Here is a 72089-nt window from a genome sequence, read left to right on the forward strand (position 1 = left end):
AATATAGCGTACATGACCAAGTTTCTAGGTTTCTCTCCCTATATTACATTTTGATTTGTCGCATCTTGGTTAACTAATGGGATTCCACTTTACATTGTTATTCAGTGTTAAAACATAATCAAAAATATGTATATGTTTTTTTTTTTTTTTTTGAAACGAGAATATCTAGTAAGAGAAGTAACGTTCTAGGAATAGACAAGAAAGAAAGGTTTTACCAGATGAATGGTGTTGGGTAAGATTTTATCTATTTAAATGGTAACAGATCAAGTTCCGTCCTTATAAAAAAGTGTATAATAGTTTAGGAATAGAGCTATATGATCGTTTAAAGCAACAACGTAATTATTATTTGTTTGTATGGATTTAACAAACCACCTTTGTTTAGAGATATATAAGTAAGTGACATATAATTGGGTCGAGAACAATACAACAATGGGCAAAACAGAGTAGCTAGCTTAGAAAAGCTCAAGAAAAATAAATGGTGAACGACACAAAGATTCGACAAGAGTGAGGTTTGGATATTGCCATTTAAACTTTCAAAACATTTTATTTATTAGAACAACAAAACTTTCATAGCTTTTTTGACTTGTCAAATATTTTAATGATCGCATTTGCTTACTTGTGTTAAAACCGTTGGGTATGCCGAGTATTTGGCACCTCAGGTCTCAAAGATTAACAAAAATTGAGTAACAAGTTTGGCCGTCTTTCTCACGTACCAGTAGGGAGTTTGGCCACTCCGATGGTGAGGGGGGGGGCACGACGCCTCTAGTACGCCGTGTGACATCTCGCCACCTTCAATGTAACGGAAATGGCCTTCCCTACGGACGATAATTAAACGGTTAATACCAACTAGATACATTGAGATTAAGTACAAAAATGAGTCAACCTTTATTTAATTTTATGATGATTTAATTTAAGAAAAAAAAATCCTTATATTGTATATGAGATTAAGTACAAAAATGAGTCAACCTTTATTTTATTTTATGATGATTTAATTTAAGAAAAAAAAATCCTTATATTGTATATGAACCGATGCTTGTTTTTACTCCATTTTTATTTCTTTATGTTTTAATACCACTCATATTAATCTCAATAGGATATATTTGTAATGTGACACCTTGGATAACACCCCGGCTAAAGCGGAAATGTCTAAGTGTGACGTACAAATTGCTCAAAACACATGTGACACTATTAAGTGACAATATTATCATTAATTAATTTAAACATCAAGTACACAAATTTATAACAAGAAATACACGGAAAATACAAGAACAATTTAACAACTTGTCCATTTATTGAAATACTTAGTTCTAAAGTCTTCTTCTTGTGTCAACTTCAAATAGATGTACCTGTAGCATATATATAAAATAATGTCAACTAAATGAATAGTTGGTGAATTCACACAAATTTGATATAAGTACATAAAAATCATAGAATTCTATGAACCAATGTAAATGAGCAAGTAAAGTCATTTCCAATTGGGATTGTGCACCAACATACTCATATAAGCGCAAATAAGGTCATTTCCAGTTGGGATTGTGCACCAACGTACTCGGATAATGAGGCCATTTTCCACTCATAACAACAAATGTCTTGAGCGCAAAGGGGGGCGTATGATCATACTAACTTGAAGTAATCCATGCACGTAATCTTTGAGCAGGTAACAAGTAAACACACAAGTCCATGTAGCAAATTGTAGTTTTTAATAAGAAATAATAAGCAAATGAGTTTGAATATGATATATATGCTATCCCCAAAATATGTAAAAGCGTTAAAAAGGGGGTGTGAGAAACTCACATTTGAGATTAAAGCTAAACTTGGAATGACAACCGAAAGCACGTTAAAGAAAATGATCGATCGAACCTCACGAACTATAAATAACCAAAATATTATAATTAAAGACAAACTAACGGGATTGTAAATTTTAAAGAATACTAAATTAAATGAATAAATAATAAGAAAAAAACAAGGAAAAGATAAAAAACGAAGATGAAACACAAAATCGGTTTTTGGGCAGGAAACTGTTATGTTTTGTTTAAGGTATTTAAAATACCAAACAATTTTATTCTAAATCAAGACTTTCCAGTCTACTAAATTAGAATGTTTTGAACAACTTTAATTTAGAAACATTTTACAAATTGGTAACCTAAATAGGCCAAAACAGCCATGTAAGTCAGAGGGTACGAATCTACGCACTGTTTATAAAATATTGATTGCGAATTCATACGAATGAATTAAAATGCATAAAAATAGTTTTTAGAACTATATTTCAATGAAGTGTATTATAGAATCTGGTATTGTACTTTTTCAGTTTGTTATTAACAAGATATGCATATTTCTTTGACAGCTATATCTAATGTCAAAACTGAAATATTGCTAGAAGCAATATTTTAACGATTTTGAAAAGGATTTTAATGAAATAAAATTATGGATTTTTTTGGATATGATTATATAACATTTATGAGCATATATCATCAAAAATCCTTGGGTCTTTTGAATAAAAAAAATAAAGATTCAAAACAGTTAAATAAAGATGTAAGAACGTTTCAAGTGTGACATTCGTGTAATCGATCATCTCCTTGTGTTCTTTGTCATCCACCCTATACACCATGGTGTATGGATTATGTGGATTTCTAGACATGATTGTGTTATGGTCATGTGACCATTTGATTAACTAGTAAGACAAGATTTAAAATAAATAGAAATGAGATGAAGAAGACTTGAATAATTAAAATCCTACATTTGAAATGGAAAAATAAAGAAATAATTCTCTTGAACTTTTCAAAGAGTGGTGCAAAGAATGAAAGGGGTGGGAGTGAGTTCTTATTTATACTAAACAAGGAGGTTACCCTTAAGAATATTTTAATAAAAAATTGATTAGGAGAGTACTTTGGGGAAGGAGGTTTGACCAAAACTTAAATGGTGTAGGGAGATATTTTTCATCTTTTAAAAATAAATAACTTTAGGTAAAAATAAATGTGACATAATAAACGTGACATAACTAAATTAAAAGGATGTACTTTCGTTATGCACAAATAATGTTATTTATGTGATATTTGAATAAAGAAAAAAAATCATGAGTGTTATAATTTTTATTTATATATATATATATTAGTAATGATTAATATTATTAAATAACTTTAGGAAAGAAAAACTATTACGTACGAAATATGTAACATATGGGTATATGTATAATAAATCGAATCACATTGAAAATTTAAAATGGGTCGGGTTTTTGGGTTTGAAAATTAACGAATGGTACACTTTCTCTCAGTATCGGCTCCAAGAAGGAGAAAAATATTTTGAGTCGAAGGCGAAAAAATATTTTGGGCCTTAAGTAAAAGGAGTATGTTGTTTGGTTTAAACAATATTGATTTTCAAATGGGCCGTGTAAAAAACTTAGTATAAAAATAGTATTAAGCATGTCTCAAACGAGATTGAAATCCACATCCTTTTGGTTGGTTGTTATACCCCTTTTCCACTAGTCAAATTAGTTGTTATGTAATCAAGTTTAAACATTAAATGCAAGGGTGTTCACGGTCCGGTTTTTAGGTCAAAACGTAACCAAACCGCTAGTAACAGTTTTCAATATTCGTAAACCAAAACCAACCGTTAAACTCAAAAACCGAACTACTAGTAACGGTTTGGTTCCGGTTTGGTTTCACGGTTTGAACTTGTTGGGGATTTATACAAACGCCCAAAATAATTTATGATATTTAATTGTATAGCTCTCAATAATTTACAGAATTTAACAAATACCATTATACCAACTGATTTCTGAGTTCTTATTTGAAAACTTAAAAGGTTAGTTTATGTCTTTTGTGTTTTAGATTAGGCTTGGCCCATATTTTCTTATCTACTGTCGGTTTTTATATTTAGTTAGTAATGTATGTTATAAGCAGTAATAAATTTTATATAATTATGTCTATTAATATATTTGTATACATATAAAAATAAAATATAAAATATTTAGTTAATATATATAAATATATATATATATATATTATTAAACCATACAGTCCGGTCCGGTTTTGTACGATCTGTTTTGGACTTTTGGATACAAATCGTAAACCAAACCGTTCGTTACGGTTTTAAAATTTTGAAACCAACCGATCAAAAGTTAAGAAAGAAAACCAACCATGAAACCAAACCGATGACCGGTTTGAACGGTTTCGCGGTTTCAAACCGAACCATGAACACCTTTAATTAAATATATACATATTGATTTTCATAAATATACATATAACTTTTAAAAAAAATTCGGGCCTAACGGGGTGTCGGGTCGGGGGCGTCGACCATCCGCCCCATCCTAGGGCCGGCCCTGCTTTCTCTCATAGCCGTCTTTGAGATTTCAAGTGTAAACACGATTACTAATAAATGGACCTTATATAATTTGTGTTCTTTACTAATGTACTTTATGATTCTTTAATGTTTAATGAAGTTGTTCAGATTTTCCAGTATATGATTGATTGATTGATATATATATATATATATATATATATATATAGGGTGAGGTTAAAATAAGAAATGAATTGTGTCTAAGAAGTGTAGGAAGTGATCTGGTGCGTTGGATTGTGTGATCTAATGGTTAAGATTCGTTGTAGTGTTTTTTCAGGGTGTGTTTTATTTTTATACTTGTTTTATAACAATCTGTGGACATAATCGTCCAGTGTGTTATATTATATATGGAAACATTAATAAACTATAATTATCATTTTTTTAATCCAAACTATATTACAGTGTGTTTTAAATCAAAATTTAAAAACAACACCAAATTTTAATCCAAAATTAAAACACAACACGAAGAACTAAAACACACTAGCTTGAACATCATAATAATTAATGAACAAAAACAGTTTGTACATGATTCAAACCGGCTACAAGTAACCAATATTCAAGAACAAAAACACACTTACAAATAACCAAAATCCACAACACTAAGAACATTCATTAACAACATCATGTATCAAAACTAGTTGAATATGAGAAACCAAAACACACTAAAACTCTTTTTTTTTCAAAGAACTAAAACACAATATTCTTAAATGTCATGAACAAAAACACTGCCTTTCTATGCAAAATCCTAAAGCGAATCCCCAGATTTTCACCCATGTGCGTAGCCCAACCTAATTCTTGACCCTAGCTTATGACAAACTCATTCAATTATTTCATGTAGAGACTCAAACAAAATTTAACTTGGTCAAAAAGTTGAAAATTCCTTGAAAAACATATTAACCCAAAATAATATCCATTCAATAATAATGTAGAAGATACTCGTGGAAACCAAATAATACCATTCCAAAAAATTAGCCACCATGATTAGCACCATCCAAATATACGTTGATTACCAAGAGTAGCAAATTTTTAGGCTTCAAATTAATAATTCTGATTTAATCCATTATTAAAAGATTTGGTTGATTACTATCCCGCCCCTGTGTGTTATATTGCATCTAACGGCTTAGATTGCTTCTTACACTTTAAAAAAAAAATACTTTTTATTATAACCTTGCTATATACATATATATATAGAGGGAGAGAGAGAGAGAGAGAGTAAAGTGTCATTTTCATCATTGTGGTTTGACAAATAATGCGAGTTAGTCCAAAGAGTTTATTTTTTGCATATGGACCCTTCATGTTTCCAAGTTCTTGCCAATTACATCCAAATCACTAACCTCGTTAAATTTAATCGTTAAGTCAGGGGTAAACATGTCTTTTCACAATTTCTTTATTATAATACTTATTTCAGTGAACTGCGGTTTACTTCACTCTGGTTTGTTAAAATCTGTAGTTTTAGTCCAGTAGTTTCAAATTTGCAATTTTCTTCCATATGGTTTCATTTCACTTGCAACTAAACCCGAATTCCCTAATCTCGTTAAGTCTAGTCGTTAAACCCATCGGTGTGCCCTTCACGTGAGGAGTTGCTCTGTTTCTTCTTTTAATCCTTTTTCCCCAAATACACCCCAGCCCCTCGCGTGAGGGGGCTTGTGAATTAGGACTGAGGTTTATTTAGGGAGATAAACGACAAAACTGGTTGTCACGTGAGGGACACGCAAATGTGTTAATGACCAAAATTAACGAGGTTAATAAATTCGGGTTTAATTGCAAGTGAAATGAAACTAAAAGTATGAAAATTGCAAACTTGAAACAATTGGACTAGAACCGCATATTTGGACAACCCACAAGGACGAAAACTGCAGTTCACTGAAATAAGTATTATAATAAAGAAAGAGTGAAAATACATGTCTACCCCAGACTTTACAATTAAACTTAACGGGCTTAGTGATTTGGATGTAATTGGCAAGAACTAGGAAACATGGAGGGTCCATATGCAAAAAAATAAACTTTTTGGACTAAATTCGCATTATGTGTCAAATCACAAGGACGGAAATGGCACTTTACTCTTATATATATCTACTTATACTAATAAAATAAAATAATTCTGGACACATGGAATTCTAAGGTTAATTATCACTATCAAATTCCCGCCCAAATCACTTTTATTCTATTGATGGAAAATAAAGAAAAAATCTTGGTTCTAAATATAGTATTAATTATAAATTCCTCATACCGTATTAATTGGTCAATCTTCATTGATTGAATTATTAATTCCATGAATTATATATAAAGAGTGCACTAACATTTAATTTTTTAGGCATTTTCGTATTGAAGAAAACTATAATAATTTTTATTTACAAATATCCTGTCTTAAAAATAATAGAAAAATTTTCCATTTTTTTATTATTTATTATAACACTGTTGTGATAGTTTAACAACAATGTGTATATAAGGACATCATGAAAGTTGTTCAAAAAGGAAAATTTGGTGTCTTTTTTGTATATGGTCGAGTGTAAAACATTTTTGTGAAAGACTTTAGCTACATCTTTCAAATCGAAAGGCCTCATTGTTTTAAATGTTGCTTCCAGAGGCATTTCATTATTGTATACCGATGGTAGAACAACCCATTTTCGATTTAAAATTCAAATACATTTGATGATATAAATCGACTATATTTGTAATACATTTTTTTACATAATATAAAGAGACTTAGTTATCATTTTTCATTTATATTAAAACTTTAATTATAATTTATACATTAACTTATTCCGTGTAATACACGGGTTTCTAAAACTAGCATATATATATATATATATATATATATATATATATATATATATATATATATATTGGCAAAAGATCCAACATAATAATGCCTTAACGTACAATAGGTATGCGAATCCCTTTTTTTTATCGAATCGATCCATGTAATCACATCCCAACATCTCAGAATCGTCAATACATATCCAATTAATCTTTGGTTCACCGAAAAATACAGTTTTGGATCGTTACTCGATCAATTTTATACTTTTTTTTACGAAAACCGGTTTTGAGCGTTTTAGGTTTTTGGCTGAACGTTTTAGGTTTTGGTTGAGCATTTTAGTATTATTGCCTTTGTTTTTGCCTTTGAGCGTCTCGCTTACCTATCGTACGTTAATCGGAATTATCGTACAGTATCTAGACCATATATATGTATATGGTGAAGATCTTAAGAGAACTTTTAAAATTAGGAACTTTGAAAACCATTTTGGACCAAAAAAACGACTTTAAAAAATATTAAAAAAAATTATAAAACATAAATCACCTAAATTTTAAAAAAGTAAAAAACCAAAACGTTTATCTACCATCTTGGTTTCATCAGAAAAGATAAATAAAAAAAATTCTCGGTTTTGCTAAATTATACATGTCTGTATATTATCATTTAATCTGTAGCTATATAATATACACATATGTACAGTATCATGTATCTTGATTGTACATATGTGTATAAAAATACATGTATATATACATATATGGAAACATAATCAAATACATTTTATTCTAACATGAAAACTATTTGCTGTTATTATTATGTTTATTTTTATATGTGTTTATTGTTACTTTTTGTTCTTATTTGCTAATTTTCGATTATGAGACGTTAAAAGTATTTGTAAATTTATATTTTGTTGTTATTATTAAATTTTTTATTTTGCTGTTATAAGTATTTGCTGTATTATTTTGTTTTTGATTTTGATTCTTTTGTTATAGTTTTTAGGTTTTTTTCTTTGTTATTATAAATAATTGTTTATGTAGATTGCTATTGTAATTAATATTGTTTCTTATGTTCTCATTTTTTTAAAAGTTGGTATTGGTTCCTATATTCTCATGCTAATATTAAAATGTACATGAACATTCCCCTACATATATGTATATACATGTTTATAAGTATTATACATATATGTATAATTTGGTAAAACAGAGTTTTTTTATGAAACCGAGATGCTAAATAAACGTTTTGGTTTTTTTACTTTTTTATTTTTGCATTTTTTTTTGGTTTTATAATTTTTTAAATTTTTATGGAAGTTTTATTTTTCCAAAATGGTTCTCTATTTACAAATGGTTTTCACATTATCCCAATTATATATATAAAGAAATTGGACCCTTATCGAGTCCGTGTCCTCGACGGCTTCCGAACGACCTGAACCATGTATAGAGTCAAAGACGCCACCACTTTTTCTTTAGGTGTGGGTTGTGGAACTAATATGAGCGCGAATGATGCTTGATGTTCATATATATTCACATATATTCACAGAGCCTTCGAAACTGAAGAAACATGGATCTAATCCCTTTAACAGGTCTTAGATCCAATGAGTCCACAGGGTATGGTACGAACAATTACTAACAATGATACGAGTCTGATCTCCCAAGTCCAATGACAGAAACCTGCAAAACAGACACCATGAGCTCGTTACGGGAAGGACAAGAGGGGGGTCTTCCCGTAACCACCCTCCAGCGTGAGAAAAAGTACTATTCCGATGAAGATAAAGTATTTGAAGTATTTAGAGTAGATCAGTTGGGAGTGAATGAATACCTCATGAAGATTGTGAGGGTATTTATAGCCGAAGGATGTGTGAATATAATTGGCCCAGCTGTCCCTTTCTAAAAAAAACTTTCGTAACCGTCTAGACACGTGTCCTCAAGTGATAGGTTGAGCTATAGGGCCCATGTGCATGGTTGTAACAACCTGGACACGTGTCCTCCTAGAATAGGACGGGATAAACCTGACCATGTGCACGGTTATAACAACCTGGCCATATGTCCTTCCCCTATTGGCTAGATAATCATGTGCTCTCCAAGAAAGGATCTTGGTAAATCTTCTAGAAGGAGGTTGGTTTATTACAGCCGTCATATGATGTTGCCTTCTAGCCATCCTTGCGGGTGAAAACACTACTCTGCGGATGACTTCTAAGGGCGCCTGGATCCTCCCGCACATAGTCTCTAGGATGTATCATTGTTCTTCCTTTATCTTTGAGTCATGCGGGTGATCTATTTGTCCCGCGGGTGGTATATGAGGAGTTTCCCTCTCACCCGCAGGTGGTACTTAAAGGTATTTGTGTCTTTTTGGTATCCTACCTCTATAACTCACCCCAGTCCATTGTTTCTTCCGTGTAAATATTTATGCGGGTGAATCTTTGGACTTTGAGATCTTTTGGGGATTTTAGAATTTTTAAAGTGTAGTGAAGATATTTTTGGTATTTGAGTGGATAACCATAAGAGAAGGGTGACGTGACATCTTGCAGGCGCGTGAGCAGTCGACATGACGTTTATGACGGCTGTCACTATACCCGACTGTACACCTTTTTCGCTTTTTCAGATTTCCCGCGTGACGTGGCGTCATCTCAGTGGACTGTGCTTTTCTCTCTCCACTATTCGTATCCCATCGCATTTATTGCGATGATCTCTCTTTTGAAGTTTTATCATCTTTGATTTCTCACTTCTTTTTTAGCTTTTTTATCGAATTCCTGATTACACGATTACCCTTATTCAAAATTGCTCGTTGTTTTCCTTTTATCATCGAACCAATGGCCGATGATTAAAAATTATCGTCATCGCCCAATATTGATACCGTATAAGTTAATTGGAAAATACCTGATTATGAAAAGCTTATCCACATTTATGGGATACCAGAAGAATGGGGGCCGGAGTTCCTTGCCTCAGGATCCATTGCCAGCAGACCTCCTGCTGGTAAGATGACGGTTTATGCCGACTTCTTTTCTCATAGAAATCTTCGGTTTCCGATAACCAAGTTTCTCATGAAAGTACTTAGCGCTTATGGGATTCATCTTTCCCAGGTGCATCCATTCGGGCTCATGCAGATTCGACATTTCGAATTTGTGTATAGAGCGAATGGGATGGTACCCCACATTGATCGGTTCCCACGAAGAACCAATCGTGGCGGTGGTTCAACTACGCCCCGATTCCCAAACAGATCATTGGAACTGAGCTGCCCCGCAGTGCTCATGAATGGAGAACAAAGTTCTTCTGAATCTCCGAGGACGTTGTTCCCACCACTATGGTTCGTCGTCCGGCCAACGAGACGCTACCCGCTGTCGTAGCGGCTCCACACGAGGGCCAGGAGTGGTTCCGCATGTTGATGCAGGCGCCTACCCTATGCGGGCCATTCCGGAGGAAGCCTTAGTGTCGGTGGGTATGAGCCGTCTGTGGCCATACCCGGAGTTAGAGCCTTTTTTTTAAACACGGATGAGATTAAGTCTTTTTAAAATCTTTATAAACTTTGATAATTGCATCATATAGTGTTCGAATAATCACTGTTATGCACGTTTCAGGTGAAGGGTCCATGCTGAATGCCCTTATAGACATGGGATGTCCGCAGAAACGCATCCGCGATGCGAAGAACTTACCGATTCTAGAAAAAGCACGTGACCATTTCCTCTTTCCTACCAGGGTGCGCGCCGAACCTATAGGCTCGGAGGCTATATTGCAACTAGGTGCGTACATCTTAAACCCTCATCCATTAAACGCCATTACTCCTGACGGGGTGATTGTAATCATCATCTTCCGAGGGAGAATATATTGATGATATGTTTGATATTTCATTTGTCGGCCATGCACTGGCAGAGTTAGAGCGAAAGAGGAAACAACGGTCCACCAGGGCATGTGACGCGGGGCAAGCCACGCGGATGTTGAGGATGAACCCCCGAAGAAGAAGCACCGGGCCCATCGCCCTAAAAAACAAAAGACCAGCCTAGCCGGTCGCATTAAGGAGTTATCTAGTAAGTTTATGCGGAAACCTTGTCTTTTCTTTATGCTTTTTTCCATACTTAAATGTTATCTTTGCTCTTTGTAGAGCCGAGTGGGGCTACTGGTGAGGGTGTGTCATCAGAAAAGCCACCATCTCCACCACCGGAGACAGAGAAACCACCATCTCCGCCACCAGAGACAGAAGAACCAACATCCCCTCCGCCAGAGACTAAAAAGTCGCCATCTCCTCCACCAACATTTGTCATGGCTGAAGATGTATCTGGTTCCAAGGGGAAGGAACCAGTTACGAATATTGAGGCAACGAAGACGCAGGAATCTTCGTGTCATTCTCCTCTTCCTCCTCCCCAGTTTCCGCCTCGATTTTCTGTTTCCTCAACACCATTGCCAACGAGTGGAGGGGAAGTTTGTCATTCCCAACGTTCAACATCAGATTATTATGGGATGAGAAATTCTAGGGAGGATGACCATCTACATATCCCGCACTGGACCTTAGCGCAAGGATCGCGTTTTTCTGATCCTGACATTTGCGCTGAGTATATCAGTCGTGGGGTACCTCCCGCCGAACGTTCATTCTGACGTGGACGTCCCCGCTATGAACTTGGTCAAAATTTTTCCTCTGTCTTAGCCAACACCATGGCTAGTGGACAAGAGATTTTTCGGGAGTGGCGGTCAATGGGAGGGAGATGGGGTGATATGTCTCGGGCAACGGAAGAAGCTAAAAAAGAAGCCGATGAGTAACGTTTGGCAACTAACACTGCCAAATGGAAGTTGACAGATGCTGAAATTGCTCTTAAGGCTGAAAAGGACATGCACACTGCTGCAACTCGCCAATGGGAGGAGTCTTGTAGGAAGCAGAACACCATCCTTTAAGCTGCTCGGGACGAGGCCCAACGAAAGAAGGAAGACCTGGCTAAGGCACTTGAGGCGAACATTGCATTGGAAGCCCAAGTGACTCGTCAAGGTGCCATTATTCAAGGCCATGAGGCAGAGTCCAAGTTGCGGATGAAACATGCGAAGCTTATGGAACAGAGGACTATCGATATGCAAGCCGCGTATGACGCTATTCTGAAAGCGCGTGATGATGCAGAAGCCCGTGCAGCCGAATACTTAGAAGACAACAAGAAGATGGCTGACGGGTATCGCGAGCTGCAAAACAGAACAACGCGGGCTAAGGGTGAACAGCGATGGCTCTTAAACGAAGGTGTTGCTTCGATATGTTATTCCCTTTCTTCCTTTATTATTTCTGTTTAATTTTGAGTATGCCATTGATATTTATGAGTGTTTCATCTTACAGGTCATCAAGCATATTAAAGAATGGCCTGAGTTGACAGATAGTTTGGCTATCTTGCTCAACACATCCTCTCAATCTGGCCACCTGATTGGCTTCGAGGAGGGGTTAGAATATGCTCGGGTTAGTCACCCTGTTGAGGAGCACCCGCTGCATGGCTGTGATGTCAAGAAGGAATATGACATGCGCCTAAACGAGTATGACAATCTGTCATTTCCTCTTAAGGGCATGTTATCAGAGTTTGCATCGGCGGGTGACGGGGTGTACCGCCTGATGGAGTACTTAAAAGAAGAATCTGAAGACACTCCACCTACTCTGCCAACTTCCCCAAAATCAGACACACCATCCTCCAAGGCTCAAGAACCAGATGACCTATCCGCTCCAGATCCATATAATAGTTTGTGACTTGTAATTTTATTTTGACTTTGTAATCGTCTTTTTATATGAATAAAAGACGTCTCTCATCTTTTTTGTAATATTTTTGAGATATTAGACTTGAGATATTTCTTTGGATGTTTTTGAACTTGCAAGTGTGAGTGGAAAAAATGACGGGTCAGAAAAACGATGACGGGACAGTTGAAGCGATGTGTATGTCAGTTTTCTGTTGTCCCTCTTTCTTTTCTTTTTTTTTTACTTTTTCGTTTTTCCCGCCTGAAGTGTCATTCTCTGGTTGGACAACACTTTCTCTCTCCACTGGCAATGCTCCCACCGCATGAATTGCGATGGGTGTAAATAAGACGTTTCTTTCTCCCTTTCATTCTTATCGCTTTCAAAAATTTTTTTTCCTGATTTTCACTTGGATTCCAGATCTGAGCTTTCCAAATATTTCACAAGTGTTCGCTTTTTCACATTACCTACTAAAATAATGGCCGGAGAAAAGAAAGGCGCTTCCTCTATTGACAACATTGTTGTCAATTGGAAGAGGAGAGATTTCGAAGACATCGTGAACGTTTACGGATTAGCACCGGAATGGGAACCGGAATATCCAGCTGCCGGTTCTACTGCTAATAAGCCTTCGACAAAGAAGATGGCCTTATACGCGGAGGAATTTACCACCAGAAACCTTCGATTTTCGTTGACGAAGTTTGTTGGGGCCGTCTTGACGGCGTATAGAGTACACTTGTCACAAGTTCATCCATTTGGACTGATGAGGATTCATAACTTCGAATTCTGCTGCCAAGCTCATAATTTGGCGCCCTCGGTTGATAAATTCGTCACTTTTTACAAAATGGCAAGTCGCGGTGGGTGGTACAGTTGGGCTACCACCTGTAAAGGTATCATTAGCACCGAATGATATCGAAGTTTACACGAGTGGCGGCCCAAATTCTTTTGGATGCGTAAGGACGGCGTTCCCTTCCCTATGACCTACCAAAAATCCAATGACAACATGCCGGAGGTTCGTGCTACCACTCAGGTGAACCTTCCTTGGTTCAATACGCTGAGTCGCACTCCCACTCCCATGCGTGCGATACATGAAGGAGCATTGGTGTGTGCTGGTATGAGCCGTTTGTGGCCCTTTCCTGACTTGGAACCATTCTACGAAAAACCTGATAAGAGTAACTTTACTTATATTCTTTAAGGATCCGTTTAGATATTAACAGTTTGTTTGTGCAGGTGAAGGGTCAATCTTAAGTTCGCGTTTGGATCATATGGAGGGACTTATGGTACGTCTCCCCATAGATCCCAAGAACTTACCCTTCCTCGATCGTACTCATAATAACTTTTTTTTCTCCACCGCCTTACGCCCGGAACCCGTGGTATCCGAGGCGATGTTTGCAAAAGGCGAGGAGATGCTTGCTAAAGGTGAGGGAGTTCTAAAACCTTGTTCTCTGACCGCACTCACTTCTAGCGGGGTGATAGTGCTTCTTTCTTCTAGTGAGGAGTCATTACCCTGCAAAGAAGAAGAATCATCTATTGATACTATTGACGCTGATGGCATCATGCGTGCAATTGCAGGTCTGACTTGCAAGCGGAAGCAAAACTAGCAAAGATGCGGGTGCAGGGAAAGACATTGTGACGTTGTTACTAATGAGTATGAGCATCAAAGTGGTGATGCAAATACCTCCAAACTAGCTGGGAAGGGCAAGTCACATCTTTCCAAACCCACCGCTCCCAAGAAGCATAAGAAGATGAAGTTGGGGGATCGCGTCCATCAACTTGCATCGCCGAAGGTTATTCCAGGTGACATTCTTGATACCTTATACTTTGATTACTTCTTCTTAATGTTATATCTTTCTGATGAGGTGAAGTAATTTGCAGATACCACCAGGGAAGATCCTAATGGTCCTCTGGACCAAGGGAAAACGACTCCGCCCGGCTTTCCGCCTGTAACGCCGCCTAAACCTGCGTCTGAAACTGCGCCCAACTCGTCACCCAAGGGTGTTAAGGACCCATCAATATAGGGGACACGCCTCCTGGAAAAGATGGGAATAAAGATGTTTCCAAAGAGCCTATTATTTCTTCACCTTCTGATTCCCCTTCTTGCGATTCCAATCAAGAGGGACCAAGTGTTGTTGCCAGCGGTCCTCAGGCATCCACTTCTCATCATCATGAGGATCCCTTGGTACATAGCCCACACTAGTCAGTGCGTCAGGATTCCTTGTTTTCTGATACTGGCGTATGTCATAAGTATCTGCAACAAGGGATTCCTCCCGCGGAGAGGGAGCGCCAACGCGGGCATCCTTGTTATGAGTTGGCGAACTCTTATTCCTACACTCTAGCCAATGCTGTCTCCATAAGTCAGGAAATCTATCGAGACTGGCTAGCTATGAATGATTCGTGGGATGAGTTGGAGGCCGCAGCGGCAAAAGTGAAGAGGGAGGCTGAGGAAGCCAAGAAAGAGGCTGAGGATTACCGCATGGCTGCCAATACTGCTAAGAGGCAATTATCTGATGCCAACAAAGCGTTGGAAGAAGAAAAAACCCATCGAACTGCTGCTGAAGAAGCAAAAGCAGCTTTACACGAGCAAGTGAACGAGCGTAACGATCTTATTTCTTCCTACCTGGAAGAAATAAAAACTTTGAAGGCTGAAGCAACCGCTATGGATGAACGCATTGCCAAGCTAGCCGCTGATAACAGGGAGCAGGCCCTAGATTGTGCTGAGGACAAGATAGACCTTATTCGGGCTAAAGCAGACAAAAAATGGCTTATGGTGGAAGGCATTCCCCAGGTAACTTCTTCTTCTTTAATTTCCTCCTGATGGATTTTCACTTCATTGTTTTCTTACATTTCCTATTTTCAGGTTGTCGAGCACATCCGAGAAGGTGCTGAACTTGGGGATTGTATTGCATCATTACTTGTTGCATCCGCACAAGCTGGGCGTCAGGCACATTTTCACGAGGGCCTGAAGTTTGCGAAAGAAAAAGTCCGCTTGAAGAATTCGAGCTTCATGGTCAAGACACTGCGAAGACATATGATGAGAAGACAAAAGCTTTTGGAACGTCCATGCAGATGTTACCGGCACTAACTTGTTTTTTGGACGCAGAGTATTGGGGGCATGGCATTGGCAATAATCACACTTTCTAATTTCTTGCACTGCGTCCATGTGCATTCCTGGCCAATAGTACCCGACGTTCATGAGTTTTTCTACGACCATTCTTGGACACGCATGAAGACCACAAATGCCTTCATGAACTTCCCGTATCAAATAATTTGCATCCTTGGCGTCCACACATCTCAGGAGTGGGCCGAGGAAGGATCTTCGGTACAAGACACCATCTTGCACCTGATAATTCAAGGCTTTGTGTCTGATCTTTCGGGCCGCAGATTTTTCTTCTGGGAGGACCCCTGATGATAAGTAAGCCATGATTGGCGTCATCCAGGATTCAACACTGGTTTGTATCACTAACACTTGATTCTGCGGGACAGATGGTTGATCCAGGACTTCAACACGAATGTCTTTTGCAGAATGTTCAAAATTTGTTGAAGCTAACTTGCTAAGAGCGTCCGCCGACTTGTTTTCACTTCCTTTGATGTGAATGACTTTGCAAGATAAAAACTGAAGGATCAAATCCTTTGCTTGTGATAGGTATGAAGCCATCACATCATTTTTTTGCCTTATAAGTCCCATTGATATGTCCGGTAATCAACATAGAATCCACCCGTGCTTCCAAATGTTTTACCCTAAGTTTCTTGGCTATCCGCAAGCCTGCCAAGAAAGCTTCATATTCTGCCTCATTGTTGGTACTTTTGAAGTCCAACTTTATGGAATACGTAAACTCATGGCCTTCGGGATTAACCAGCCTGAGGCTTGCGCCTGATCCTTCATTACTTGAATCTCCGTCTGCGAACAGGGTCCAAACTTGATTTCTCTCCAGGGGAATCAGGGGTTGTTGTTCGATCAAGCATTCCTCTTCTTTGTTCTACGGGACTTATGTCACAAAGTCCACCAATACTTAACCCGTTGTTGCTGGTATGGGTTTGTACTCGATTGCATGTTCCCACAATTCAATGGCCCATTTTGCCAAACGTCCATACAATTATGGCTTGCTTAATACATTTTTCAACTTGTACCCTGTTACCACATTAATGGGGTGGCCCTGGAAATACATGCGGAGACGCCTGGCAGCGTAGAACAGTGCCAGAACCAGTTTTTCAAGCATTGAATACCTGGTTTCTGGACTTTTCAACGTTCTACTGACATAATAAATTGGTGTATGAACATTTTTTTTCTATCTGTCAGTAACGCAGCTCCAATGGCAATAATCAGATGCTTACAAGTATAATGTCAGAGGCTCTCCCGCATATGGTGCTGTCAAGGTAGGCAATTCCATCAAACACTTTTTGACCTCTAGAAATGCTTGTTCGGCTTCTGCAGTCCATTTAAAGTGTGTTTTCTTGAGACAATTCCTCAAAGTTGAAACAAATTGATAAGACTTGGCTGCGTGATTCGCTAAGAAGCTGTTTAACGCAACCAGCCGTCCATTAAGTGTTTGTACTTCTTTGAGGGAGGAAGGTGAAGGCATGCGGGCCACTGCTTGGACCTTATCTGGGTTAGCTTTAAAGCCCACACCCGTGACAATTACGCCCAAAAATTTTTCTTCCTCCATCCCAAAGGAACACTTACTAGGATTAAGCTTCATGTTAATCTTTCTCAGAGTCTCAAACGTTTCCTCTATATCCCGTAACATATGATCCTCTTCAACACTCTTTATGCCTAAATCATCCATATATACTTCTAGATTTTGCTCAATCTGACCCTTAAACACCTCATCCATCAAACGCTGATATGTGCCCCCCCCCCCCCGTGTTCTTCCGAAAAACGGGCATCATTTTATAACAGAATGTGCCTTGATCTGTGCGAATTGCTGTTTTATTCTCATCGTTTTCCACCATGCAAATCTGGTGATAGCCTTAATAGGCATCGAGGAAACATTTAAACTTGAACGGGGCTACTGTATCGAATTTAAGGTCAATCTCGGGCAAAGGATAACAATCTTTCTGGCATGCCTTGTTCAGATCTTTGAAATCTATGCACATCTGCCAAGTTCCATTGCTTTTTGGAATAATGACCGGGTTAGTCACCCAAGTTTGATATTGAATTTTGCGAATGATTCTAGCGTGTAGAAGATCTTGGACCTGTTCATTCATAGCTTTGGTTTGTTCAGGGCCCATATTGCGTTTTTTTGGACGATTGGCGTGAATGTTGGATTCACCCGCAGCTTGTGTTCCGCAATCTTCCGCGGGAAACCAGTCATATCTGCGGACTGCCACACAAGGATGTCCATGTTTTTTGTTAACAGTTGTTTCAGAAATGTCTTTACTACCTCTGAAATAGCAAGTCCAATCACAATCATTTGATCCAGGAACTTTTTGTTCAACACCCACTTCTCAGGCTCAGTTCGTTGAGCTTGCTTTGGTATCTTACATGGTTTTGAACTTTCTGTTGCAAAGCAATGATGATTTACGTGGATGATTGCTACGCCAGTGTGGGTCGGGACCCCCACTGCACCATGAGCTGTAGAGGGGTGAGCATTGAAATCACCAATCGCCTCACGCCCTAAGATAATATCATGCTTCGATGTCGCCGGTAAGACTAAGAATTCGACGTCTTCAGTTCTTGAATGTTTTCCGTCACTGAGTGTGACCGGAAAATAAATTACTTCCTGTGGACGCATCACCTCACCTCCAAAGCCACACACAGGCGCGTGAATTGGCTTCAACCTCACCTTGTCTTCTTCGTCAAGTTGCTCAAAGCATTGTTCATACATTATGTCCGAGGTACTTCCAGTATCAAAGAAGATATAATGTGAACGGTAATGACCTATGAGGGCGGTAATTATCAACGGATTTTTGTTACAAAGACCTCCCTTGACCCGCGGGAAAATTACAGGTTTATTCTTCCACTCTTCTTCGTCAAACTCTCTCTCTCTCTCTCTTTCTCCCAATTATGCGTCCTCCTTGAATCATGTGAACGTTCAAGTCCTTGACTTGTTTTTTAGACGGGCCCTGGTTATCCTGTAAAGGAGCTTTACCAGTCCCTTGTCTTGTGTTCTTGACCAAATGTCTATGTTTTCCAAACTTGACTGTTGCCTCAATTCGTCCTTCAAGGCTAAACATTCACCAGTATTACGTGCAATGTTTTTTAGAGTTGAGAAATGATCTTTTCATCATTGGTTGAGGTTTTTTGAACTTCATGTTTTCAGTGGTTAAAATTTCTGAGGGGGTCTTTGTTAGCGGAGTCCAATTATTAAAGCGCCGTGTTGAAGCGCCCGCCTTATTCTTGTTACCTATCAGCGATCATACGTTGAACTGTTTTGAACTATCCGCGGTAGGTTGAAGTCTTGACCAAATTTTTCCCTTGGCCTGCTTATTCGGTCATGGATTTTGAAATTCTACTTTTAATTTTGGTTTTGGACTATCAAACTCTAAGGTCTTTTCAGTCCTTGCAAAAATTTTTGTAGCAGACATAATGTCATCCCACTCTTGAGGCATTCCATCTTTGCAAGTCAGAGTCCGGATCAAAGCGTTAGTTTTTACATTTTTGCGGAAGGCTCCCCGCAGCATGTCTTTGCTGATTCCTCCGATGTTCAAGCTTTCGTCATTAAACCGAGTAATGAAGTCTTCAACAGACTCATTATCTCGGCGAACAACATCTAAAATTTCTGACGGGTCACGAGTATGCTTCTTTTGCTGATCGAAATGTTGAGAAAAATTTTTCACCAATCATCCCAACTAGTAAACTGCCTGCGGGACGATACGGTTTTGTGAAATCATCTTCTGCATCACTGTGGTACTCAGTATGGCGAACTACCACCCGCGGGCGACTAGTCCCCTCTCTAGCATGAAGTCTGCTATTACCACTAAAATAACTGATATCACTTGGACGAAATTTTGGATCATAACTATCATACTCGATTCTGTGAGGACTGCGTGTGAAAGAATAAGGACGATCACGCCTTCTTCTTTCAAAGTCATATTTAGAAGTTCTCTTTGTTTGTGAACTAGTTCTTATCCGACTCCTCCGAATTGTGACAGAAGGAGACAAAGATCTTTCAACTGAGTCATCATAAACCAAGGTACGAGCGCGAATTCGTTCTTCACGAATCATACGCTGATATTCAGCTAAGGCATTTTCTTGTTGAATACGTAACCATTCTTCGGGAGATTGGATTTCTTCAGATCTGACGTCATGAAGATGAGATCTCGTCGATTCAGAATTACCAGATCCTCTTCCAGACCCAATTTTGTACGAGTTGGACGAATCTAACCGGTAATGTGTCCCAAATCACCTGGAGTAGGTCCTCCAGGTGCGATGACATCAACAGTATACCTAACAATTGTCGGGGTTTCCATCGACCCTTGAGGATTTTGACTCATATCGTATCGGGACAACGAAAACTAACACAATTCTAGCAAAAACACGGATGGCGCTAATGAAGAAGCACGGATCTAATCCCCTTAACATGTCTTAGATCCAATGAGTCCACGGGGTATGGTACGGACAATTACTAACAACGATACGAGTATGATCTCCCAAGCCCAGTGACAGAAACATGCAAAACAGACACCATGAGCTCGTTACGGGAATGACAAGAGGGGGTCTTCCCGTAACCGCCCTCCGACGTGAGAATAAGTACTATTTCGGTGAAGATAAAGTACTTTAAGTATTTAGAGTAGATCGGTTGGGAGTGAATGAATACCTCATGAAGATTGTGAAGGTATTTATAGCCGAAGGATGTGGGAATATAATTGGCCCAGCTGTTCCTTTTTAGAAAAATGCTTTCGTGGCCGTCTAGGCACGTGTCCTCAAGTGATAGGTTGAGCTATACGACCCAAGTGCATGGTTGTAAGTTGTAACAACATGGACACGTGTCCTCCTGCAATAGGACGAGAATATCTGACTATGTGCACGGTTATAACAACCTGGCCACATGTCCTTCCCCTATTGACTAGATAATCACGTGTTATCCAAGAAAGGATCTTGGTAAATCTTCTAGAAGGAGGTTGGTTTATTACAGCTGTCCCATGACGTTGCCTTCTGGCCATCCTTGCGGGTGAAAACACTACCTTGCGGATGACTTCTGAGGACGCCTGGATCCTCCCACACATAGTCTCTAGGATGTATCATTGTTCTCCCTTTATCTTTGAGTCATGCGGGTGATCTATTTGTCCCGCGGGGTATGAGGAGTTTTCCTCTAACCCGCGGGTGGTACTTAAGAGTATTTAGGTCTTTTTGGTACCCTACCTCTATAAAAACAAAAATGATATTTATTTTAATATCCATGTAGAGAATATCTTTTCTATACAAGTTTTTACTTTGGTTTCAATTTATTATATTCTTGAAAATGTTACAATATTTGCAATATAGAGAGAAAGATAACACTAACATGGTGGTTTGGGGAAGTTTACGGATACACATTAGGTTACGTTAGGGGTACGTATGGTTCGGTTTTGGATTACAACATAACTTTGGTTTTTGGAATTTTGAAGCCATTCGATTTCATTTGTTTTAGTTTTGGTTTGGTTTCGGATTTTGTCATTTGATATTGAAAATTTTAGGTTGAAAATAATGAATTTAGGTATAAATAATTTTGTTAATTATTAACTAACTGATTATTATACATTTGATCCAAAATATTTGAGTTACATATTTATTAAGTTCTTATAAATTACTTAAAATAAAAATAATAAAATTTAGATATTTGGTTCGGTTCGTTTTTTTAGTTTCTTATGCATGCGAAACCAAAACGGAACCGTAAGTTTTATTTGTATGAAAACATAATACCAAGCCATTGTTTTTTGTTTAGAACCAATATTTGGTTTTAAATTAGCTTTTTTTTTTTGTTTTCTTGCACACCGGTTACACTACGTACTCTTCAAATAAAATAAAAGTTATTCACCATTTTCTCTCTAAAGTATCTGATCTTTATATTTTCTAATTAAATGTTTTCTGACTCTAAAACATTCTAAGTAGCTTGTTTTCTGGATTGGTTACACATAGCATGACCATTGACCGATCAATATCTTCATGTTTGAGTTGACCAAACTTTGGACAACACTCTTCGTTACACCATCCGTAATGAAACGCTTCCTACTTTAAAACTTTCCCATAACTTTATTAACACCCCCTCCCCTCCCCCCCCCCCCCCCAATTTGAGCTAAGTTTTGACATGAACATTGGACAGTTTCCTACAAAACGTCTCACCTCATCTCTTCTAGTCGTTAATTTTTTTTCCCATATTTATTTCTTTTACTTGTGTTAAAAAATAGAAAAGAATTAAAATAATAACGATTGCCACTACACTTTTTACAAAAACTCTATTATTAACTTAGATATCACGTGTCGCACACTACCCATATATATTAAGAGTTTTTACTAAAATGTGAGATGTGAACGTAGATTTTGTTTTCAACATTTGTTTTGTAAGACAAATATTGTTTTTAGAATAATGTTAAATATTCAAGCTATTTAACCAGAATATATTCTAGATACATGTCTTATACAATTGGAGTGTTATACTAAGAGCATTCTCATCCCATTCCTCATATTTATGTGAGGAAAGTTTGCAAATTATAGGGTGAGGTTGTGAGTGATTGTGAGTGTAAATTATAGGATAGAGAGAGAAATATAGTGATTTTTTGTAAATTTAGGGAAACATTTGAGGAAACATTGTTTCCCCTATTTATTTTTTAATATTTGTTGGATTGGTTGTGAGTAGATGAGAGAGAAAACTATAATTATAAAGGTATAAAAAATATTATTTAATTGAACAAAAGAGAGAAATGTAGTGTTTTTTAGTGTAATTATAGAGATATGGATGAAGAATGGGATGAGAATGCTCTAAGACGCTAACCATATTTTTAAGAGTCCATTTCTTTTTAAACCCAATTTGTTTTAAATTGAAATCAATTGTCTTATGTTTGCAAATTCTAAGTTCATATATATTACGAAACTGTGAAAGATAAAATAAAAGAAGCGGGAAAAAATAGGTTAAGCTAACAAAATTTTGACATGTGATAGTAGGTAACTACTTATTTATAAAACACTAGTTTGAGTCCCTCGTGTTACGGTGGTTTATTTAAGCTTTTGTTTTTAATCGTTTTGCTATTTTATATTTTGTAATGATTTGTTTTATTTTCTTAACATAGTTTTGTTTTGATTTAATACGTATATATTAATTTGTTACGTTCATTATATTTAACGTTTGGGCTATTTTAATTGAGATGTTGGTTTTTAGATTTTTAACGAACAACATAAATGAATACGAACATGTTGATTTTTTTATACGAACATATTAATTTGTTACGTTCATTTTTTTTACTATCAAGTAAAAATCAAGATTTCTGAAAGCCAGGAATCGAAAGAAGGAGATGTCGATTATTACAATAGCCAACCCATAAATTGTTTCTTAAGTCAAACAAAAATATGAGACTTCTTAATTCTAGTATAATCTGGTATGTATGTGTCTACGCACGCTTATTATGTGTGTTTATATATTAGATTTTTTTTTAACACTAATTTAATCTAATTCTAACAATATTACATCAATGTTAACACATCAAATACCATCGGGTCAAATGATACTAAGGTTCTTTTGTATCCATTGATATCATTTTACAATATGTTCTTTAAATATGACTTGGGAGATCATAAAATAAATACACACTTTTATTATTTACATGTTAAAACTTTGAACACAATCATACATATCGGTTGAGACAATATAGACTCTAAATAACGAATAAAGTGCACTGTGGGAAACAAGGGGTTCTCAAGTGGTGAAAACAAGCGCACTGTGCACATATAACAGAGACTAATGGGATTCCCATATGATAACCAGATGCAAATCTAGCATAGGTTGAATGATGACCCAGTTATCCCTCAATTTTTTTTCTTGATCCGTCATTAATGATAATAACCATAAACATACATATGGGGATGTGGTGGTCCCAAGTGAAGTTGAAGTTAATATATCCAATCAAATAAACAAAAACTTACATTTGACAAGCATGTTGGTGCGGATTTGGTTGCGTATATTAAAGATTCCGAATCACAAAGGTTAAGAATAAGGTTACTATGAGGAGATTCATAAACTATTTGTATACTTAATTTCACTGTTAATATGCGTTAAAAACATGGCATATAAGTTATAACATAGTAATATGGTATAATCCTTGTATTATGCTTTGTACGTTATATTTATATCTCCTAGCTTGTAGAGAAAATGAAGATAATTAACTTTAAAATGAACTTATAAACCTAACAATAACTTAAGTACAATAAAACACCCACCTAGAAAATGGAGGATCATTTCATTTTGATGTTTTTTTTTAAATATTTCATAAAGAAATAAGAAAAAGAAAGTTAATATATATACATTCAATTCATGTTTATTTTAAGAACAGATAACTGATTTTGTTACTTTCAATTAATCACAATCTTCCCTTGAGAAATCTGGTACATAGCTGTTTCCATGCCTCTCTGTCTGGTTCATGCTCATCCACACTCTCTCTCCCTTTTATAGCATTCCATTCCTAATTCAAAACAAAGATTCAATTCACCATTTTAATTTATTTTATACAATAATATAAAGCCTAAACTATTCTAGTTCTAGCATATTTAAAGTTATCTACACGTGGTAGCATATTTAAAGTTATCTACACGTGTACGTATACACACTAGACTTGTCCTAATCTACAAACTTGATTGGTACAAACATATATACAACGTGAAGGTGGCAATAAATAACATACAACTATTTATATACAGAGTTTGGACACGTTTTATCTTCAATTAAATTAAAAGTTTTCAATAGTAAAAGTTGGTCGAAAACCTTTAAATACTTGTCTGGGATAGGAGGTCTAAGTAAGGATTAAAAAGGACGATAAGGATTAATAAGAAAGCGTTCAGTATATTAAATGTAATTCAGGATGTTTTAATTCATAAATCCTTTTAATCAATATAGTAGCATAACAAAAGTATCATTATGGAAATAATAAAATTTACAAAAATAGTATAATAAAACTAATAAACTTTATCATATGAAGATCTTTTAACCATATTAATTTCCTCAAACTTGTTTAAAATAAATGTACTTTTACACGTTTTACAAAATTAGATCGTTCGTTAATTAGTCGTTCATGTTAAAAATTGTATGCATAGCATTAACATATATATGTGATGATTATGCTATAACAAATGTTTATTTATTATTTTAAACAATTTTAATAATTTTGGTATTTTAAAATGAGAAAGTAAGTTGGTATATTTAACTGGTTTTATATATAATTACTTAATTTTAAAAAGCAAAACAATCTTAACATTTGTATTAGTAAGCTAACCACTACATGCGTGTGCATGTGTGTGTAATGGGAGTACGTACCTCGATATAATTGCGTTGGAGAAGGCGGTCGATGAGATGCGTAAGAATATCCTTGGTGTACTCGGGATGGCCTTGAACACCCATGATATGATCCCCATACCTAAACATCTCAACCTTTGTCTTATCTGATGATGCCAATACCTCCACCTTGGATGGGAGTTCACAAACCTATTTGGCATGCCACATTATTTTCTTAGACAGACAAAATGAGGCAATGTTAATATATCTAAGAAATGTAAAGTGTACCTCGTCACGATGACATTCAATCAAGGATAACCGAGCTGGCAATTTCAAACTAGCCAACGATTTTAAGGATGTTGAGAAATTAATGGTCCGAAGTCCTATATCCCACCCTGATGTCGCACGAGCAACCTTTCCCCCAAGCGAACGAGCTAGTATCTGATAACGTTTTCATAAATAAATGTTATTAATAACCTCAATTCGCTAATATAACTAGTATGTTCATAATTTTCGAACTAAAAGGTTAATTTTTGAATGTTCATAAAAACAATTTAAAGCTAGCCAATTATTATTGTTATCATTATACACCGATCGACTAGTTTAAGGTGTCGCTATTCAAGTGATGCAAGTTTACACTTCAAGAGTTCAAGCATAGAATGAGACAAATTATACAATGAGATGGTGGTCTTATTATTGGATGCATGGTGACGGACATCTATCACGTGGGTGGTCTTCTCATGTGGAAATAATTCAAAAATCATTTATCAAAATAGATTCATAATTCTAATTCTAAAACTTCAATAATTTTGATGGACTTTTGACAGTCTTTGTGGGTTAAATTAGGCATACTCACAAGTCTAAATGGGCATTGATTTTATAAATTAATATAAAAAGTTCTTTATAACAATATAGAATGTATTATATTTTGGACAAAATATAACAATAAATAATATGAATTAAGGACAACGTTTGATATAAGTTAAAGTCTTTCTTAAAGTAAAAGGAAAGTGAAATATTGGGATTTACTAAAGAATTATTTATGGTTGTTAGTGATGAACAATATATCATATAATAAAGATCATAAAGACCTTTTATTAAATTAGTAACTTCTAGTTGTTGTAACAAAAACAAATCATATCTACAAATAAATACCAAAAAAATATATACTTTACCACTCTAACTAATACTTTTATGTCAAATAAAAAACATGTAAATCGAGTAAAATTAGATGTAATAACATGTTTTAAGCGAAAAAGTGATATAAATATAAATTCGTATAACTTGTAATTAAAGATGCCAGCATGGAAGGGTCCACAGAATATATTTACATAAAACGTTACATTTCGTGACTCAATATAATTTTATAAATGATTTCAATATATTGCGTGTGTGCCAATATTTATATCTTTCTATTCTCTGTCTGTATATATCTGTACACATGGCAACAAAAATCACCATAATATTGAGATGACTTGGATAGCGATGTCTTACAAATGATGTTTGTGATAACTGATTAAGCCTCGAATTCTGGCTAAATACATGACTACTTTTTGCCTTTAAAAATAATTTTGAGATGACTATGACTATGACAATCACAACTCACAAACACGTTTTTTTGGCCACTTAAAATAAATCTACTTGCATTTTACAAATCCATAGACTATAGGATGATGATAATTCAGTTGACATTTAAGGTCAATTAGTTGATGAACATCGGATGTAAAAATTTAGGGATCATATCAATATCATACTGAACTCAATATCATACTGAATCTGTCGGTACTGTACAGGTTTCATCCCAATCATGTATGATATCAGTACTGCCAGAAGATACTCGGTATATAATACTCATCCCATACCTAGTAAAATTCACATCAATTTTGATCTACATAGCTAATTCTTAAGCACAATAACTAATAATTACTGATAATTAGACAGCTGTTCACATGCATAAATCAATAAAAAACTACAAAATTGATAAAAACCAAAGACGACGATAACAATAAGGAAACGAATGAAAAAGTAATACCTGATGACCGAAGCAAATGCCGAGCACTTTTTTGGTCATGGCATCCAATTTCTTCAAGAGCACAAGCAGGTTGCATATCCATGCATCGTTACCATGCGCATCATTACAGCTTCCAGTGATCACAAACCCCTCGTAAAGCCCGATCTGCTCATCGGTCGGAAACTGACCCGTGCATACCCGGAACACGTCCCAGACCTCACCGTCCTCCGCCAACATTCGCACAAACACACCGAAATACCCGCCATATCTCTTCTTCACGTACTCGGAATCCTCAGCGCATAGAAGCACCGCGAATCTCTTTACCTTTGCGCCGAGTTCCGCCATGTCAAGCGGAATATGTGTAAATAATTACGGGAAGAAATGAGGGATTTTATGGTGGTGTTTGTATAACGTTGTTTTAATGAGTAATGAATGTGGATTGAATACACACATGTATATATTTATATAGTAGATGGTATTAATGGGAATGATTCAGGTTCAGGTAACTGTAATGGGAAGTGTGGATTTTACTATTGTGTCCCTTGTTGATTTGGGAATTACTAAAGTGCCACTCAGTTTGATATTTTTATTTTATAGGCGAGTTAATGGCCATTTTCGTCCCTGTGGTTTGCTACTTTCGCCACTTCAGTACAAAATTTGTATTTTTGTCAATTTAGTCCTCATAGTTTTAAATATTAGCCAATTACATCCTATCCGTCTAACGGCATCCAGCTATGCCGTTAGTTTAAGGGTATTTTTGTCTTTCTCCTTTTTATTTTGAGTTATTGGTCATTTTCGTCCCTGTGGTTTGATACTTTTGCCAATTCAGTCCAAAGTTTGAAATTTTGTCAATTTAAGTCAATTTTTTTCTATAACCCTAGAGAGCATTATTCAAGCCCAAAACAAGTCTGCATTTACTCTGTCGACAGCAGTAATCATACCCCCTCCTCTCGTATTTAGTTTCTAGACGGTTCCTAAACTCTCCCCCCATGGTGGAATTCAATGGTAAAGTGGTCAAAGCAATTCCGTGAAACCGAATTGTACGGAAAAAACTAAAAATCGTTTCTTTGATGAATGCATAATATTTAGGGTTTAGAGATTAACATATCATAACGAAAATCTGGGTCGTAATCAACTATTATACATTAATCAACAAAACAATTTTTAGTTTTTTGTGTATAATTCGATTTCAGGGAATTACCTTGACCACTTTACCATTGAATTCCACCATGGAGAAGATTTTAGGAAATGTCTAGAAACTAAATATAAGGGGGGGGGGGGGGGGTGGTATGATTACTGTTGTCAACAGAGTAAATGCATACCAGTATTTGAGGTTGCTCGATGGTTTTGGGCTTGAATTATGCTCTTTAGGGTTATAAACAAAAAACATAAAAAATAAAAAAAACTGAATTAAACTGAACATTAAATTGACAAATTTTCAAACTTTGGACTGAATTGGCAAAGATATCAAACCACAGGGACTAAAATGACCATTAACTCAAAATTAAAAGGAGAAAGACAAAAATACCCTTAAACTAACGGCATAGCTGGATGCCGTTAGACGGATGAGACGTAATTGGCTAAAATTTAAAACTATGAGGACTAAATTGACAAAATTAAAAATTTTAGACTGAAGTGGCGAAAGTAGCAAACCACAGGGACGAAAATGGCCATTAACTCTTTATAGGCTGGTCCAGTTGGCGGTCAGTGTATTTAGAGCTAACAGAGGATCGCCTTTTGTGGATCGTTGGTTTTCAGGATCGCTTTTATATAAACAAAAATAAATGTAGGTGTTGGGGCTTATGGTATACTTGATAATATTAATGAATGCTACATTTATTTTTTTTTTCTCTTTATTTTTTTGGTTGAGCACTTATGGAAAATTTGTATTTATGTTTAAAAAACAAAGGGTTTAAACAAAAGTAAAATGTGAATTAAATGTTGTGAACCTAGTTGTCGTATTGTATTTATAGCAGTAAACGGCTAAACGCTAGTTGTTATAACATTAAATTTTGTTGAATGATTTTTTTTCCATCTAATATTGTTTTTTGCAAAGATTTGAACTTGCTTTCAGATTTATGAGGGTCGAACACCATACCACTAAACTATTATGTTATGGGTTGTTATTACATTACTTGGCGCAATACCTTTCATGTCTTACATAGTCAATATCTTTCTCCTAACATTGATTATGTAGGGTAGGGTAGGGTTAAGGTAATTTACTAAGGCTATCGTAGTGGATGAACACGGGCGAATCGGTTGTGCTAGATTCGTCATGGAGTCGGATCCAGAATCATCAGAGCACTATGTTCAGTATAGCTATAATCAAGGTACACTGTTAATCAAAAGGACCTTGGTTTATGCATTGTTAGAGCAAGTTGCTAGTACACATGAGCTATTCCTGGATGGCATAATGTATACTTGTGTGTCATCAATATGAATTATTAAGACTCATGGTACCAAATCAAAGTCAACGTAACAAATTCAAATTAACAAACAACACGTTAAATGAGTATTAACCACACACTACTCCAAAATTGTTTGTACACCTCAATAATGAGATTGTCTAATGAGTAGACCACACTATCCACACACTAGCTAGCTACTCCATAATTGTTTGGACACTTCGATAACTAGTAAGTAGTAACACATTTAATATGTTTTCTGGTAGACCCGTGATTTAAATATTTTACAAGGTATTGCCAAAACCAAAATTTTCTGCACATGTTTCTTCAAAGATATTACAAATTTCCTAGCTTACTTCTAATTGAAGTCTTTGATGATATCCCCATACCGATTTCTTTTGTTATTAGTCTTATTCAGTTGATAAACTTATTAATTCATTTACTTTTGCAAATAAATATCATTTTACTTAAATTAATTCTTATTGAGTTTAATCATTTTTTTTTCCTTTTTGGATCAACACTCTCATATATTATTACTTACCTGACGGGTGCCCGCGTGATGTAACGGGTATTTGAACACTAACAGTAATTTGGTGTTAATTGTTTGGTTTGAAACCTAAAACCATTTTTAAACAGTCATTTGTTAGGATTCACGGTTGGTTTTTTCTTAACTTTCGGTTTCAAATTTTTACAGTTCAATTTCAATTTTTTATGACAAAAAAATGTTACTAACGATTTGACTCAATTGTTTAAGTTAAAAACATTCAAAACCGAAGCCTAAACACCCATACGTAACATATTATAGTTTTTAGTTGAAAAAACTACAACAATATCATACTTAAATTAAAAAGAATAAAATGTTCGTTTTTATAATGAAACTTTTAAAAAGTATATTAATCTATGAAAAAAGTTATAACTGTTTAAATATCATGGGTGAAAAAATGATTAAAAGTTAAAATAAAAAGTAATATATAATTAAAGATAAGATGAACAAACTTGCAACTATTTTTAAATTTAACTAAAATTAATGGCTGAAAATTGTAAATGTATTAAATGAAAGGAGATTTTTTTACTTGAAAGATTATATTATCCTTTTTCAACATGCATTATTGTTGTATCTTGAGTTAAATAATTCTTAAATTATTTAAAAATAAAATTTCTTAATTGGTCTATCATTCCTATATTATTTATATAATATAATTAAGAAGTTTAGTGACACAACAAATTTGTTATTTCATTTGTTTTGTTTTGTTATTATACATATCATTTTGATGGATAAACAATTATGATGTCTTGATGAGTTGGTTAGTAGTAACTTTGTTGATGCTTGGGAGGAATTTGAATGGAAAAGGCAATCTACTCAATTTCAATTCTCATACTCATCTTAATTTCAACTATTTTTTTTTTCATCTTGATTTGAGCAGATTTTTTTTCTTTGTTTTTTATTTAAATTATTTTGTGTTTTTTTTAAATATGTTAACATACAGCAAGTACCTCAATTGGACCACTTGGCAGCATCTTATTGGCGCAAGACATTTTGTTGGTTTTGTTTTATTCGGTACCGTAACGAACGTGACGGAGATCGACCAAGTTCTCGTATGCTCATTGTGGTTTGTTTTAGTTTCAGTATCCTAACCTATGTAACGAAAAGACCAAATTCCGACTTTTTTCGGTATCGTTACGAACGTGACAGAAACTAACCGAAATCGCGTAGACTCACGGCCATAACACCCAAGATCGACAACAGTCGGGTTTTACCAATGCTCGAGTTTTACCAATCGAAGTCACCTATTGATCCACCACAATTTGTATAACTTTTGTTTTATTTTTTGTTTTAGTTTAAGTAAAGTGAAACAGGTAACCAAAACCAACCGAAGAAGCGTCAACTTAGCACCTCAACGCTTGAAATGATAACACTTAGGTTTTACCATCGTCCGGGTTTTACCGACCTGCCCGGCGTAACGCGCCGGGTAAAACTCTAGTTATATATAGTATAGATATAGATATACCGTGTTTATTGAAAATACTGAGTTGTTTGCTTCCTATGATATCATCAAATTTGAATCTAAAAAAATCTAAAATCCTATAATAGATCATAGAGACAGAATTTGTTCGATAATAAATTATAATTTACAAAAGCGAAAAAAAATAAATAAATATTTAGTATACACACACAAATGTTGTCAATTTATTAGTATTAGGGATGAGCTCGGTACCATAACTAAATTATAATTTGCTCATTCCTATTTAGTATATATGCTTCAGTTTAAAATATCACAGTATATATATTTTCAACATAATAATTAATATTTTAATTTAATATCAAAATTTTTTATTAAAAAATAGTAAAATTATTTTAAAACAATATTCAGTATTTAATACCTAATATTTAGTATCAAATTTTAATAAGATTTTTTTTTATTTTTAATTTCAGTTATGATATTTCAATATAGTATTTGATACTTTAATTTAATTTATACTATTATTTAAAAAAATATTCACTATTTACTACCTAATGTTTTGTATCAAATTTTAATACTGATTTTTAATGGATGAAAATTTAAAACATTACACAATTAAGCAAAAGACTATAAACAATACATCTATCATAAATTGTTAATAGAATTACGGTTTACATTCAAATTACAGAAATTCAAACAAGAATACCACACAAATATTTTACAAATAAAAAAATAAAATTCATGTATACTGCATTTGTTGTATCGGTCATTTTATCATATTTAAAAAAAACAAAATCTTTAATACATCTTTACTTGTAACTACAAGAGAAACTCTTCATGAGAAGATATAGTTTTATCCACAAATGAACAGTTTGATGTTTTAAGCATATAAAAAGTCAAATTATAACTTGATAGTGTCAAGTTTCTTCGGTAATCTTCACTTATTTAGTTGAAATAGATAACACTTCTAATTATGAATTATAATTCAAACAACCTAACTTGGTCATACACTAGAGGTGGCAAATGGGTTGGGTTGGGTTGGGTCGAGTCATGGGTTGAAATGAGTCATGGATCAAAGCGAGTCTGGGTTAGAATAAATTTGGGTCAAAATGGGTCAATTAAAAAAAGGTTGTTTTGGTTTGGGTCAAAATAGGTTAGTGTCGAACCGGGTTTTGAGTTTTTATTTTTTTATTTTTTTGTGAACGAGAATAACGGCGAAAACATTTTAGTTTTTTTAGATTTTTCGTTTTTTATTTATATTTTAAGTTATGATTTTTTTGGAATTTTTTTTGAGGGGTTTTCTTTTAAGATCAAAAACCCTCAAAAAAATATTCAAAAATAATAATAAAAAAATTATAACTCAAAATATAAATTATAAAAAAAAATAAAATAAAAACACTAAAATGTTTCCTACGTTGTCCTCATTCCATAAAAAAAACCCACCTAGAATCGAACCGAAACCGAAAGAATCGACGAAAAGGAAACAAAGAAACAAAAAGCCAAAACCGGACACATCAATCGAAATCGAAAAAATCAATCAAAACGAAACTAAAAGAATTCAAACCGAACAAAAACAAAACTGAAAAAACGAACAAAAACGAGTCCGGAATCGACCAGAAAGAAATAAAAGAAACCAAAACCCAACACGTCACGGGTGAAAACTCGTGTTGGCTTGAAACCTGAACCGAACCCGTTCCAATCCGAAACCCGTTTCGTGCCGAAACCTGTCTTGTACGAAAACCCGTTCCGATCCGAAACCTGTCACATTTCCTTAGGACACTAACCCACATCGACCAATTTCTTTGAACTGTCGACCCATTTTGACCCGAAAATAAAAGGATGGAATTTCAAATGACTCATTTTGACCCATTTAGTTTAAACCTTTTACCCAAACCAACTTATTTAATTTTAAAACAACTTAAATTAACTTATTTAAAAGAGTTTGGGTCAAGATTGCCATCCCTAGTCATACATGTGTCGGTATATTTTCACTACTATAAAAAAAACAACACTTTAATTTAAGAACTTTAATCACTAAAAATAATAATTAAAACATCTTAATTTGAAGTAGAGAGCTCTATCTATGTTTCTAGCTTCTCTTATGAATTTTCAGCAACCACCAATGTATCATATTGAGTATTTAAAATCAAATACTTAAAATTGAATAAAACATGAAGAAAAAAATGAAATTTTAAAGTGGAATTATACATTGAGAACAACATTAGATCGAAACCGTACACCACTATCAAGTTCAATTTTAATGAAGATAGACTTAAACATCTTCAAAAAATCACCAAAGGGAAAAGAAAATCATATATATTAATTGTTAATATGTTGTAAATGTATAAAAACATATAAGTATAATTCAAATAAAAAGGGAACTCCTGAAATAACTAATAGAGATTGTACCTCGTCATCTAGTAAGATCATATCTACTGAAATGAGGATTTCTGGTTTGTCGGTGTGTCCCACTGACGTGTGGTTGAAATCACGTGTTTATAGTGTTTAATATCGTGTGTTTTACTTGTTTATATGTATTGAATACAAGTACTTTGATTGGTTTTATGATTGTAGGTGATCAGAGCTTAAAGAAACTAATTTGGAGTATTTAGGATGGAGTGAAAATGAAAGTAATGAAGTATGATATGATAGAGAATTGAAATACGAATACGTGGCCATAAATGGGGAGGAAAACAGAGTTGGAATGAAGATTTTATGAATAAAATGATGTTCTGGTGCCGTAGCAATTGTAGGCTACGGGTAGCAGACCGTAGCCTACGATCCTGGTGATGATAATGTGACCGTAAAGCAGAGACTGAAAACCATAGCCTACGGCCAGGCCGTAAGCTACGGTTCCCAGCCGTAGGCTTCAGCTAGGTCTGACGAGAAACTCGATTTTCTCGATTTTTCTTCCATATTTAAGCCTAGAATTCCCTAAAGTCAATTATTCTTCATACACTATCATCCTTGGGTGATTTTGGAGCCTTCATACATCATCCAAACACCTTTCAATCACCAATTCTTCCATGGTTTCATCATTTCAATCCATACTCGAGTCAATCGTGATGTAGATGCAAGGCTAAATCATTCGTGACCACTTCAGTTGTAAGGTTTGCATACGGACTGATTATTTTATAATTGTTACCAATATTGGGATTTTGTTTTGATTAATCTTTTGATTGATCGAACCTCTATGTTTGTTTGAATTGATTAAACAATTGTTTTCTAGGATTTACATGTATTATCAACTATTTGGTTTGTGTTCATCAACATTAGAATTGAGTTCTTATCGTCATTGAACCATTTACCATTAATCATTGATAGATACCAAGTTTTATTTAATGATCTGGTAATTAGGCAGACCGCGTTCAGTTGTATCAATTCTTCGGATTAGGTTCAGTGAATCATCATAATCAAATTAATGCGCCTAGTAATTACTTGCCTATTATAATGCACGAAATATGTCTATGTAATTCCCTAATTGGTATAAGTATTTCACTTCGTTCATTGTATTATCTGAACCTGAAGTGTGTCACTGTTTTCTCTAACTATTTTACTACCAAATCAATTTTTAAACTACTTGACATCGCCTGTCCGCTTAATTTTAATAATTAATACGTCATGAGTTTAACTAGCACTTTATCTTGATTCCCTGAGTAGACGACCTTACTTACCTATACTAGTTTTAGGTATTTAAGCATTAAAACAGTTTTTTTTATTAGAGCACAGCATCTGCATCAAAATGGCACATTGCAGGGGATTCAACGCCCAAAGTACTAGTTTAGTTTAGATTAATTTAGTTTTAGTTTTGTATTATTGTTTCTTCGTTGATTTTATGCGGGGTTTTGTGTTTCATGTGTGCAACTAATCTTTTAGGCTTATGCATACAAGGTATTCAAGAAGCAAGGATCCACTCCAGTTTGATCCAGAATTGAGAAGACAACGAAGAGTAACCGATCAGCTCACAACACAAGTTTGAACCAAAAACCAGAAGCCGAAACATCAAAACCAAAAGCTGAAAATATGAGTCAACATGATGATCAAGGCCCACCCATAAACCAACCCGAAGACCAGTGCCAACCCAAGAATACCCAATCCGACATCATAACCCACCACCACCCGGTCTAAACTAAAACCGAAATAGAGCAAACGGGGGTGGTGAACATAATCAGAGACAGCCCGTTAACCTCAACAATGATCATTTGTCCTACCGGAAATTTGAGCTTCACAATTACCAAAGCCAAATATTTTACCAAGAGAGTAACATGAACAACAGGACAGGTCTTGGGGTGATAATCGCTCAGTCAGATCAGTTCCGCAAATCTGGCAAGGGCCGTTGGAGTTCAGAGAAGATAGAAATTTTGGTAATCAGAATGCACATATTGAAGACTGGAACATTGGGAATGAATGAGATAATTTTAATGGGGATGAAAAAGAAGAAGAGTATGAAGATGAATAGGGAGATTATGACCCACGGAATCATTACTAAGAGTATAACCAAACACCTTAGCAAAATCAAAACCATTAGTATCATCAAAACCAAAACCGCTATCCGTATAATATGCAGTAAGCACCCAAACCCCTAGCGGCCCATTTTAACAACTATGATGATGCGGTTCCCTGAGCTTACATTCCACTACCAGTCCACGGGGTTCAAAGTCACTTCATTCCACAAGTAGTAGCGAACCCCCTTACGGTCATTATCCCAATGAGGAATGGTACAACTTTTAAGTGAGACAATCTAGTTTAACCGAGTTACCGACTTTTCATGGGAAAGTGAGTGAAGAACCATATCTCCATTTGAGTGACTTCAACTCCATCTGTGCCACTATTTCAAGTCAAGGGTTCACAAGTGATGGGATTAAACTAGTGGTGTTTCAGTTCAGCTTGAAAGATTCAGCCAAGCAATAGTTCTTGTCATTACCATCAGCCAACATTTATACGTGGTATGATCTACAACAACAATTATTAGACGAGTACTACACACCACAAAGAAAACCTGAGATAAGAAGTTATATTAGAAATTTTCAGGAGCATTCAGGTGAAACCTTTCATGAAACATTTCAGAGGTTTAAGCTACTGTTGAGATCATGCCCACATCACGAGATCGCACAATGAGAATTGGTAAAGGCATTCCACGAAAGCTTGTCAAATGATGATGTTCGGGTTCTCTGCTCAACAACAAATGGTTCATTGTTGACTAATGATGAAAATGTTGACTGTAGGAATTTGGAGGGGCATGCTATCAACTCGAAACGCCAAGCTCAGTCAAACCGGATAATAAAGAGGTCGTTTGTGAAAGCAGTGGAGAATATTATATCTAAGGACCGAATGACTAAACTTGGGAGGAAAATAGAACAGTTGATGGAAATAGGTACTATAGAGAATCGGTCAGGAAAGACGTACCCGGTTTGTGAACAATGTGGGGAGTTAAGGTGTGATGTGTCGAGTTGCGGGGTCGTACATGATGAAGAGAATGGGGAATAGGTCAATTATGTTCAAGGTGAGAGGAAATACAATAGTAATTTCAACTCAAACACCTACCATTTGGGCCTTAAAAACCACCCAAAATTTTGCTATGTGAATGCAAGTTCTCAATCGTACCCAAACTTTCAAGGAAATTCACAAAATTACAACTCAGGAAACTACCGGACGGGGTCGTATCGACGAAGAAACCAGGGTTATAATAATCAATATGGGTATAATCAGGGCAGCATACAGAGTGGGCCATGTTCAGGTGACATGGGTACACATTAGTCAAAGAGAATAAGAAAGACAGAGAGATAGCAGACAAGGTCAACGCGGCAAGAGATTAACAAACTAGTCAACAATTAGAAGAAGTGGTCAAGTTACGTAATAATTCAGGATGTCTTCTAAGTGACACCGAGAAGAACCCGAATCATCAAAGCAGTAGTAATTCATCAAACATTAGAAATGCACATGTTAGTGCCACCACAATTAAAGATAATGGGGGTGAACGACACCGTTGAAGAATTCGAAACATGGGTATCACTTATTCCCATTCAAATTGGGAGTTCAAGACTACCAAGGAACTTTTAGATTATGGTGCGAGTGTAAGTGTTTTACCGGGGAATGTGTATGACCGGTTTGACTTCGGGCATTTACAAGAGGTTGACATCACCTTGGTGTCAGTTGATTTCACTCGAAAAAGGCCTCAGGGGAAGTTGGTTAGTGTTGCAGTAAAGGTTGGTGATTTTTACTATTCTGAAGACTTTCTTGTTCGTGATTATGCATCAGCTGAGGAGGAAGAAGAACATCGAGTGATATTGGGGAGAACGTTTCTGGCTACTTCAACTGCTCAAATTAACTGCCGAAACGGAACAGTGTGCATGACCTTTGGTAATCGCAAGTTAATTCTAAATATATTTTCAAATTCATATGATTATTTTTTTAAAAATAAATAATCTAGGTCATGTGCTACTAACATATGTCTTTCTTGTGTAAGCGAGGATGAAACTAAAAAAGAGGGTTCTGTGTTTGATAGGTCAAAGACAGAGAAGGAGAAAGATGAGTTGAATGTGGTAGAGATTCAGATAGGGGAGTTGGCTAGTTCGGGTGATGATATCAAAGACTGCGATGAAAATGGTGGTTAATAAGGAGACGGATGGAACAAGTAAGAAGAAACCGCAAAAGAAGAAGGTAGCCATCGAGTTTGAGAATGAACAAATAATGTTGGCATGTTTTGGGCCAAAATGGAACACTATAGACAATTTACCCCTCTGTTGGAGAAGTAAGAAGAATGTGGTGGAGGAAGGAAATCACTCCATTAGGCCACCATAACCGCATATATGAAGTAACGGTCCGGTTGAAGACATTAAAAAAAACTTAGCGCGGAACGGGAGGCAACTCGACCTTTTAACTTGTTTTTCTTACTTTTTGTTTTTCTTTTGTGTGTTACTTTTTGTTTGTGTTTAACGGTCATAGTAAACCCTAAGTGTGGGGAAGCTCATGGTGGTCTAATCAAGATTCGGTGGTGTATATATTATCATAGCGTAGTTCAAGGAATGCGGGTCAAGGTTGCAAAAGTACTTATTAGCAGGACCTGGTTGACAAAAAAAAATATGAATCAAATGCATGTGCCTCTTTCCTTTTCTTTGTTTGTTAAAATAGTTTAAGTTCCCGTTGTAACAACTCGGGTTTTCGAATTTATTTAGTTATTTCTTTATTTATTATTTAAAATATTGCGTTTATCGAGTTAGTTTGAATATTTTATTAATATTAAATCGTTTATAATTAAATCTTTATTGTTATTACACTTTTAGCCCAAATTATATATTTTTATCTCAATTGTATCCATGTTCAAACTTCAAGGTCCAAACTGTAAATATAATATAACCCATATTACAATTTGGATATCCAATTACTATACCCGTATCCACTTGGGTGTTTCTTGTACCCGATTCAATAATCAGTTAACTTGGGTCATAATTTTCACTTTATACATTTTAATTGATATCGTGAATATCATATTTATATTATTTTCGGCCTAATAAATGTTTTAATTATCTCAATTGTTGGTTCGTTTTTACGAATTATATGACCGAAGCTATCATATGCTTATTATACAAGAAATCTTTCGTGTTAATCCAATTAAATTGACAGATCTTATCACCAAAACCTACCCGTCCTAAGCCATATATATAATTGGATTATTATCATAATTTGAGTACTCGTTCATACCCTTATTGTGCCGGCATTGTTGGGTTCAATTAACCTCGTCTGGTCATCGTTCAAAGTAAACTAATTAAAGGGTTTTAATCTCGATTTAGTGTTGATCAAAATCCCTATGATTAATTTGATTAATTGTTACGCGATTAATCAAATTGATATGTTAGGGTTTGTTCTTAAATCTGGTTGTTTCAGTTTATATATTTAACTAATGGAAACCAGATTTATTTGCAAGGGCTGGATAGCCCAGTTGGTTAAACACATACGTTAAGCCGTTAAGGGGTGGAGGTCGTGGGTTCGACCCCCTGCACCCCGTTATTTTTGGAATTATATGTTATAAATCCTTTTTAAATGATTAAAAATTATATTCATTATAATAATAATAACTAATAAAGCCCATTTTTATAAAACCGACTTTTTAATACTCGTTTAACTTACGTTTTCATTCGTGTATATACATATAAGCAAATATGTATATTATATATATATAATAACTTAAAAAATAATATTTGGATAAATATAAAAAAATCAAGTCAACTATCAGATTTATAAAAATTAAAAGTAATATTTTCCAAGATATATTTTATTAATTTAACTAATTATTTTATTTTATAAATCTATATATAATATTATATTATTATAATATTAACTTAATATTGTTTATCTAGTTGTCGTAATAAATCCTTAGCGTATCCGTTTGCTCTCGTTTCTCTTAGGCTTTAACGTTCGCGTGTGACTTTTTCTGTCTTCTCATTATCTTAATCATCTTTGAGGTGAGTACCACATTCCCAGTATTTTACTTGTTTTCCACGTTTTGGGGACATATGCGTAAATATACTTCTCATACATATACACAAAGCTGCAACTATTGTCTTATGTGTTAACAATTTATACCTTACTTGCATATGTGCTTACATGCTTTACGTGAACCGCATTCGGAGAGGTCCAACATAATCTCAGAATAGTATGATCATACGCCAGTCGTTATAGCTTTGTGCTTCTCGAAATATCATTTATACTTTCTCATTTGGTTAATTTATTATTCTCATATGACTCGTTGCAATTACTTATTTTTATACATACTATATGTACATTTAAACTGGTGTGTTGCTCACTCAACCTTGTGTTGACAAAACTATTTTATTTTCAATGCATATGCAGGTTATCGTGTGATGTGAAGTAGTTGAAGTTTGGAAGATCACTTAAGGAATTGTATTAGAGAAAACTTAATGAGACAATATTTATTTTTATGGTTTTTGTTTGTTTGATGCACCATTATTTTGATTTGGATTATTGTATGGAATCTTTACTTTATTTGAATTTATTAATTTGATATTGAAATTATAATAGTAACCTTGAGAGCTGTGGACAATCAGTTCACGCCCCGACATTTTCGTCGTAGGTTGGGGTGTGACACCCGTGTACCACACTTGATTGTTAAACGAAAAAATTTCATTGGGGACAATGTAAAGTTTAAGTGTAGGGATGCGGGAAAGTATTCGAGGAAGAGTTTTTAAGAAAAGTAAATGTCCCGAATTCAAAATTTTTGTTGCAAAATAATGGAAGATAATAAATCGGGAATTGTTCTTCAAAACTAATATACATATGAGATAATAAAAAAAAAGAAACACACTTAACTTGGGATGTGTCGGTAAACTCAGCTTTAAGAATGAAAGAACAGTTTGGTTGTTGACTTAATTGAGCCGTTAATTGCTTGATTTTAGTGGGAAACATATTAGGGTTTTGTTTTGCTTAGCTAAGCCCGTGTAAGGATTAAGATGAAAGTCGGACAATACTCAAGCTTTTTGTTATTTAGATCAACAAAGTAAAAAATTTCTAAAGGCCAGGCCATAAGCTACGGTTCCTAGATGTAGGCTATGAATTGGTGTAACGAGAAACTCGATTTTCTTGATTTTCTTCCATATCTAAACCCAGAAAACCCTAAAGTTGATAATTCTTCATACCCTATCATCCTTGGCAATTTTGGAGCCGTCGTACATCATCCTAACATCTTCCAATCACCAATTCTTCCATGGTTTCATCATACCAATCCATACTCAAGTCGATCATGATGCCGAGGCAAAACTAAATCATTCGTGTCCGCTTCAGGAGTAAGGTTTGCGTATGAACTGATTATTTTACGTTGGTTACCGATATTAGAATTTAGTTTTGATTAATCTATTGGTTGACTGAACCTCTATGTTTGTGTGAATCGGATAAACAATTGTTTTTCTGGGATTTACATTTATCATCAATTATTTCGTTTGTGTTCATGAACAATTAGGATTAAGCTCTTATTGTCATTGAGCCATTTACCATTAATCATTGATAGATTCTAGGTTTTATACTAACAAAATGGTAATGAGGTAGACCGCGTTTAGTGGTGTCAATTCTTCGAATTAGGTTATGTGAATTTTCATAACCACACTAATGTGCCTAGCAAATATTTTCCTATTACAATGAACGAGTTATGTCTATGTAATTCCCCAATTGGTATAAGTATTGTTCGATCAGTTCATTGCATTACATGATCCTGAAGCGTGTCACTGTTTTTTCTTACTGTTTTATAAACAAATCAAAATTTAAACCGCTTGACACATCTGTTCACTTATTTTTAATAATTATACATCATGAGTTTTATTAGCACTTTCCCTTGATTCCTAGAGGAGACGACCTTACTTTCCAATACTAGTTGTAAGTATTTAAGCATTAAAATACTTGTTTTTTATTATAGATGACATCTACATCACCCATACATGGTTGTTCAACAAACGAACAACCTAAACCTTAATATTGTAGTATTCTTTTCAAGTTGGTAGTTGATTCAGAAATTCCATCAAACTATAATATTATATAATAATGACAAAAATAAATAAACTTTTCAAAAAAGTAACCAGTAAAAATATTTATACTATGTTTGTTAATCAACTTATACTCGTCATATGATTCTTTTACATTATATTTTAAGAAAAGTTAGAGTTAAGTTCCTTTTTCATACATCTGTTATGTTCAATTATGGAACTTTAGTACCGTTTTTGAATTCATTACAACTGGATACCTGATATTTCAAAAACATATCACTTTAGTGCTTTTGTCTTACCCCGTTTATTTTTACGTTAAGTTCGGATAAATTGATAATCTCGTTTACTTTATTTATTTTATCTTTGAGTTAAGTGTCATTTTCATAACTGTGGTTTTTTCGATTACGCAACTTTAGTACTCTTTTCTAATTTATTGCAACTGAGTATTTGGATTAGTTTTGGATACATATGCAAACCAAAAGAGACATTACATGTTACAATTAAAAGATATCCCGGTTGCAATGAATTCGAAAACGGTATGAAAGTTGTGTAATTGAATAAAGCCCTAATATAAATAAAAAACTAACAAAAGAAAAAAAGAATGTTTCCCACCGTTGTTGTTATTCAGGAAAGAAAAAAGAACCTGAGAAATGCTAGTTTAGCTTTAGGGTTTAGTTTAACTTTCAGGTTTAGGTTTTTGAGTTTTTTTTTGCCCATTTTAGAATAATTAACTCATTAGAATGATTCTTAAATTTTATAATTAAACAATTTAATTTGTTGAAGTGCTCCTTATCTTCTTATTTTAATAAAAGAAATGTTTAAGTCTGATATCTTCCTTGTTTTTTTCTTCCTAGTGTTTTAACAACAATATCGTGTCTTAGTCTTTGAAAGGAAAAACTATCTTTATAATTTCAATTACAATAGTTACAAGGATTTTGTTAGTACTGCGTTGTAACATCTTACTTTTGTTAATAATAAATAAAAGAATTGTGTTTGTTTAAAAGTGTGTTAATATTTAATTACGTTAAACTAAGATAAAAAGAGCATGGACTTGGTTAATGAAAGATGGAATAAGGGATGGTTATGGGCCTTAGGTCCATGGGCTTAAGAGAGTACAAATACTCCTTAAGCCTCCCTAAAACCCTCATTCTTATCTCCTAGCCTCCTACACACTCAAAAATACACACACAAACACTCCTTGATATTACGACCGTTACCGAGATCAAGATCCAAGACCAAAACCGCGCATTGTTTGTTTTAGATTTTGATTGTACAAGCATGAACAAGTCCATAGCATACATCGAAGCTACTCTGTAACTTTTAAGTGTGAAAAAAGGTACGTTCTTTACACATAAAGATTTTCTTTTTAAGAACGGTTTGCCCTAAGACTTAGCCCTAAGGCAATTCGGGTATTATTATGCTATAAAAATGTAAACTTGATGTTAAAAAGGGACTTAGTAGACTTGTCGTATGTACGAGTTACTTAGAAACCCTAGATCTAGCTTAACTACGTTAAAACCCAAAAAAGACTCAAGCTTTATGGGTAAACAGACTAGATCTTTGCCGAAAAGGGAAGTGGAAACGCTTAAAAGGTGATATTACACTATGATAGGAGATTTGATATTAATATATATAGTGATAATGATAATAAAGGTATGGACAACCTAAAATGTGTGTATTCGAATGGGCTACCATTCGAATACAATATCATAGTAGGTATATTCGAATGGGCTACTATTAGAATACAATATCATGGTGGGTATATTAGAATGGGACGGACATTCGAATTCAAACGTTCCATGTTCAACGTTCGAAAGGAAAGAAAGAAAAGGAGAAACACCGAAAAGAAAGGGAAGACAAGTTTCATTCGAATACACGTTATATCCGAATACAAGTTCCTTCCATTCTAACTTAAGCCTATTCGAATACATGTCTATTCGAATACAAGTTATATTAGAACACAAGTCTATTCAAATACAACCTGTTCGAATACAAATTCTATACCCATACAAACTCCAATCGAATACAGATCTATCCGAATACAAAGGGTATTCAAATACAAAGAGTATTCGAATACAAAGGTTTTCAAATACAAGGGTATTCGAATACAAAGAGTATTCGAATACAAGGGTATCCGAATTCAAAGAGTATTCGAATACAAGGGTATTCAAATACAAGGGTATTCCAGTACAAATTATATTAGGCATTCGAATGGAAGTGGGCACTCGGTTAGAATGGACCAGACTTAACCGTTTCCGCTGAAACCTAAATAATGTGTTTAGGGTTAGTTAATTGATACATATAATTGATATACAGTTAGCCGAGCCCAGCTAAAGAAAGGAATCACTATTAACTCAGAAAGAAACATGAGACATGTAAGTTTCTAGCCCCATTCCTTGTTAAGTTTTCGGGGCTGTGTGCATATACTCAGTGTGAATGTTAATACACTTACCTTAAATGGTAAGTGTATGCTATAATGATTGTTGTGATAACTATAATTATGATATGAATGAATGCTTGTTGGTACGTGAACGATATTCGAATATTGCATGTATTGTCAAGAGAATAATGTGTTGTAAGTAAGGAATGAGTGTGTAAAGGAAAGTATGTATGAATGGTATATGTATGCTATTGTAAATATTGAAAGTATGAATAAGGATTAAACTTATAAAGACAAGGAAAGGTAAGATATGGTTGTATGGTAGAAGAAGGAACCGGGCCCTAATAATACTTGAGGCAAGAGGGAACCAGACCCTAATAATATTCGAGGCAAGAGGAAACCGGGCCCTAACAATACTCGAGGAAAGAGGGAACCGAACCCTAATAATATTCGAGACAAGAGGGAACCGACCCCTAATAATATTCGAGGCAAGAGGGAACCGGGCCCTAATAATACTCGAGGAAAGTAGGGTGTAATGCTCTTTAAAATGTAAGGTATGAAAATTAAAGGAAGAAAGTATGAAGGTAAGTAAGTATAAAGTACGAACGAAAGTATGTAAGTATAAAGTACGGATGAAGGTATGGGTGTGTGTATATACATTAAAGAAAGCAAAGCAGGTTAAGTATGTAATTATGAATGTATTGTATGTCAACTGATTAACTAGAACTCACTCAACGTAGCTGACTTTTAGTATGCACGCAGGTGAGTAGGATGAGGCAGTTCACTTGATGTGGACACATGTTATGGAATTGAAGACACTGGCATCTCAAGAAAAAAATGTTATGATGTTTTAAAGAGTTATGTTTATTGTAAAAGACATAGGATGTTTATTTAAGAAAATATTTGAATGTTATGTAATATATATGGTTGAAGTTTTTTATTTCGCGAAATTTTTAATTAACTATGATATTTAGAACTGTGTTTATGAGTAAATTTAACGCCAACGTAGGACACCGGGACTGGGCAGAGAATAAGTTCTAGAGAATTAAGCATCCTACATGCTTAGACTTGAATAGAGAATGGGATTTAAGTAAGAAAAGAAAGAAGATGCCAGTTCAAGATAACCATGTGTCACTTAAGCAAGCTAAGTAAAGGTAAAGTATATGGTTAATTAATGTGTAATAATGTTAGCTTAATTGCTAAAGAAAGAATATGAGTATGTTAGGGATGGGGTTAATTGATTGTTTGATTGATCAACTGTTTGAAAGTAGAACTTAGCACAAGTGAATTCACAAAGGGAAGTGTATAGGACACGAAAAGTAACGTGATAAGATAATCACAACTAGCCACTATTATTACCTGTTAGCCTTACTATCCTCATACTAAATGGTTCTTTAAGTGATGACGTTTGTGTTTCCTTTCTTATAGAATACAAATGGCGGACTCTAGGAACGTTCTCGGACCAGGAGGTCGCACTGGACGTCGTGGCATGCCACGTATTATCCGAGAACCTTCTGTGGAACCAGCTACTAACTCAAGGGAAGAATGAAGTGCAGCTAGACGGAATCCGAGCAACAATGAAGGGTATCAACTTGACCCTGCTGTTCAGGCAACCATTGCTCAAGCTGTAGCTACTGCAGTGAAGAACCTACAACCTGAAAAGTTTGTTGGGAGCCATGCAAGAACTGCTGAGAGGTCTGTGAAGGTTGATGACGGAAAAAGGGGCCGATGTGGGTGTAAACTACAAGTCGTTCAAGGGTTGTGACCGCCGAAGCTAACTGGTTTAGGAGACGCAATCACTACTCTTCAATGGATAACCGCCATGGATAAGGTTATCCGAATTAGTGAGTGTCGTCCTGACCTAGCAGTGGGGTTATGCTACCCATCATTCGGAGACGAAGCTATGTACTGGTGGGAGTCGGTAGAGTAGAGAAAGAGTCGAGATGAGATTAAGGCTTTAAGATGGGGCGACTTGAAGGAGATGGTAATGAAGCGTTTTTGTGCTGATGCCGAGGTTGAGAGGGCTGAGATGAAGTTTATGAACTTGAAGGCGGGTAAGATGACACATCGCGAATACACTAACGAATTCAATCGCATGTCTAGGTTGGTACCTGATATGGTTAGCACTGAAGCTAAGAGGATCAATTGTTACATCAGAGGACTGCCGCAGAACTTCTGAACGTTAGTCAGGGCAGATAGACCTGCTATGTTCGACTCTGCAGTGGAACTCGCTGAGATGGTTTATGATGACTTGACTGTGGAAGATGTTGTGGTGGTGGAAGAAAAGAAAGATAAGAAATGGGTCAATGATGCTAAATGACCCGGTACGCAATTATGGAACTCTAGGGACAAGAAACATAAGGTGTGGGAGAAGAAGTCGTGCAAGATTTATGGTAAGATGCACGGTGGTGAATGTAAGTGGGGTATCGGTTCTGATACATGTCATAAGTGAGGGAAAATCCATGCTGGGATGTGCAGAGTTGGGTCGAATGTCTGTTATAAGTGTGGAAAGGTGGGGCATTATGCTCATGAATGTAGTGCCAAGCCTGCATGTTACAAATGTGGCAAGAAAGGTCACATGTCAAGGGAATGCACCGATGGTGGAGCTGGAGGAAGTGGAAAGACAGACACTGAACAAGCAAGGCCAAAGACCAGGGCCTACATGCTGACTCAGGAGCAAGCCAAGAAAATTCCAGACATTGTCACAGGTATGTTTCTAGTAAACGGTAATTCTATTTCCGTATTGTTTGATTCAGGTGCGAGTAGAAGTTTTGTAGCCATGACATTTAATAAGTTAGCAGAAATGAAATGTTGTCGTGTGCCTGAAACTTTTATAGTAGAAACCGCTAGTGAAACCTCTGTTAGGATAATGAGAATGGTTAAGGATTGTAAGATAGAGTTAGAGGGACATGAGTTTCCTATGACCCTGTATGTTATGACCTTAGGAGTGTTCGATGTGGTGTTGGGGTTGGATTGGCTATCTGAGTTTGAGGCTCATATAGTATGTAAGAGTAGGTTGATAAGGTTAAAGTCCTTGGATGGTAGTACAATAACGGTTTATGGTGATAAAGAAGGTTCAGGGCTTAATGTCATTTCGATGATAAAAGCCGAAGGTTTGTTACGACGTGGATGCGGTGCCTACCTGGCGTTTGTTGTCAAAGCTACAGCCAAGACGAAAGAAGTGAAAGATGTTCCTGTTGTGTGTGACTACCCAGAAGTGTTCCCAGAGGATCTTCCGGGGTTGCCACCGGAGCGTTAGATAGAATTTCAAATAGACTTAATGCCAGGAGCACAACCCGTCGCAAAAGCACCTTACCGCCTAGAGCCATCTGAGATGAAAGAATTGATGTCCCAACTGCAAGAACTCCTTGACAAAGGTTTTATAAGACCAAGTGTTTCCCTGTGAGGCGCACCAGTGTTGTTCGTTAAGAAGAAAGATGGAAGCATGAGAATGTGCATAGACTACCGAGAGTTGAACAAGCTTACGGTGAAGAACAGGTATCCGTTGCCGTGGAATGATGATTTGTTTGATCAACTAGAATGTTCGAGCTAGTTCTCGCACATAGACCTTAGATCAGGTTATCATAAGCTGAAGGTGAATGATGCAGACATCCCTAAAATAGCGTTTCGGACGCGGTATGGACATTACGAGTTCCTCGTTATGTCATTCGGTCTAATGAATGCTCCCGCATCATTTATGGACATGATGAATAGGGTATGTAGGCCGATGTTAGATAAGTCGGCTATCGTTTTCATCGACGATATATTGATTTATTCAAAGAGCAAGTCTGACCATGCAGACCATCAAAGAGAAGTATTGGAGATTTTGAAGGAAGGGAAACTGTATGCTAAGTTTTCGAATTGCGCATTCTGGTCACATGAGGTGAAGTTTCTAGGTCACGTAATCAACCCTGAAGGGATTACGGGGGACCCAGCTAAGATTGAAGTTATAACAAATTGAAATACTCCATGTAACCCAACTGATATACGCAGCTTCTTGGGGTTTACTGGTTATTATAGCAGGTTCATCGAAGGCTTCCCCAAGATAGCCACATCATTGACTGGAATGACCCGGAAGTCTGTAGTGTTTAGTTGGGGTAAGTTTCAAGAAAAAGCTTTCGAGGAATTAAAAAAAGACTCACCCAAGCTCCAATCCTTGCTTTACCCGAGGGTGACGAGGATTTGGTTGTTTGTACTGATGCGTCACATCGTGGGTTAGGTTGCGTGTTAATGCAACGAGTGAAGTTTATAGCTTATGCGTCCAGACAGTTGAAGGTTCATGAAAGTACCTACCCAACACACAATTTAGAGCTAGCCGCAATAGTGCATGCTCTCAAGATATAGAGACATTATTTGTATGGTAATAGGTGTACCATTTAGACATCATAAGTTTGAAGTATTTCTTTGAACAGAAGGAATTGAACATGAGGCAGAGAAGATGGTTAGAGTTGATAAAGGACTACGAATGCGATATCAAGTACTATCCTGGTAAGGTTAATGTGGTCGCCAATGCGCTAAGTCGTAAAAATGAAGAAGTCATTGCAACCGTGAAGTCGTATAAGTTAATTATTAACTCAGATCTCCTCGAAGAAATCATCAAGGCACAGTCAGAGGTGCTCAGAGATGATGGACTATTGAAGAAGGAAAGAATTATCGGACAACAAGATGGGCTGATAGAAAACACTCATGGTGTTAAGACTAGGTTTGACCGTATGTGGATTCCACGTCATGGAAATTTTAAGGGTCGAATCTTAGATGAAACTCATAAGTCAAGATATTCAATCCATCCGGGATCCACTAAGATGTATCAGGACTTGAAAAGAGATTATTGGTGGCCGGGAATGAAGAATGATGTGGCAGATTATGTCAGTAAGTGCTTAACTTGCTTGCAAGGCAAACCAGAACATCATAAGCCTTATGGGAAAATGCAGCCGTTAGAGATTCCAGAATGGAAATGGGAACACATCACCAGGGATTTCAAAACTAAGCTACCACGTACAGCTAAGCATCATGATACCATTTGGGTGATTGTGGACCGTTTGATGAAAAGTGCTCACTTTTTGCCTATATGAGAAGCCATCTCGTCAGAAACGTTAGCAAATTTGTTGATAAAAGAAGTTGTGACTAAGCATGGAGTGCCATTGTAGATCTTGTCTGATAGAGATACCCGTTTTACTTCAATATTTTGGAAGAAATTCCATAAGCTATGGGAACAAGATTGAACATCAGTACGACGTATCATCCTCAAACCAATGGGAAGTCTGAAAGTACGATCCAAACCCTTGAGGATATGCTACGTGCTTGTGTTCTAGGCTTTGGAGGAAGTTGGGATGATCATCTGCATCTGGAATAGTTATCCGATAACAACAGCTACCATTAAAGTATTGGTATGCCGCCTTTTGAGTGATGTATGGAAGACGATGTTGAACTCCTATATGTTGGGGAGAGATTGGTCAGAAAGAGATTGGAAGTCTAGAAGTTGTGCAAGAAACCTCTTCAAAGTTTGATCTGATCAAGGCAAGGATGAAAGTTGCTCACGACAGACAGAAGTCGTATGCTGATAAGCGGCGACGACCAATCGAGTTTATCGTTGGGAACAATGTGATGCTCAAAGTCTTACCTTGGAACGAAATTATCCGTTTTAGAAAGAGGGGAAAGTTGAGTCTGAGGTACACTGGACCGTTTAAGATCGTAGATCGTGTGGGCGAAGTTTCTTACAAGTTAGATTTGCCTGAGGGTATGGAAGGGATTCACTATACCTTTCATGTTTCTCACATAAGGAAATGTCTAGCAGATGACACGTCTCATGTGCCATTGATAGACATCGAGGTTTATGAACAGCTGAACTAAATTGAACAACCTGTAGAGATAGTCGATCGCAAGGAAAGACAACTTCGTCATAAAGTTATTCCCTTGGTGAAAGTGATATGGAAGCATCGCAAAGGATCAGATGCCACTGGGAAGTTGAAGAAGAAATGCGCAAGTTTTACCCAGAAATGCGCAATAGTATATAGGTTTATCTAGAGTAAAAAAGTAGAGAATAACTTAAACTATTAATATTGGATAAATTGCTAAAGTCATATATATACGACTACAAACGTTATATAAGGAGATTTTTAGTGAATCATAATATGTATTTTTATTTAGACTTGTATAATTGTTTATTTCTTATGAATCCATTTTCTATGTTATTATTGTAATATGTATGTTTATTGAAAATTTTATAATTTTTAATTTCATATGAATCCATTTTGTATATTATTATTTGTATTATTAAATTTTAATTTTTACTTTTAATTTGTTTCTTTACCAGGCCATGTATCACAAAAGTTCTAATCTAGTATCACAATAAAACATGCAAAATACGATGTCTTTCAAAACGAGAATAAAACTTTACGAGAATGCAATAGACACCTCTAGTATCAACCATATTGTTTAAAAAAGAACATTAACAAACTAATTTACATCATATTACATCATTTTAACTCTAGTTACATACTAGGTATATCACAACATGAGCCACTACTTTAAGCCGCTTTATTCTCTAATATCATACTTACATCTATCTACAACAATATTGATCACAACTCGAACACATAGCACACAAGCATGTCATTCCAGTTTAAGTGTATATGAAAAACACGTTAAAAAGGGTCAACTAAATATTTGATGAGTTTCACAAGGTTAAATCTTAATAGAACAAGCGTATACATAATAATTGTAATATATGCGAAGTAATTATAATAAGCCCACAACTGATTCCATGACTGTGCATTTCTACGACGTGGCCTCCACTACCCACGTCATGCCCCGAGTAACTATGCCTAACACTACATAGCGTGATATATATATATATATATATATATATATATATATATATATATATATATATATATATATACGGTCATGTGCAATTGCAATAACGCCATGGCAATCCATGCCAATTCAAATGGGTTTGTCAAACCAATAGTATTATTCACATGCCAGCAGCCTATAGTTAACCACTTGTGTTTGTGTGGAATTTTCGTGTGTTAGCGTAACTCAGATAATTCACATCATAAAACGACTCAATATGTTTATATGTAAACATGCTTTTTGTCACACCCCAACCTACGGTGGAACATGCCGGGGTGCGACAATATTGTATCATAGCTCAGAAGACACTAAGTGAAATACACGTGTCAATATCTAAATTATTCATTCATATTCAAATTTCAAATTAAAACATAAATGACTTAAAGCAAATGTGTTCTTCATTCATCAAAGCAACCTAAGGTATCAACTAACTTCAGTGCTTGATTCATCCAATAAAGCTACCCGCGTCATGCGTGAACATATATATATTTTTGTCAACATAACGTTGAGCAAGTAAACCAAAGTTTTTGAATATATATAATAATAAAAGGTCAATTCCATGCAATAATCGTAAATTACTACAACTAGTAAACAATAAATAAAAGTTGTCTTTTCAAACGAATCGCATTGATAATAGTTTACTTCGACGGCGTATTATCATACTAATGAGGATGAGGATGAGGTACCAACCAACATAAATTAATCACATAGTCATATTCGCACGTAACAACTAATCGAGCAATTACAATTACACATATAACGGAATTGTAGTGGAAATAATAAGTTGATTTTGAACGCATAACGCCCCCAAAAGTTTTGAAGCGGTAAAAAGGGGGATGTGAATTTACTTAACTTAAAAAATGGATTAAGTGAGGACGTGTAAGGCCCCGTTACCGGACTCTCACACTGGACGTTGGATTTACTCATAAACACAGATCAACAAATTAGAGTTAATTCTTTCGCGGAATATAGAAACTTTCATTTAATATTACATATTACTTCAAAAACATGACTTAAACAAACATTCATAGTTGTTAAAACATAAAACATGGTCTTTAAAACATCATAACATTTCCTTGAGATGCCAGTATCTTCAATTCCATGTCATGTGTCCTCATCAAGCGAGCTGCCTCATCCTACTCACCTGCGTGCATACTAAAAGTCAGCTACACTGAGTGGCTTCTAGTTAATCAGGTAACATACAATACATTCACATATTTATACATACGAATCCGAAAATACCTATTATGTAACCTGTTTACTTTTCTTTCATACATATATTACCATATACCTTCTTTCTATCTTTCTTTCTTTCATTCCTTTCTTTACTTTCATACTTTTATATCAAACCTTACTTTACATAATTCCACGTTTTAAAGAGCATTACGCCCTACTGCCTCGAGTATTATTAGGGCCCGGTTCCCTTTTTGTCTCTAGTATTATTAGGGCTAGGTTCCTTTTCTGCCTCGAGTATTATTAGGGCTCGGTTCCCTTTCTGCCTCGAGTCTTATTTGGGCTCGGTTCCATTTCTGTCTCGAGTATTATTAGGGCCCGGTTCCCTTTCTTTCATACAACCATACCGTACCTGTCTATATAATCATAATCATAACTTTCATACATACATACATACATACATCATTCATACATCATATATTTAGCAATCATATCTTTAAACTACCACTTGGCGGCACTTGCAATAACCGAAGATCGTTCACGCACCGTCAAGCATTCATTAGTACATAATTCATTCAAGGAATACACTTAGCACTTAAGGTAAGTGTATTAAGTAATCACATTGAGTATGCACACAGCCCCGAAAACATTACAAGGAATGGGGCTAGACACTCACCTGAATCCTGTTTCGTTCTCCGTTAATCATTAATCATTTCCTTAAATGGGCTCTGCTGACTGTACATTAATTATACATATCAATATATACCCTAATCACTTTATTCAAGTTGTAGCCAAAATGGCTAAGTCTGGTCTATTCTAATGGCCTCATATTAGAATACAATATACTTAGTATATAATTTTACTCTCAAACACTAATGTATTCTAATGCCAGGTATTCAATTACTTAGTATCCTTTGTCTTTCCTTCCTTGTGTGTTAGATTACATTTTACTTAGAATTTAGTTTGTAATCAAATTTACAATGTAATCGAGTCCTTTTGATGTATGTGATTTTATGAGTTGTATTCGAGTTTCACTATTGAATTTGAATTGAGCATGTAATCAAACTTCATTGTAATCGAATTGAGCTTGAAATCGAATCTCAATACAATCGAGTTTGAGCATGTAATCGAGTATGCTTATTGTAACCGAGTGTACATTGTAATCGAGTCTTAATTGTATTCGACCATACGCTTTGTAATCGAATTGTGTCCTTTTATGTGACTGTAATCTTGTAATCGAGCTTAACAATGTAATTGAATAAGGTCAGTGTAATCGACCCTATGTTGTAATCGAGTATAAAGTGTAATCTTGTTGTTCATTGCAAGAGAACCACCCATTGTAATCGAATTGTATAGGTGTATTTGATTGTGGCTAGTGTAATCAAAAAAGCTGCACACAGAGTGCAATTGTATTCGAGTCTTCAAGATGTAACCGAGTATAAAGTGTAATCGAATGACCTGTTGGGCTCAGGCCATAGTTTGTTCCTTTAATCCCGTTATCATCACAACTCGTGACCCTAATACACTTATTATGGTTCGGTATTACCCATGAATGCTTTCCTAAACGTTTTCTTCCATATCTTGACCCGTGTATATGAAAGTTTGAACCTGTAAGCATAAAAACGTTCTTTACGCTAGGTCTAGGGTTTTCTTTATGAACCATACTTATCCATTAGTTCGTTATGTCCATTTTAACATCAAGTTTATAACTTTATGGTTCATTTAGACCTGATCTACTCTAGGGATTAGTTTTAGGGCAATCCGTTCATAAAAACCTAATCTTTAAGGGTAAAGAACGTACCTTTGCTCGTTATAAAGCTACGGTTTTGCTTGGTTATGAACAATGATCTTGTATCCTGCTTGTATGGCTAAGATTTCTCAAGATTTGGGCTAGGTTTTGATCTTGGATCTTCTTCTTCTCACGGTCGTATGAGATGGCTTATGTGTGTGTGTTTTGAGTGTGCAGAGAATAAGATAGAGAGAAATGAGGGTTTTAGGGTTTCGGGGAGGTTTAAGAGAGTATTTATACTCTCTTAAGCCCATGGACCTAAGGCCCATCCCATCCGTTATTCCATCTTTTCCCACCCAAGTCCATAATCTTCTTTATATTTAATTTTAATTAAATATTAACACACGTTTCACAAATATAACTTTCCTTTATTCAATATTATAAAATTTAGGATGTTACAAGTCTTCCCTCCTTAAAGAGGTTTCGTCCAAGAAACCTAACTATTACTTAAACAAATTCGGGTAACACTTGCGCATCTCATCCTCAGCTTCCCAAGTAGCGTCTGATCCCTTGCGATGCTTCCATATCAATTTCACCAATGGTATAACCTTGTGAAGAAGTTTATTCTCCTTGCGATCAATCATCTCTATGGGCTGCTCAATGTAGTTTAATCGTTCATCAACCTCAATATCTACTAATGGCACGTGAGACGTGTTATTAGCCATACATTTTCTAAGATGAGAAACATGGAGGGTTGAATGAGTTCCTTCTAATTCCTTAGGTAAATCTAGCTTGTAAACCACTTCATCCACACGTTCGATAATATTGAACGGTCCAATGTACCTTGGACTCAACTTTCCTCTTTTCCCGAAACGAATAATTCCTTTCCAAGGCGAGACCTTGAGCATCACATTGCCACCAACGTTAAGATCTATTGATTGTCGCGCTTATCAGCATATGACTTCTGTCTGTCATGAGCAACCTTCATTCTTGCCTTGATCTGGTCAAACTTTGAAGAGGTTTCTTGAACAACTTCCAAGCTCTTTCTAACCAATCTCTCCCCAACATACCGGGGTTCTACATCGTCTACCGTAAATCATCTCAAACGGTGGCATACCAATACCTGAATGGTAGCTGTTGTTATAGGAGTACTCTGCCAGGTGCAGATGACCATCCCAACTTCCTCCAAAGTCTAGAACACAAGGACGTAACATATCTTCAAGGGTTTGGATCGTCCTTTCAGACTGTCCATCTGTTTGAGGATGATACGCTGTACTAATGTTCAATCTTGTTCCCATAGCTTCATGGAACTTCTTCTAGAATCTTGAAGTAAATCGAGTATCTCTATCAGACACAATCGACAGTGGCACTCCGTGCTTAGTTACAACCTCTTTTATGAACAAGCTTGCTAACGTTTTTGACGAGATAGCCTCTCGTATAGGTAAAAAGTGAGCACTCTTGTTCAAACGGTCCACTATCACCCAGATGGTATCCTGCTTAGCTGTTCGAGGTAGCTTAGTTATGAAATCCATGGTGATGTGTTCCCATTTCCATTCTGGTAGGCTGCATATTCCCATAAGGCTTCTGATGCTCAGTTTTGGCTTGTAAACAAGTTAAGTACTTACAGACATATTCTACCACATCATTCTTCATTCCTGGCCACCAGTAGTCTCTTTTCAAATCATGATACATTTTGGTGGATCCTTGATGAATCGAGTATTTCAACTTGTGAGCTTCATCTAAGATTCGACCTCTAAAATCCCCATGGCGTGGAATTCAATTACGGTCAAATATAATTTTAACTCCATGAACATTCTCCATCAATTCCTCTTGTTTCCCTACAATTATTTCTTTCTTTATTAATTTATCATCTACAAGCACCTCAAACTGTGCCTTGATGATTTCTTCAAAGAAATCCGAGCTATCAATCAACTTGTACGACTTCACTGTTGCAACGACTTCCTCATTCTTACGACTTAGCGCGTCAGCGACCACGTTAGCTTTTCCAGGATGGTATTTGATATGGAAGTCATTGTCTTTATCAATTCTAACCATCTCCTTTGCCTCATATTCAATTATTTCTGCTCGAAGAAATACTTTATGATCTGTATAAATGGTGCACTTAGTACCATACAGATAATGTCCCCATATCTTTAAGGCATGCACTACAGCTGCTAGCTCTAAATCATGCGTCAGATAAGTACTCTCGTGAACTTTCCACTGTCTGGACGCATAAGCTATCACTTTTCCTCGTTGCATCAACACACAACCTAACCCACAATGCGAAGCATCAGTAAAAACAACCAAATCCTCATCCCCATCGGGTAGAGTAAGGATTGGAGCTTGTGTGAGTCTTTTCTTTAATTCCTCAAAAGTTTCTTCTTGAAACTTTCCCCAACTGAATACTACAGACTTTCGGGTCATACCAGTCAACGGTGCAGCTATCTTGGAGAAGCCTTCAATGAATCTCCTATAGTAGCCAGCTAACCCTAAGAAGCTTCGTATGTCAGTCGGGTTCTGTGGAGTCTTCAAATTCATTATCGCTTCAATCTTAGCTGGGTCCATGGTAGTCCCTTCGGGAGTTATCTCGTGAACTAGAAACTGCACTTCTCTCAACCCAAACGCGCATTTAGAAAACTTAGCATACAACTTCTTTTCTTTCAGAACCCCAAATACTTCTCTCAGAAGCTCGGCATGATCAGACTCGCTTTTTGAATAAATCAATATATCTTCGATGAAAACGATAACTAACTTATCCAACATCAGCTGACACACCCTATTCATCATATCCGTAAATGATGCAGGAGCATTTGTTAGACCGAATGACATCACGAGGAACTCTTAGTCTCCATATCGTGTCCGAAACGTTGTTTTAGGGATGTCTGCCTCTTTCACTTTCAGCTGATAATAGCTTGATCTGAGATCTATTAATGAGAACCAACTTGAAACTTGTAGTTGGTCAAACAAATCATCAATCCGTGGCAACAAATATCTATTCTTTACCGTAAGCTTGTTCAACTCACGATAGTCTATGCACATTCTCATACTTCCATCCTTCTTCTTAACAAATAACACTGGTGCGCCCCACGTGGAAACACTTGGTCTTATAAAACCTTTGTCGAGGAGATCTTGTAGCTGGGATATCAATTATTTCATCTCGAACGGCGCTAGGCGGTAAGGTGCTTTCGCAACGGGCTGGGCTCCTGGTATTAAATATATCTGGAATTCTATCTTTCGTTGTGGTGGCAACCTCGGAAAATTCTTAGGGAATACTTCTGGGTAGTCGCACACGATAGGAATATCATTCTTTTCTTTCATCTCGGCCGTAGCGTTGACAACATACACCAGGTAGGCACCGCACCCTCGTCGTAACAAACCTTCGGCCTTTATCATCAAAATGACATTAAGCCATGAACTTTCCTTATCACCATAAACCATCACCGTACTACCATCCAAGGACTTTAACCTTATTATCCTATTCTTACACACTATCTAAGCTTCAAACTCAGATAACCAATATATTCCCAAAACCACATCGAACCCTCCTAAGGTCATAACATACAAAGTAATAGGGAACTCATGTCCCTCTAACTCTATCTTACAGTCCTTAACCATTTTCATTATTTTAACGAGGTGTCACAAGCGGTCTCTACTATAAAACTTTCAGACACCCAACAACATTTCATTTTAACTAATTTACTAAATGGTGTGGCTACGAAACTTTCAATCGCATCTGAATCAAATAATACTGAAGCGGAAATACCATTTACTAGAAACGTACCTGTCATGACATCTGGAAGCCATTTTGACGTAGATGTTGTGCTCTAATCAAAAACAAGTATTTATGATGCTTAAATACCTATAACTAGTATGAGTAAGTAAGGTCGTCTCCACAGGGAATCAGTGGAAAGTGCAAGTGAAGTTCATGATTATTAATTAACTAACTAAGTGGACAAACGATGTCAAGCGGTTTATAAAAGATGATTTTATAAAAACACATGGTTACTTGGAAAAGTTTGTAAACAATAATGAGAAAACGATTCACTTCAGGTTCAGGTAATGCGATGACCGACTAATCACATATTCATAAGATTAGTTGTGCAGTAATTACTAAACCTAACAGTTGGGTTGTGATGACAAACGATACCCTAACCGAATTGTTGACACAACTGAACCCCGGTTTACCCAATTACCAGTTTAAAATATGAAAATCAGTTATAAGCAATGACTAACGATTATTGGTTCAATGACATAAGAGCTAATCCTACATGTGATGAACACAACCAGAAAAGTGATGCAAAGTTTGATAATCAAAATCATAAACTGTTTAAACAATCAATTCATAATGTAAAACAAGATTAAAAACAATCAATCAAGTTCATACTCATTCAAAACATAGAATCTAATCAAATTTAGTTTACACAAAACCCTAGCCTAAAGTGAATACAGTGGTTTAGCCTGACATCGACATCACGAAGGATTCGCTTATCTGATGAGAGGATGAAAGCATGCGATGAATGGACGAACCGGAGGCTTCGGGATCGTGGAAAACGTCCTAGGGCTTATACTTGGTTGAAGGAATGAATGATATCTCGAATGGGGGCTGAAAAACAGATTATATCAAAGTTAGGGTAATTTTTCCCGTCAGGAGGATGTTAGCGCGGTGCTAATATCCCAGGGGTGAGACTTTAGCGCCGCACTAAAGACTCAAAATTCTGATGATCTTAGAGATACGCTGACATCACCATCAGGACCCCTTAGCGCCACGCTAAAGGTATCTGAGAGAATTTTCTTTATTTTCTTCATTTATTTTGCATAGAAAAGCGCGCCACTCATCATGAGTCTTCTATATCTTCGTTCCAAGCGCGTATTTCCTCCCGCTAAGCGTCCTTAACGTCAATTATCCTGAAACACATAAACATGCTTTAAGTACCAAAGTTCACATAATAATTAAACTAAAAGTAAACAAATAATATAATAATATACACGACTTTTGCCCGACCATCACTTAGCCTGCTCTTGAGTCAATATGTAGGCCCTGGTCCTTGGTCTAGCTTGTTCTTCATCCTTCTTTCCACTTCCTCCAGCTTCAGTCTAAGTGCATTCCCTTGCAAAATGGCCCGTCTTACCGCATTTATAACATCCAGACTTTGCGGTACAATTTGGAGCATAATGCCCCACCTTCCCGCACTTGTAACAAGCGTTCGTACCAAACTTTCTCTCACCGACATGACTCTTTCCACACTTATAACAAATGTCTGAACCCTTACTCCATCGGCACTCACCACCGTGCATCTTGCCACAAGTCATACACGACTTCCTCTCCCACACTCTCGGCTTCTTATCCTTAGGGTTCCACATCTGAGTACCTGGGCGTTTGACGGGAGCGACCCATTTCTTATCCTCCTTCTCTTCCGCCACCACAACATCATCCACTCCAAGTCATCATAAACCATCTTAGCGAGTTCCATGGCTGAGTCAAGCGTAGCATGTTTATTTGCCTTGACTAGCGTGCGGACATTCTGTGGCAGTCCCCTCACATAGCATTTGATCCTCTTGGCCTCGGTGTTAACCATATCCGGCACTAATCTAGACATTTGGTTGAATTCAGTAGTGTATTTGCGGTGTGTCATTTTACCCGCCATCAAATTCAAGAATTTCATCTTTGCCCTTTCAAGCTCGGCATCAGCACAAAACCGTTTCATGACCATCTCCTTCAGGTCTTCCCATCTCAACGCCTTAATCTCATCCCGACTTTTTCTCTGAGTCAAGCGTAGCATGTTTATTTGCCTTGACTAGCGTGCGGACATTCTGTGGCAGTCCCCTCATATAGCATTTGATCCTCTTGGCCTCGGTGTTAACCATATCCGGCACTAATCTAGACATTTGGTTGAATTCAGTAGTGTATTTGCGGTGTGTCATTTTACCCGCCATCAAATTCAAGAATTTCATCTCTGCCCTTTCAAGCTCGGCATCAGCACAAAACCGTTTCATGACCATCTCCTTCAGGTCTTCCCATCTCAACGCCTTAATCTCATCCCGACTTTTTCTCTGTTCAACAGACTCCCACAAGTACATAGCTTCATCACCAAATGATTGGGTAGCATAACCCACAGCTTGATCAGAATGGCACTCTCTAATTCGAATAACCTTGTCCATGGAGATTGTCCATTTAAGAGTAGCGATTGCGTCTCCTAATCCGGTCAGCTTTGGCGGGTCATAACCCTTAAAGGACTTGTAGTTACACCGCCTCGGCCCTCTTTCATCATATTTCTTACTCTTCACCCCTGACTTTTTAGCGGTTCTTCCATGGCTTCTAGCAGACCCTTCAGGACTCAAGTTCTTCATAGCAGCGACTACAGCTTGAAAAATGGCTGACATCCTTGTTTCTCGGGTTTTGCCCCTCTGCGCTTCCTTTTTCCCCTGTGTTAGAAGCTGATTCTATAGAAGTTTGTCGAACAAAATGAGGCTTCCCCCGACGTCCAGTGCGACTTCCTGTTCTGACAACTTCCCTAGCTCCAACCATCGTATTGTGAAGGGGAAAACACAAACATCATCACTCAAGGAACTATTTAATACAAGGATAGTAAGGCTAACATTTAATAACAACGGCCAGCTGTGATTAATTGATCACGCTACTTTCCGTGTCCTATACACTTCCCCTTATGAGTGTATTTGTGCTAGGTTCTACTTTTAAACAGTTAATTAATCAAACAATCAAATAACCTTATCCCTAACATTCACATATCCTTTCTTTAGAAATTAAGCTAACATCAATATACATTATTTAACCATACACTTTACCTTTACTTACCTTGCTTGAGTGACAAATGGCTATCTTGAACTGGCATCTTTTTTCTTTTCTTACTTTAATATCATTCTCTGTCCGAGTCTAAGCATGTAGGAAGCTTAATTCTTTCGAACTTTGCTCTGATACCAACTTGTAAGGCCCCGTTGCCGGTGCCTCACACTGAACGTTAGATTTACTCATAAACACAGTTCAACAAATCATAGTTAATTAAAACTTTCGCCGAATATAGAAACTTTCATTTAATATTACATATAACTTCAAAAACATGTCTTAAACAAACATTCATAGTCGTTAAAACATAAAATGTAGTCTTTAAAACATCATAACATTTCCTTGAGATGCCATTATCTTCAATTCCATGCCATGTGTCCTCATCAAGCGAGCTGCCTCATCCTACTCACCTGCGTGCATACTAAAAGTCAGCTACACTGACTGAGTTCTAGTTAATCAGGTAACATACAATACGTTCACATATTTATACATACACATCCGAAAATACCTTTTATGTAACCTGTTTACTTTTATTTCATACATATATTACCATATACCTTCTTTCTTTCATTCTTTCCTTTCTTTCATACTTTTATATCAAACTTTACTTTACATAATTTTACTTTTTAAAGAGAATTATGCCCTACTGCCTCAAGTATTATTAGGGCCCAGTTGCCTTTCTGCCTCGAGTATTATTAGGGCTCGATTCCCTTTCTGCCTTGAGTATTATTAGGGCTCGGTTCCATTTCTGCCTCGAGTATTATTAAGGCTCGGTTCCCTTTCTTCCTCGAGCATTATTAGGGCTCGGTTCCCTTTCTTCCATACAACCAACCATACCTGTCTATATATTCATAATCATAATTTTAATACATACATCATATATATAGCAATCATATCTTTAAACTACCACTTGGCAGCACATGCAATATCCGAAGATCGTTCACGCACCGTCAAGCATTCATTTGTACATAATTCATACAAGCCATACACTTACCACTTAAGGTAAGTGTATTAACAAATCATATCGAGTATGCACACAGCCCCGAAAACATAACAAGGAATTGGGCTAGAAACTCACATGGATCCTGTTTCGTTCTCCGTTAATGGCGAATCCTTTCCTTAACCGGGCTTTTCTGACTGTACATTAACTATACGTATCAATATATACCCTAATTACTTTATTCAAGTTGCAGCCAAAATGGCTAAGTATGGTCTATTCTAATGGCCTCATATTAGAATACAATATACTTAGTATATAATTTTACTCTCAAACACCAATGTATTCTAATGCCGGGTATTCAGTTACTTAGTATCCTTTATCTTTCATTCCTTGTGTGTTAGATTACATTTTACTTAGAATTTAGTTTGTAATCAAATTTACAATGTAATCTCATCCTTATGATGTGTATGATTTTATGAGTTGTATTCGAGTTTCACTATTGAATTCGAATTAAGCATGTAATCGAACTCCATTGTAATCGAATTGAGCTTGCAATTGAATCTCAATGCCATCGATTTTGAGCATGTAATCGAGTATGCTTATTGTAACCGAGTGTACATTGTAATCGATTCTTAATTGTATTCGACCCTAAGCTTTGTAATCAAATTATGTCATTGTATGCGACTGCAATCTTGTAATCGAGCTTGACAATGTATTTGAATAATGTCAGTGTAATCGACCCTATGTTGTAATCGAGTATAAACTGTGATCGATTTGTTCATTGCAAGCGAACTACCCATTGTAATCGAATTTTATAGGTGTATTCGATTATGGCTAGTGTAATCGATAAAGCTGCACACGGAGTGCAATTGTATTCCAACATGGTACATGTATTCGAGTCTCCAAGATGTAACCGGGTATAAAGTGTAATCGAATGAGCTGTTGGGCCGAGGCCACGGTTTGGTCCTTTAACCCTGTTATCATCACAACTCGTGACCCTAATACACTTTTTATGGTTCAGTATTACCCATGAACGCTTTCCTAAACGTTTTCGTCCATATCTTGACCCGTGTATATGTAATGTTTGAACCTTTACGCATAAAAACGTTCTTTAAGCTAGGTCTAGGGTTTTCTTTATGAACCATACTTATCCATTAGTTTGTTATGTCCATTTTAACATCAAGTTTATAACTTTATGGTTCATTTAGACCCGATCTACTCTAGGGTTTAGTTTTAGGGAAAACCGTTCATAAAAAACAAAATCTTTAAGGGTAGAGAACGTACCTTTACTTGTTATAAAGCTACGGTTTTGCTTGGTTATGAACAATGATCTTTTATCTTGCTTGTATGGCTAACATTTATTAAGATTTAGGCTAGGTTTTGATCTTGGATCTTCTTCTTCTTATTCTTCTTCTTCTTCTTCTTCTTCTCACGGTCGTATGAGAGGGTTTATGTGTGTGTGTTTTGAGTGTGTAGAGAATAAGATGGAGAGAAATGAGGGTTTTAGGGTTTTAGGGATGTTTAAAGGAGTATTTATACTCTCTTAAGCCCGTGGACCTAAGGCCCATCCCATCCCTTATTCCATCTTTTCCCACCCAAGTCCATACTCTTCTTCATATTTAATTTTAATTAAATATTAACACACGTTTCACAAACATAACTTTCCTTTATTTAATATTTTAAAATTTAGGATGTTACATGACGAGATAATAAAAAGAATTAGGATGAAAACGGTCAAGCTCCTCGAGGTTCACCGACAAATATTCCTAGTTCTTAATGACAACATGAATTAAATATAGTTATAACCAAATATTAAGATCTATGACGGGTTTTGAGAGTCGATGTGGTTGTGTGTAACATTAAAATATTGATAGTTACATTTTCGTTAATTATAAAGGTCATTATTTTATTTATTAATGTTATTATTATTATTATTATTATTATTATTATTATTATTATTATTTATGTTTACTTTCTTTTATCTTAATAAAATAGATACTTAATAAAGTAATATACACATAAAGTTGTAAAAGCTAAGACGAAAATTAGTCTTTATAGTGAACAAAAATTTGGGTTATTAAGCTAGTTGTTATCACATATATATTCATATATATATATCTATACTATATATAATACATCAAACAAGGGCAAATTAAGACACCCATTTTTAAGTAATTTACAACACTTAAAGCATGAGGTACATGTGTTAGTAAGGGTAAACATGTCTTTTAAACACAATCCATTCAACTTACAAGTTTGGTCCCTCATCTTTAACCATATTATGTGTTAATTTAACTTGTAAACTAACTTCCCACCCATGATTTTTAAACGACTATAGCCTTTTCATACGTTAATTTTTTTATAAACAAATTGCACAATAAAAACGAGCATTTTATTCTCTTTAAATTGGATATGATATTGTTGTATTTTTTTCATTTTAAATAAATTAATATGTTACATAGGGGTGTTCGGTGTCGGTTTTGATGGTTTTTAAGTTAAACTTGTGAGTCCAACCGTTAATACTGATTTTTTGTCGTTCAAAACCAAACTCAACCATTGAAAGTTGAAACCGAATCGTACTAACGGCCTGGTTCCAGTTTGGTCTCACAGTTTAAACTTTAATAATAAATTTAGTTTAAAATAATTAATAATTTAAATGTACCATCAATTTTAACTAAAAACCAACATAATATGATACTTGAGAAGATCATAAATAAAAAATGTTAATTTTAGCCACATAAATGGTAAATATTAATGGAAGATCTAGGACATGAAATAATAACAACAAAGATTACAAAAGGAATCATATTGCAATTAGGTTAATTTTACAGTTTTTTCTAGTTTAATATGGCCGGTTTCCGATATAAACCGCGAACCAACCGTTCACAACGTTTTGAAAATTTTGAAACCGACCAACAAACCGAAAGTAAAAAAGAAAAAGAAAGTCAAACCAATGGCCGATTTAAACGATTTCAAGGTTTTAACCGAACATTAAACACTTATATTTGTACGTGATTAACAGGATTAAACACTCGCTGCATCGCGCAGGCACCCGTCTAGTATATATATATATATATATATATATATATATATATATATATAGATTTTATGGAGAAAAATTAAAGTTCATTGAAGAGAAAACGACAAGACTAGAGGTTCGGTTTGTCCAATTTATGTTTATTAAATGTTATAAACGTATATTAATATAATGGAAAATTGTTTAAAAGTGTTTGAAAAAAATAAAAACAAAAACCGGGTCCTGGGGGCTCGAACCCGCGCCTGGACCGATTCCAGAGACTTAACCCCACACACACTAGCCATCAGGCTGGTGTGTTAATTATTGAATATAACAGATTGAAAAAATATATATCTTGTATATTAATTTAGGTTTAACATTTCGGGGCTAAAACCGATCTCAAAACATATATTAATTACCTATAATGGTGACAGATTGTGGGTAAACGTTGAGATGGGTTTCGCGGCTCAAGATCTATTTCAAAACTTATATTGACGGACCTGTATGATGTAGTTAGGTTAGGGTTTTAGGTCTCAATGTAGTGAGGGGGGTGTGGGCAAGTTTAATCGAAATATGGTCACGTATTTATAGTGGTTTAGGGACGATTTTGGCCGCAGTTCATTTTTAACGAATTAGATGTCAATGATTAGTGTTTTCCATAATTAAACTGTCAGTTAAACGCGTTTAAGGTTGTTAGATGATTTGGTAAGATCAATTTGCTTGATTTAGCCCGTAAATTATGGTTTAAGAAGTGAGGGGGGTGTATTACGTCGGCAGGAAGAGGGAGAAGAGAAGAGGGAAGAAAATTGAACATTATCTGCAATTTGGTCCCTGGGGTTTATAGATGGAAACGAGAATGGTTACTGTTTGAGTTTGGGTGAAAGTTGCAAGTTCTTATAAGTTTAAGTATCTAAACTGTTAAATAATAAAACTAAAACAATAAAAATACTCAATAAATGCGTCGGTTTTATTAAATGTGTGACCGTAACCCTTAAACGGGTCGGGTATGATTACAAGGATACATAAATGAAAACCCGAAATGTTACAGCATTCACTACTTTAGGAAATTCCGTCCCGAAATTAGGAATTAAGCCGTAACGAAGAGGTGCGGGTAGTTGGTCATCATTTGGTCTTTACGCTCCCAAGTGAACTCGGGACCACGTCTAGATTCCCAACGATCATTGACAAGCGGAATACAGCTATGCTCAGTCTCTTTATCCATATGATCCACGATTTCAACAGGCTTCTCGATAATGCGCATAGATTCATCAATTCGTACTTCATCGTGGGGTTTGTGGAGATTCCCATCGGCTAAGCATTTCTTGAGATTGGAAACATGAAAAGTTGGATGAACATTGGAAAGCTCATCTGGTAGATCGAGACGATAAGCAACTTTACCAACCCTTTCAACGATCTCAAACAGGCCAACAAAACGAGGAGATAGTTTATTCCTTTTACCAAAATGAACTACCCCTTTCCATTGAGACACTTTAAGGAAAAAACGATCACCGACATTGAACTCGTGAGGTTTACGTCGCTTATAGGTGTAGCTCTTTTGACGGCTACGAGCGGCGAGACGATTTGACGAATAAGAGCGATTCGGTCAGTTGTTTCTTGAACAAGCTCGGGACCGGTGATTTGCGATTCACCAACCTCGTTCCAACAAATTTGGGAATGGCGTTTTTGGCCATAGAGAGATTGAAAGGGTGCCATGCCAACACTAGTGTGAAAACTATTATTGTAGTAAAACTCTACAAGTGGTAAGTGAGTATCTCAATTTCCACCAAAGTCTAGTATGAAAGAGCGGAGCATATCTTCGAGAGTTTGGATTGTTCTCTCGGATTGACCATCAGTTTGCGGGTGATAAGTGGTACTTAGATCAATACGGGTACCCAAGGCAGTTTGCAACGATTTCCAAATATGAGAGGTAAACCGACCATCACGATCGGATATAATGATCAACGGTGTTCCATGAAGGCAGATGATGTTCTTGAAATTGAGTTGGGCTAATTCGCTTACGGAGGACTTTTATCGGAACAGTATGAAGTGAGCTGACTTGGTCAATGATCAACAATCACCCAAATATTATCATTGCGGCTTCGAGTAGTGGGGAGTTTAGCAACGAAATCCATGGCTATGTCTTCTCATTTCAAAACGGGGATCGGAGGATGCTCGAGCAAACCAAACGGCTTTTGATGCTCGGCTTTAACCTTAGAGCAAGTGAGGCATTTAGATACATGCACCGCAATATCTTTTTTCATTCTCGGCCACCAAAACATGGAACAAAGATCGGCATATATTTTATCCGCACCAGGATGAATAGAGTATCTTGATTTATGAGCTTCATCAAGGATGAACATGCGAAGATCTTCACGATCGGGAACCCATAAACGGTCCAAATAATAGAGTAATCCATTGCGCTTCGTTTCAAGTTGGATTTCGGCGCCACACAACATCTCGTCGTGTAAGTTACCCTCGGTGACGGAGACTTGTTGTGCATCACAGAAGCGGTATTGGAGGTCAGATTGGATGGTGACACAATGGAGCAAGACGGATTAAACATGACTCTTACTACTAAGGGCATCGACCACGACATTCGCTTTCCCGGGGTGGTTGCGAATTTCGCAATCATAATCGCTTAACAATTCGACCCATCGTCTTTGTCGCATATTGAGGTCCTTTTGGTCGAAAATGTGTTGTAAACTTTTATAGTCGGTGAGGACCACACATTTCGTTCCGTAAAGGTAGTATCTCCAAATTTTCAAGGCGAACACGACCGCATCAAGTTCGAGGTCGTGCTTCGTGTAATTTTTCTCGTGCACCTTGAGTTGACGCGAAGCGTAAGCAATGACCTTGTCTCGTTGCATAAGAACACAAACAAGACCTTGAATAGAAGCGTCACAAAAAAAAAAACAAAATAGTCGTTTCCCTCGGGAAGAGCAAGGATTGGAGCATTGCAAAGCATGTCCTTAAGAGTTTGAAACGCTTCCTCTTGTTCGGAAGCCCATTCGTAAACTTTCCCTTTGTGGGTTAGTGCGGTAAGAAGTGAAACAATCTTCGAAAAGTTGCGGATAAAACGACGGTAATACCCCGCTAAACCAAGAAATGAACGAACCTCCGTCGGAGAGGACGGGGTCACCAAATTTTTAATGGCCTCGATTTTAGCGGGATCAACGTGAATACCCTTGTCATTAACGATGTGGCCCAAGAATTGAACTTGCTTTACCCAAATTTAACATTTGGAGAAATTAGTTTAAAGTTTTTCCTTTCGTAACAAGTCGAGAATGGCACGCAAATGGTCTTTGTGCTCGGTCTCGGATTTAGAGTATATCAAGATATCGTCAATGAAAACAATCACGAACTTGTCGAGGTAGGGTTTACAAACACGATTCATAAGGTCCATGAAAACGGCAAGAGCATTAGTCAACCCAAAAGGCATAACTCGGAACTCAAAGTGGCCATAACGAGTACGGAAGGCGGTTGTGACACCCGTCATTTTCAGGTTAACTCCGTTAACTTAACCCAGTTAAATCCTATTGACTGTGTCAGTAAAACCAGTTAGTTCTGTTAACTAAGTTAATGAACTCCATGCATATAGTGTCATGTATGCATACATTGAGTCAGTGGTGTCGTTGGTGACCTAAGTGAGAGTAACTAGTTATTGATAACTAGAATAATAAACTTGTCACACATGCTATATGTTATAATAAATTTGTCACGCATGATATGTTACATGTATTATATGTGATAAATGTAATTGTGTTAGATGCTTAAGATGTTACATGATTAGTTATTGCATACCCATATGTTGTAAGAGATTGAACAATTAAATAACATAACATATAATATATTACATGGTAAGTAACAAAAGAGAAGTGCACAACATATGGTTACTAGGAAATGGTTATAATAAAATGTAACATGTCACAAATTAAATAAAATAAAGTTATCGAATGTTTAATCAAATTGATGATGACTTAGTGAGGGTGTAAATGAATGTGTAATGAGGATTAAATAACAATGAAGATTAAAAATTTTCTTTTTCTCTCCTTGGCCGTCCAATTCACACACACATACACACATTTTATTTTCTCAAAATCTCTCTCAAAAATCATAAACAATTTGTTGAATTTGGAAGAAAGAGTATTGGGTTTTTGAATGAAGCAATAGGTAAGTATAGTTTAGTATATGTTCTTGTTTATATTTTGATTTTTGATTCATGAAACCTAGTATCCAAATAACTGGATTTGTGAAAATGAATCAATGATGATCAAGGTTGATTGTTAAAAGAAATTTTGTGTCTTATTATAAAAGAAAGGATGGAAACCTTTTTGTATCTAAATGTTATTTTATAAGTCAGTGTAATAATGAAAAACATGATTTTTGATTATATAAAACGTATCCTTGATGATTTAATATCAAAAGGATATAAGAATCATGATTTTTGTGACTTTTGGTTTGAATCTGCTTGTTGACAGATTCTGTGTTTTAGATTGTAGATTGAATAACCTGATGATACGTTGGTCTTTGTGATTGAGTTTTTGATACTATGATTAATTACTTTGAATCTAGTTTTCAAAAAGTCAAGAATCATAATTTTTGGTCTTTTTTTGACCGCTTTTTATTAATTTACAAAATCGGGTTGCTATTCTGATTGAAAGAGAAATTTTCTGAGCTGTGTTTTAAATTATATAACTTGAGATTGAAAATATATATGGATGTGATTCCACTTCCGGAATGTTATAAACGGAAGTGGGAATCTAACTCAATTGGTCTTGCGGCAATTGGACAAATATAGAATGTTTGGCAAATATTTGTGTACTGCTGTGTTAAAATAGAGATTGAAATTAGGTTGTTGTATAGTCTGAATATTCTATATATTTGTGTGAAATGGAAAAATATAAGAAAAATATATGTTATACCTAATACTTGAAAGAATATGTGTGAATTATTGGGTAATTTAATTACAAGTTTTGGTTGGTTGGAAGAATCAGTTTTGATGATTGAAAACTTGTTAAGGATGAACAACATATTGGTTAGTGAAAATAATTGTATTTTGTAATAGATTGATTTTGGTAAATTAAATATTTACTTTATGGGTCAACTTAGAACTATTTGACTAAGTGGTTAGTCTTTCGTGTGAAGTATTGAAACCAATAGAAGTTGGACTTAGTCATAGGATTGTAAGAAAAGTGACTAAGTGCACATTACTTGATTGTTGTTAAATTGTGACTAGGAACATCAAGTAATCATTCTAAGTCTAGATTATTGGTCAAAAGTCACCAACGGGTCGTCGGTCAATATTTTGGTCAATGGTCAACATTTTGGTCAACGGTCAACAAAACTCAATTTTTAGGTTGTGTTTGTTTTTGTTTATAAGGTCTGTAAGGAGCCTATGTCTGCAGACGTGCAGACATAAACTCTTGAAGACTGTTTGTTTTTTAACAAAAAAAAGATATGAAAACTACTTTTATGGTCTTAAAAAATAATTTTTTTTCACCATCTTCACACTTCTTAACATCATACCAAGTACCAACACTCAATGTCCAACACCACCACCACCACCACCACCATCCACCGTCCGCCGCCACCACCACCCACCACCACCACCCACCGTCCGCCACCACCACCACCACCCACCGTCTGTCGCCACCACCACCATCCACCACCGTTCACCGCTTGTCCGCCACCACCACGCACCGTCTTTCGCCACCACCACCCACCAGCAACGTCCACCACCACCACCCGCCACCACCACCGTCAACCACTCACCACCACCACCGTCCATCACCACCACCACCCTCGCCGTCTACAACCACCGTCCACTTCGACCACCATCCACCACCTCCACCCACCGTCCGTCGCCACCACCACCCACCACCGCCATCGTCCGCCGCCGCCACCATCCACGACTACCACCACCCCACCACCACCACCACCATCACCCGCCATAACCATCCACCACCACCATAGTCCACCACCCACCACCACCGTTCATCACCACCACCACCCATTGTCGGCCACCATCACGGTCCACCACCCACCATCACAACCGTCCATCACCACCACCCACCGTTCACCTCCTACCACCACCCACTTCCATAGTTCATACACCACTACCAATTATTTTAGCAGTCTACAAACATTAAATAACTTTTATCTACTGTAATATATATGATAGGTAACTAATTTTCAGCTTATGCAGACGATATCCAGTTTATAAAACAAACAGTATTATATTTTCAGATTGCAGACCTTCAGACCACATCTTCAGTTGCAGACATTAAAATCAGATGAAATCAGGTTGCAGACAATTTTTGTCTTAAAAAACAAACAGCACCTTAGCCTTCGGTCATCGAGACTTGAACTTTTTAGTCAACGGTCAACAACTTGGACCTTTTGGTCAAAGTCAAACAAAAAGTCAAATTTTGGTCAAAGTCAACAAAAGTCAAACTTTGGTAAAAGTCAACAAAAAGTCAAACTTTGGATAAACTTCAAATAAACAAGGGAATTGTTTGGATACTAAGGGTTCTAGGAATCGCTTAGCAAATACTTATAGTGCTTGTATGATTTAGGCACTAGAACAACTTTGACTTAAGCAATGACTTTCAATTTGAACCGCATTCGAGGTGAGTTTCACTACCCCACTTTTTACTTACTCCTTTTGGGGGGAAGGCATGCAACATACAAACTTTTTGGATAATTGTAGACTTTTTAATATCTCATGGGTACATAGTGTACTTAAACTGAAGTCTCCCATTCACATTGGACCGTTAACAATTGTACATTGGCTCGGTAATGAAAGGTAGTACTACTGGGTTTGACGAACCCCTCGGGGCTCTCGGTTGAGGGAGTCGCCGGGCGTTTCATTTAATAGGAATGCAATATGCACTAGTCTTATATTAGACTCCGTGGGTGGCAAATAAACTAACAAGTCAGCCTCGGTCACAATGGAACTCACACTAATGTAACTTGATTGCTAGCGTAATTAGCTAGCGGTATTACTAATGCATACATTATCCATGCTTTATTGCTTACAACGTTTACTTACTTAATGGTTTGTTTAACAAACTTGTTTTTAAACTCAAAGCTGTGAACTCACCAACCGTTTTGTTAACCCATTTTAGCATGTCATTCTCCGGTGTTTAAGGTGCACGTGTGAA

At 36.2% G+C, this 72089-nt stretch overlaps 2 protein-coding genes across 2 annotated transcripts; both read right to left on the bottom strand.

Annotated features, from left to right (window-relative positions):
- Positions 1 to 17734: 17734 nt before the first annotated feature.
- Positions 17735 to 18591, bottom strand: LOC143634708 (uncharacterized). The gene is made up of 2 exons (XM_077102727.1): positions 18209 to 18591; positions 17735 to 18149 (listed from the first exon to the last, which is right to left on the bottom strand). Exons 1-2 carry the CDS (start codon positions 18589 to 18591, stop codon positions 17735 to 17737), a joined length of 798 nt encoding a protein of 265 aa, XP_076958842.1.
- A 5577-nt stretch (positions 18592 to 24168) lies between these two features.
- On the bottom strand, positions 24169 to 27672 carry LOC143634707 (gamma-glutamyl peptidase 5-like). Its single transcript, XM_077102726.1, has 4 exons — positions 27197 to 27672; positions 25453 to 25605; positions 25207 to 25374; positions 24169 to 24358 (listed from the first exon to the last, which is right to left on the bottom strand). Exons 1-4 carry the CDS (start codon positions 27518 to 27520, stop codon positions 24257 to 24259), a joined length of 747 nt encoding a protein of 248 aa, XP_076958841.1. The 5' UTR covers positions 27521 to 27672; the 3' UTR covers positions 24169 to 24256.
- Positions 27673 to 72089: the final 44417 nt, after the last annotated feature.

Source organism: Bidens hawaiensis, unplaced genomic scaffold, assembly GCF_021521415.1.
Source record: "Bidens hawaiensis isolate Kalapana, Puna unplaced genomic scaffold, B.hawaiensis_p1.1 tig00007174_1, whole genome shotgun sequence".
Lineage (NCBI taxonomy): Eukaryota > Viridiplantae > Streptophyta > Magnoliopsida > Asterales > Asteraceae > Bidens > Bidens hawaiensis.

Bases quoted from the DNA above. Each gene is read 5' to 3' on its own strand.
- LOC143634708 (XM_077102727.1), bottom strand. From the start codon at position 18,591: ATGTATGAACAATGCTTTGAGCAACTTGACGAAGAAGACAAGGTGAGG. The intron at 18,150-18,208 runs GTGGGTGTTGAA...TTGCTATTTCAG, and splicing joins CAACGAACTGAGCCTGAGAA to AGGTAGTAAAGACATTTCTG.
- LOC143634707 (XM_077102726.1), bottom strand. From the start codon at position 27,520: ATGGCGGAACTCGGCGCAAAGGTAAAGAGATTCGCGGTGCTTCTATGC. The intron at 25,606-27,196 runs GTATTACTTTTT...AAACGTTATCAG, and splicing joins GCATTTGCTTCGGTCATCAG to ATACTAGCTCGTTCGCTTGG. The intron at 25,375-25,452 runs GTACACTTTACA...CATGCCAAATAG, and splicing joins TTGAATGTCATCGTGACGAG to GTTTGTGAACTCCCATCCAA.